Here is a 71,347-nt window from a genome sequence, read left to right as displayed (position 1 = left end):
TATCTTTCTAATTTTTCTTGGCATTTGATTCTTTGAAGTCAAAACCCTAGCATATACTATGGAATAAATATATAAAGAAGACGTGGTCATTTGAAGATTCCCACGCTAAACAAATTCTAGATCAGTTTGTGCACATAACAATACGCGTAACGTAATGGAAAAAAAAAAAAAAAAAAGTACAATTTCATGGGCTTTGACTTTTGAATATATATAATGTGGTGTTGTTATTTGTCAACACTTTCTAATTTTTATAGCAATCCACTTGCACTACATAAGTCTCTATGTTGAAGATGCAAAGAAATGCTAAAAATAAAAAATAACAGCTGGCACGTGATTGAAAATTTTAATAAGCTAATTTAGTGAATTTTTTTTTAAAAAAAGTTTTAATTTATTACGTCTATTCTTGATGATTTACTTTTATCATCAAATCTGAACATTAATTGATATTTTTGTATAAGCAGAAATTGAACTTCAAATCTCTTATTTGACAACAAAAAAATTTTACTAGTTAAACTAACTAAAACTCACCATTCATGGATTAAAAAGACACTTGTGGCTGAAAATCATGGACTAAAAGTGAATTACCAATATAAGCAATATGTGGCTGAAAATCATTGTTATTTTGTGGCACATATAATATAATATAATTTATTTATTTATAATCATATAATATTTCTTTATACTCATGTGGGGAGGCAAGTATGATTTATACTTTATACCACCATAAGATCGTAGTAGTTGGGTTGATGTCACACTCTTGATGTCATACTCTTGAGAATCTTGATTTTTTTTTTAAATAAAAATATATAAATTAGTATTTCAAGTAGTAATATATTACTAAATAGAAAAATTTGGAAATTGGAAGATAACTTTTGGGTGCATTTTATAATTGTTAACAATAACTTATTTTCAGTTATCTAGCTAACATATTGTGGGGCCAGAAAATCGGGTAGCCTTGGCCCACTCCAAGCCAGGCCCAAATGGCCCACGCCGAGGATGCACGATGGGTCCGAGGATGACCCTGTCCTCGAGCGTCAGAGACCTCAGAAAAACACGAGGACCACCCTACCAAAGGACTCCTGGAATATCCGAGGAGGAGAGGACTCAATGCCACGCGTTGGCAACAGAAGTACGGAGAAGGGGCAAGCCCTGGGCGAACTGTCACCTCGGCATTGAATACGCTCACCTAACCCTTCTGGCCACATTAATGGGGATGTAACCCCTTGACAGGGCAACATCGATCAGGGTAAGCCACCTGAGCACAGATATGACCTCTGATGGGACAGACGGTCAAAAGGGAAGCCAATAGATGATCAACAGGGGGAGGAAGAGAAGGATATATAAGAAAATGGAGCAAAGTGTAAAAAGGAGAGGAGAGGAGGAAAGGAAAAACCTCCTCGGCCATGGGCCGAGGAGCATCCTCCAATTGTAAATTGGTCTTAGTGTCTTCCAATAAAAGAAAAAGTAGTTTATGCTTCATGCACGCTGGCGAACGCCTAAACCTTCGATCCACTCTCTACAAATTCATTGTTCTGGATTCGTTGGGCCTGGGGAAACTCATATCTTTTGGGCTACAAAAACGGACCCTACAATTGGCGCCGTCTGTGGGAAGGATTAGTGCGCTGGTCGGTGCAACAGGCGATCGTTCTAAGTAATCATTCGACGGAAGATTGGTGGTGATGCAAAAAAAAAAAAAAAAAAAAAAAAGAGAAAAAGGAACTACCAAACAAACATTGCAAAAAGATAAAAGTTCAAAACAGAAGATCCAACCAAAAAAAAAAACTGCGCATTACTTTATTAAACAAACAGTTACAATGTACAATCAAAGGCTTAGGCAGGCGTGTTTTAAAACACTACTATTACAAGCTAATTCTACAATCAGAGGCCCAGGTGGACCTATTCTAGAACTAGCTAGGGGAAAGAGGGCTGAGGCTGGCTTGCTTCAAGGCCACCAACAACTCCTTTCTCGATGCGGCGGAGCTTAAACAAAGCGAGGAGCAGATGCAGGGGCACCGGGACGCCCTCCCCCGTGATGTTCCTTGATTCTCTCCAATCCTCACGAGCGTTGGCCGTTGGAGACGGCAACACTCGGGCACCGCCCATGACATGTGGTCGCACGTCTCCTCTGTCGGGGGTGCACTCCGAGGAGAGACATTAGGTACTTCAACGACATCCCTCCGGCCACCGTGCATGGCACCATCGGGTTACGCCTAAACTCTGCCGCGCCGGAAACATAGTGGGGGCTGCGGTCACAACTGCCCTTGGCCCAGATGTCCTCACACCCGCCCAAAGCCGTCCCATGTCCTCCAACTCCGGTCACAATCCTGGCGGGGTTATTAAAGGGGCTTGGAGAATCGTAGGTGCGTGTTTCTAACTGCGTTGGGAAGTTCATGGAGTGTGGAGAAACCTTCCCCCCGGAAAGCCTTATATAAAGGATGAAGACTGGTGGGAGTTAATCCACACAGAATTCGAAAAGAGAATGATCAGCAGTGCGAATCACGAACCTCCAAATTACAAGGGGGCCGTAGACCGCTGGATTTGTGTTGTTCACGAGGACATTAATGAAGGCGCGTCTCGCGCACCGAAACGTCAAGCGCGGAGCACGAACGGTCAAGGGACGCCTCGTAAATGAAAAAGATGGGAACTCGAGCTAGAGGCGAGGTCAGAGCCACGTGTAAGATCATAGTCCGACCCAAGGAGGAATCGTCTCCAATAAAGCGTTCCGAGGACAAACCCCTTCATACAGAGAAATGGAAGCGTTAAACAGAACCAAGGCATTGCATGGTCCTCGGACTCAAGCCTTTGGGGAAACTAACCACTCAGCTATACCTGGGTACTAGACAAAACCAGGGTATTGCATGGTCCTCGGACTCAAACCTATGGGGAAACTAGATACTTACAGAGAAATGGAAGCGTTAGACAGAACCAAGGCATTGCATGGTCCTCGGACTCAAGCCTATGGGAAAACTAACCGCTCAGTTATACCTGGGTACTAGACAGAACCAAGGTATTGCATGGTCCTCGGACTCAAACCTATGGGGAAACTAGATACTTACAGAGAAATGGAAGCGTTAGACAGAACCAAGGCATTGCATGGTCCTCGGACTCAAGCCTATGGGGAAACTAACCGCTCAGCTATACCTGGGTACTAGACAGAACCAGGATATTGCATGGTCCTCGGACTCAAACCCATGGGGAAACTAGATACTTACAGAAGAATGGAAATGTTATGCAGAACCAAGGCACTACATGGCCCTCGGACTCAGGCCTACAGGGAGACTAACTACAAAATATCCCAAGTTAGGAAAGAATCAAGCCCCACCTAGCCCTTGAGACGTAAAAGGGCTGCCTATGCATACATTCTCTCTCCTTATCATCGTTACGGGCGCAATTGGCCGACATACAATTCAAGCTAAAATTGTGCAGATCAAAGGAAAAGAGGAAAAGCAGGCAGCGTGTACACAAATAAGCAATTGAAATAAATAGAAAGGGAAATTAAATTCGCATTACAATAATGAGTCCGTAAAGGTTGCATGGCAAGAGCCACAGTACATAGAAGAGAAGCACAACAAAACAAAATAAAACGATGTGAAAGTAGGACGAGCCGAGACGCCGAGGAGTCTACTCCTTTTGCTCAGGCTGGACAGGGACAACCCCTGACCCCTCCGAACCCTGGCTTGAGGGGACGGCCTGTAAGAGTGCGGCGAGAGCAGCTGCTTCCTCGGTGGCGGGGGTTTGACCATCGGACGGGATCTCCACTATCTCTTGGGGCACCTCCTCGCTCGAATGCTCTTTTAGTTCAGCAGCCCCCACCTCTTCAACAATCTCCCCAACCTTAGGGTCCTCAGGGGCGACCTCGCAGATAGCAGAGGGGTAGTACACGTTCTTCGCCTTCCACAGGTCGGACGAAGCTTCCACCCCAGCCTGTTTGAGGGCCTCAACCCAGACCTGGGAGCAGTATCGCCTACATACCCCCAGAACTTGAGCTTTATAGAGGGCCTCCACCGCAGCCACCCCATTAGCATAGGTCGCGGTCTCAGCCTCCTCCTTGGCACTCAGGGCCATCTCCCTACCGTAGTCAGCCTCGTCCTTAGCCCGCCGAGCTTGGTCTCTGGCCTATTCTGCCTCCCTCTGGACCCCCTCGGCCTTTGTCACCTTAGCCCGCAGATCAGCGATCAGATCCCTCACGATCTGCAATTGCTCCTCCGCCTCGCCCAGGCGCCTCGTCTGCTCCTTGGCCTGGTTCTGGGCGCTTTCAAGACCAGACAGTGCACTATCCCTCTCCCTGGTCACCGCCTTCAAATCCTCTCAGACCTTGGCGAGGTCAACCTCGAAATTCTTCAGAGCCCCGGTGGCTCGAAAGCGCCAATCACCCTCCCGTTTGAGGGCCTCCCTCTGGTCGTTTGCTGCCCCTTCCAACATAAAGATAGCTTGGACAGCCTGCCAGAATAACCAATGTGCTATAAGCCCAATAAAAGAAAAAGAGTGGGAGAAGAGTCGAGGTTGTAGCCCTTACCATCCCCACATATCGCTTGAGGCTGAGGAAGACCTGCTCGCTCGTCAAAGAGTTAAGCTCAGCCATATCTGCTAGGAGCAGCAGGCTCCTCTCCAGCGCATCGGCCACACGCACACCTTCGCCCTCATTGAAGTCCTTGAGGAAAGCGTTATCCCTCAAGGGCTCCCTACGGAGCATCGGGGCTGGGAGCCAGGCCTGGGCCTCGGAAGAGGTGGTGTCGACGACCTGCCTCTCCTGGCTCTTGTCGCCTATTTTAAGCTGCTTGGACGGCCACAGAGTAGTGTCCTCCTCCTGCGAGGACACCGTCTTATCCTTTACAGGCCTTTTACCCTTATCCTTCTTCTTCTTGGAGCCGGCAGGCACGGACCCAGAGGGCGAGCGTGTCTGAGAAGGAGAAGGAGGGAGCTTCTGCCGAGCGGAAGTCGACCTAGTCTTCGGAGGTGGAGTGGGAAGTTTCTGTTGGGACTCCCCTGGCTGGCCCTCAATCAGGTCCAGCAAGTTGGTAGTGGGCTTCCTCTTGTAACCCATTGTCGGCCGATAAGGGGCTTTTGAAGTAAGGAAGTCTGTTTCGGTCAAATTAGGATCACCCAAGTCCCCGAGAGGGTCCTCGGACTGATCAAGCTGAGCGAAAACATCAAACGCGTCCCCTTCCCCCTCTAGAGCTTCCTCAGCGGCCTCGGCGAACGGTTGGGAAGAGGAGGGGATGGCTAGTGTGACAACTTCCTGGTCGGAGGGCTCCTCGGGGAATGAAAATCCGTCCCCGGTCACAGTAATCCTCTGAAGCCGAGAATCGTTGGCTCGGATGACGTACTTCGGAACCGGGAACGATTTCTGGGTAAGTTTATACCCTAAAATTATGTGGGCGGCCCTAACCTGATTGTCGTCCTCGTTTATATACACCGACGCCCTCAGCGCCTTCTGCAAATCTTCCCGATTGACCAGATGGAAGTGACGCTCAAAAGCGTGCGGGTCTGCAAACGGAAAGCACCATCGCGTTAGTAAAAAAAAAAGGAGGAAGAAAAAAGACGAGAACTTGAAACCCCTCATGTTTCCCACTGCCCCACCTGGTATTCCCTCTGTTGTTGGGCAGTGAAGGCCATCGTGCCACTCCTGACACGATGAGGAAATCCTCGTTGAACCCCTTACTGGACTCCGGGAGGCACTGAATGAGCCGCACCCTGTCGTCTCTCGTCTTCAGGTAATACGACTTGCCCTTTAAGAAGCTGAAAGGTTGTAACACCAGTTCACATCGTGGTTGGGTCAACCTCAGCCCCATCTTCTCGTTCAGGGTGTCCAACACAGCCCAGAACCCTAAAGACGTTATCCCACACTGGGTGGGGGCTAACCGGAAGTGCGTGAGGTAATCCCTCATCACCGGCCCCATAGGGATCGTCATCCCTCCTTCAAGGAGGCGACAATGGGAAATTACCACCTCGCCCTCCTCCGTCTGTGTTATGCGCCAATCCCCGTCCTCACACATATCTCAAACCTACATTGCCGAGAATTGGTAGTCGGTGATGAATTTCTCCATCGCCTTCTCAGTATCGACGTATCTCTTAAAACCTACCCATCCCGGTTGACACCTAAAGAACTAAAAAGAACAGGCAAAGTAGAAGAAAGAGTAGAGAGAGAGCTCAGAGAGGGATAGAGCGACTTACTGAAAAGAGGAGGAGCTCCTCGGACAGGCTTTTGTGCTGGAGGTGTTAGTGAAAGTGTGGCTGAACTTAGGAGGGGCGCACGAGAATTCTTGATTACAAATGGGAAAAGAGGAAGAAGCGGTTCGTACGGGTATTTATACCCCAAATCGAGGAACCATACGGGTTTTTCCGCCCATAAATGAGAGACGAACCTCCACCGTTGGATGGGTAACGCCTCATTAGACGTGGGGAGCACAGAGCCGCCTGGATTTAATGATGGGCACGTTACGTGCTCCGAAACGTCAACGACGTGCCTTGGGCAGATGGATAGACCCCAGTACTGACCGGGGGGGGGGGGGGAGGGTAAGGCCGAGGATGTCAAAATCCTTCTCCCCGCCCGAGGATACGTGCAGCAAGATTTTGAGGGGCTATTGTGGGGCCAGAAAATCGGGTAGACTTGACCCACTCCAAGCCAGGCCCAAATGGCCCACACCGAGGATGCACGATGGGTCCGAGGATGACCCTGTCCTCGGGCATCCGAGACCTCGAAAAAACACGAGGACCACCCTACCAAAGGACTCCTGGAATATCCGAGGAGGAGAGGACCCAGTGCCACGCGTTGGCAACAGAAGTACGGAGAAGGGGCAAGCCCTGGGCGAACTGTCACCTCGGCATTGAATACGCTCACCTAACCCTTCTGGCCGCATTAATGGGGATGTAATCCCTTGACAAGGCAACATCGATCAGGGTGAGCCACCTGACCACGGATATGACCTCTGATGGGACAGACGGTCAGAAGGGAGGTCAATAGATGATCAACAGGGGGAGGAAGAGAGGGATATATAAGAAAAGGGAGCAAAGTGTAAAAAAGAGAGGAGAGGAGGAAAGGAAAAACCTCCTCGGCCCATGGCCGATGAGCATCCCCCAGGTGTAAATTGGTCTTAGTGTCTTCCAATAAAAGAAAAAGTAGTTTATGCTTCATGCACGCCGGTGAGCGCCTAAACCTTCGATCCACTCTCTACAAATTCATTGTTCTGGGTTCGTTGGGCCTGGGGAAACCCATATCTTTTGGGCTACAAAAACGGACCCTACACATATAAAATAGATTCATAAGTGTCTATTAAATAGATTTTTGTCTTATACAAAAGTGTTCAGGATTTCAACTTGTTTTTTTTCCCTAGCTCATAATGTACAACTTATATTTTTGCATCTAAAACCTAGTGTTTGAAACCTTGAAAAGTAAAATTGTTCGTGCATTGTTGTCAAATTGAGCAAATAAATAAATACACCATCTAATTTGAAATTGTGAATTATTATTTAAAGAAACTGGTGATTCTTGTCAAATTTAGGATGAAATTATTTAATTTAGCTAGCTAGGTAAAAAGATTATGGGCAAGACTTAGGGGTTGTTCCTTAGATTCTCCCCTTAAAATTCTGTCATGTGAATTTTTTCTCATAGGATAAAAATGTATTTTTTAAGTTAAATAGTCATATAGTTAAATCTTAAAAGGAGAATTTAATAAACACATAAGGTACTGTACCTTAATTTTGTCCAAAAATTATTATCAACCTAAGCAATAATCCTTATCATTCACTCATTTAGTGAACTTGTCACACTCACACACACATGTATATTTAATTATAAAACTTTTTTTTTTCTAAATAGTAGGAGTACAATATTTTATTAAACTTGAAATATGTAAGGTTGCTCACTCACTTGCACGTAGAGTAACTATTTCTCCTCTCTTGTCAGTCTAGATGAAAAACGTACAATCAAACATAATTTTTGTATTACAGTACAGGCTAATTTGAATAACTCATCTTTTAATAATAAACAATAATGGCCTACTTCTCAAAAAAAAAAAAGTTACAAATCTCAATACTGGTTTAGCAAACCTAAAAATTCTATGCTTTAAGGTACCAGTTTCATTGATCAAAACCTCTGAACAAAGAACACATGTACCCTTATATTGTTTTGGGGATTGCACACTCTTCATTCTTCAATACCGTGAGGAAGTGGAGGCTTTTGAATTTCAATATTTATAGGTATCTTGGCAATTCCTTGTTTATCTTACATAATTTTATCTTATTTAAGCAACCTTGAAATTAGCATGATCAAAGGAAAGTTTAGACAATTGCTACACACTTCCTCATCAAATTTTTAGATACAATCGTTATTAAAAATAAAACACACAAAACCAGATGATTTTCAAATAATTAGGAAAACTTAATTAAATATGCATTCAAAAAAATTACCAATCTTGAAGAGGATCTACAACCTCCAGACGCCTTATGCCTCCTAGCTATAATGATAACATTGATATCAGCATGTTGGACTTCACCAACAGCAAATGCACATATACCAACCTAATGCATATTCACAATGCAATACATTTGTATTTTAATATAAGGTGGTAATATACTAATATTTTGGGGTGTTGTTGCCGGGGTGTAAGCTAATTATAAACAACTTTGTTAGTTGTTACAGTTGACTGTCAACAACTAGGCATTGTCGTCTTAACTTCGAATCTCATACACCAAATACTACTAGACTATCACTTTAATTTTTTTCTCTCACACACACACACGAGGTTCAAATTTCAAACACTAGGCACTAGAGAGAGTGTAGGTATCGCTGGTCATAATGCTTGAGACACACCCCTTCTCACGCCATATTTATGTGTCAACTCCTGATTAGATTTCAACACTTTCAGATGTCCAGTACATGTACTTGAAAAACTTAAAATCTAATAAAAAATTGAAACATAAGTAAGATGTGGATTTGAGTGTGGAAATTGATGTATGATATATATATTAAAAAATTACAATAATTAAACATTCAGCATCTTTAAAATTAACACATAGGTATTTTAACAATTCCTCAAAAATAAAAGGGAAAAAAAATTCTAATTTTCATCCCAACACATCTAGGGCTTGCTTGTACCACATCAATAGAAAAATTGAAAAGCCAGAAGTTTTGTTAATTTTCCGCACCCAAATCCCTCACACAATTGCAAACATTTTGCTCACAGTGGTCACATAGGTGACTCTCCCTCTCTCTCTCTCTCTCGCTCTCTCTGTCTCCGTTGGTGTTTGCCTTTTTTTTTTTTTTCAGTTCTTTCTTTTCCCACTGCTGCTGCAGTTTTGTATTTACAATATAAATGTAAAAGTTATGTATGACTAGACTAGACAAGAAAAAGTGAAAACAAGCTTGAAGATTCCATAGGCCCCTCACCCCTTTGCAATGCTCTTATGCCATATCTGACAGACTACACACCCCCCTCCCTTTTTTACCACTTTCCCAATTCTCAGGTACTTTACTTATTACTTTTTTTCTTTCCTTTTTTTTTCCTAATAATATATTACTTGTTATTATTATAATAATATATTATATACCGTATGGCATCATAATTTATAAACATACTTGATTAGTTGATTAAAATATACAGTATATAATATATTAACAGTGCACATTTAGAACATAGAAAACATTGCACATTTAGTTGTTGTTTTTTTTTTTTTTTTTATGCATTGATATTTTAATGATTGTTTGTCTTTTATTTAGCAATCTTTGAACTATTAGTATTTTTTTAGTATATTTTTTAAATCTCGGTCATTTTATTTAATGGGTGATAATTTAATTTGATAAAAGTTTAGGGGTATAGACTCATTCTTCAATAAATACACTTTTATTATAGCACATGTTGAATTATGATGTATTTTACGTTACTATTTTATATTTCAAAAAAAAAATTATATATGACCCCAAACATAAATTCATGAATATTAACTATGTATGCATAAACCCTTATATATGACTTTGGTGCATATGATTTACTAGGACTCTCTTTTTAATTTATTTTACTTAATTTTTCTACTTTTAATTTGATGGATTAGACATCTCTAATTCAATGTCAATCACCAAAACACATATTAGATTTTATTTCAAAACAAATATTATAGTTAGTTTATCAAAATATATATATATATATATACACACACTATAGTTTAGGGTCTACATATATTTTGGTGAACACACATGACATTCAGCGAGAGTATCCAATGTAATTTTGCCCCCGCCATCAATTTTTTTCCCCAAAAGATGAGACTATGATGATAATGAGAACCTAAACAAATTCTAGATCAGTTTGCGCACAAACAATACGCGTAACGTAATGGAAAAAATAAGCACAATTTCATGGGTTTTTGACTTTTGAATATATATAATGTGTGTTGTTATTTGTTAGCACTTTCTAATTTTTATAGCAATCCACTTGTATTACATAAGGCTCTATGTTGAAGATGCAAAGAAATGCAAAAGAAATAACAGCTGGCTGTGATTAAAAATATATTAATTTAAGGATTTTTTTAAGAGCTAGTTTTGACTTATGACATCTGCTTCTGATGATTCTTTTTAATCATCAAATTAGAACATCTAATTATTTTTCAGTGTAGGAGGATTGAATTCCAAATTTCTTATTTACGACAAAAAACATTATCATTAAGCTAATTAGAACCCTAAAACCCACAATTCATGGATTAAAATGTCACAATATTAGTTAATAGTGAATTACTAATATAAGCAATATGTGGCTGAAAATCACTGTTTTGTGGCATAGAGTATTTCTTTATACTCGTGTGGGTTGAGGCAAGTATCATTTATACTTTATGCCACCAGAAGATCGTATTAGTGGTTTGATGTCACACACTTGTTGACTTGTTGTCATGCATACTCCTAGAATCTTGAATTTTTAAATTAAAATAAATAAATTAATATATATATATATATATATAGTATTAATATATTAGTGATTAGAAAGAACTTAAATTGGAAGATAACTTTTGGGTGCATTTTATAGTTGTTAACAATAACTTATTTTCAGTCATCTAGCTAAAATATAAATTGGATTCACAAATGTCTATTAAACAAATTTTTGTCTTATTTCATCCAAAAAAAAATATTGTCTTATAGAAATGTGTTCAGAATTTCAACTTGTTTTTCCCCTAGGCCATAATGTGGAACTTATACTTTTGCATCTAAGACCCAGAGTTTGAAACCTTGAAAAGTAAAATTGTTCATGCATTGTTGTCAAATTTAGCAAATAAATAAATACACCATCTAATTTGAAATTGTGAATTATTATTTAAGGAAATAGGTGATTTTTGTCAAATTTAGGATGAAATAATTTATTTACTAAGTGAAAGAATATTATCAACTTAAGTAATAGTCCTTATCATTTACTCATTTCGTGAACTTCTCACACTCACACTCACACATGTATACTATATAAAACTTTTTTTGTTTTTCTAAATAGTACTATATTTTAACAAAATTGGAATATATAAGCTTGCATATTGAAGTTACAAATCTCAATCCTGGTTTAGCAAACATAAAAAAATTCTGTGCTTTAAGATACCAGTTTCATTGATCATTGTTTTGGGGATTGCGCACTCTCCAATACCGTACGAAGTGAAGGCTTTTGAATTTCAATATGCATTGATATCTTCACTATCTTGAAAATTCCTTGTTTATCTTGCATAATTTTATCTTATTTAAGCAACCTTGAAATTAACATGAACAAAGGAAAGTTTAGACAATTGTTGCACTCCTCCTCATCAAATTTTTAGATACAATGGTTATTAAAATAAGAGAAATGCTAACGGATATTTTTAGAGCATTGGTTAACAATCCATTTAAAGCAAATTTTTATGGAAAAAAAAACAATTAATGTTTTAACAGTTTTTCTAAAATGGATTGCTAACCAATACCTTAAGGGCATTCATTAGCATGACCTTTAAAATAAAACACACAAAAGCAGATGACTGTCACATAATTAGGAAAAGTTAATTCAATATGCATTCAAAAAAACTATCAATCTTGAAGAGGATCTACAAACCTACCAAGACGCCTTAGATAAGATTAATTTCAGCATGTTGGACTTCACCACCAACAATGCACATAAACCTAATGCATATTCACAATGCAATGCAATTTAATTTTTAATTGAAGATGTTAATATACTAATATTTTGAGGTGGTGTTGCCACAATGTAGCTAATTATAAACAACTTTGTTAGTTGTTACTGTCAAGAACTAGGCATTTTCGTCTTAACAATCAGCACTGTTTTAGCCTATAAAAAACTCATAATGTTAATGTTCATTTTTCCCCCCCAAATAATTAGTGGCCGTGCAGAAAGAGGTGGGGTTTGAATCTCAAACACCAAAGTAATATTGGGCTATCACTTGAACCACTTTCACACATACACACATAAATATATTTGAGCTAAATAAATAGTAGAAGCTGAAATGGGGTTCAAACTTCAAACCTCAAACCAGGCATTAGAGAAAATACTGGTATCATTGAAACTCCTCATATTCAAAATATAATCTCATACTCGATGATAAAAAATTTAAAAAAAAAAAAGAAAAAAAAAAAAAAAAAGAGGCTTTACTAATTTGCAATATAATCATTCATATCATGTCCTTGTGCCATAAAATGTTTGTTGACTGAACATTAACTATATATGCATATGCCCTCAAATATGACTTTGGTGCATATGATTAACTAGGACCCTTTTTTTTCTTTTTCTTTTTTAACTCAGTTTTGCTACTTTTTTTTTGAAAGAAGTAATTAAATTTTATTGAAATAAACCTAATTTACATCATCCAAATCACTAGATAGAGATTCTACATTTACATCCGTGTCTGCAAATAAAACTACTCTTCTAACTAATTCGTGAGTTAATCTATTTCCTTCCTTCATACATGCTTCTTTTAAATATGATGGATTAGACATCTCTAAATTCAATGTCAATCACCAAAACACATAGTAGATTTTATTGCAAAAAAATAAATAATTAGGGTCTATATATATATATTTTGTGAACCCACGACATTCGGGAAAGTATCCAATTTAATTTTACTCCCACCACCATTTTTTTTCCCAAAAGATGAGACTATGATAATGAAATTGCAGTTTCTTGATTTATGATGATACTATGTTCTTACTAATCACCAAATATTTTCTACTTAGATTCTTACAAATTTTTCTCTCTGATGATTTAAAAAAAAAAATTATGTGCTAATCAATTTCCTACAAATTGTGACATGAATAAAATGAAGGTGACAGAAATTTATATGTGCCAGAGAATTTGAAAAGGTTCAATTACCTTTCTCTTTCAAATTGGGTCAGCCCAAACTGAGGTCAGCTCAATCTCAGAGAAAATGACAATGGGAATGGGCCTAATAAAGCATTAACCAACCCAAGTACATTTTTAAATTTGCTTGAAGAATCTGATCGTCTTCAATCAGAGCCCCAAGCCTATGATCAATCAATAAGAGAGAATATTAGGAGGTGTTTGGTACACCCACTCAAACACATATTTTTAATTTTTAAATAATATTACACTTATTTTTATATATTTTTTCATCCACACATATTTCCACACATATTTTTAAACAACAAAATACATATTTTTAAGCACGTATACCAAACACTCCTTTAGATTTTAAACCATTTAGATATCAATTAAATAAATTTATATTTAAATATCAATTAGCTATTTTATATTTAAATATCAATTAAATAAATTTTTGATATTCTAATTAAATCAAGATACCTTAATTTGATAAGTTAAATATATAACTCAATGAAATAATACTCACCAAACTAAGGCTAGTTTTACATAACACATCAAATGTCATGGTTCAAACATAAAATTTACCCAAAAAAGATAAATAAAAAAAACTTTACTTTATTTTAGATATAAAGCGATGCATAGTTAAGTAAAATACTTACTACTTGTAATTTAATTTTCAATTTTGAGTTTGGTGTTAAAATTAAATCATTTAACAAGTCAAACGATAATAAAAATAGCATAATGATAACCACAAAATAAACGACAAGTACAAGTGGTTAAAACAAGATCGATCTTCTTAAATAAAACACACTTAAAGTTAACTTAACTTTTTTTTTTTTTTTTTTTTATAAAAGTTAACTTAACAATAAAGGAAACAAATTTATTTTGTTCTAAAGTTTGCATTCCTAAAGAAAAGCGTCGGGGCTGTGCTAAATGAACCTGGAGCCTATTCTTTACAGTTGAACTTGAATCAATCCATGACATTAATTTCCTCCAAGTGAGAAAAGTCTGGTCACTTCTATTCTTCCTAATAAAAAGTTGGCAAAACATAAGAGTAGGTCAAGGACCACAAAATTATTTTACAATTTTTTTTGTCACGGTGATTGATTAATCATCACTTTTACACAAACCCACCATTTTTTCTTTACCAATCACATTTTGAACTTGAATCAATCCATGACATTAATTTCCTCCTAAGTGAGAAAAGTTTGGTCACTTCTACTCTTTCTAAAAAAAGTTGGCCAAACATAAGAGTAGGTCAAGGACCACAAAATTATTTTACAATTTTTTTTGTCATAGTGATTGATTATTCACCGCTTTTACATGAACCCACTATTTTTTGTTCACCAATCACACTTTGACAGTTCACAATTGTGGCAAAAAATTATGAAAAAGTATGTGGTCCTAAACTTTTCAAAATTATAATAATAGTAAGGTGCCTGTTAACACCAAACTGTGTGTCAAATATTTTGTCTTTATATCAGTGTTTTGTCAATTTTATACACTTTTGGATTAGATTTATACAATTTCTCCTATTTATTCAATTTTTTATTAAATAAGACCCACATTATTTTAACCTTATTTCATTAACATTTGCCAATAATAATTGTGGGGACTGGATCTGAGTACTTCTTCTGCTGGACGAGTGGACTCAAACCCAACTAGCCCAATACAATGAATTTGTAAAGAGTGGGATGAAGAACTGGACTTTAGTGCATGGACAACGGTCAATATAATGTTCGTAACAATCAAATATAGATGAACTGAGATTATCTAAGAAAGTTCATCCTCGGCACAATCCGAGGAGCTTTGTAATAATAATTATCGAATGAGGATGGTTACATGAATTCCCCCCCCCCCCCTTTTAGGATCCGTTTTTCCTATTATATAGTCCTCTTTAAACGATCTTTTCCTTCTACTTGTTGATCATCCAAACCTATACCTGACTACCCATCCCATCAGCCACCTTACCAAACCTCCTGTGAGTTGCAGCAACCAAGGCAGTACTATTTAGAGGTCATTTCTATATTAATGCGACCAAAACGTTAGTCGTGTGCATTTAATGTGGAGGTGATAGTTTCTCCTTGAATTGCTCCTCCACCATACTTCCACGGCCTCGGTGTGGGCCTTGGGCTTAATATAAATTGGGCTGGAGTCGCCAGATTCTTAGACCCCACAATAATAATATGGGTTGTGTTAATGCCGATAACAACAGCTTTTTGCACATCTTTTTTAATTTTTATAATTTTTTATTCTTTTTGATAATTTTTTAGCAATTTTTTTATCCTTTTTACAATCCTTTATTAATTTTTTTGTCCTTTTTATTAACAAATCTTAATAAACACCAGTGCTTAGTCCTTGCACTATTTTTATTTTTAGATATATTCAAATTTCAAAGAAGGAAGTTTGAATGTGAACTCACCAATGGGCAATAGGTACAGAACAGAACCGTGCACCGTGCATGGATCTCTTTAGGGGTACTCGTACCAGTGTACTCTAGACAGTGCAGGACTCATACACTTCGCACCAATTTGTTTTTGTCTTTATTTTAACTTTTTTTTTTTTAATTCTTTCAATCATATAAGTCTAAAAATTGAACAAAACAAAAAGATATAAATGTTCACATAAGTTAATTTGGAACTTGAGAAGTGAGAACAGATTATTAACACTGTTAATTCAAAATGGTGCTAGATTCAAATATTAAATAAAAAAGTGATTTTCTTTTATTATCACTAAAAATTGATAAAATAGAGATGCATGATGAAAAAAACTCATATTTTAAAGATTTCAAATTTTAAAGTAATTAAACACAAAGATTAAACCATAAATGAAAACTATAATTTTCGGAAATAAATATTGCAATTTTGTCGATTAAATGATAGATTTTTTTACTTTCTTGAAATTGTTAATCTCTCATATATTATAAATAGTTTATATGAAATTAAGTTTTGACATTTTCTAACCAAATCATATGCTTACTATATAATAAAAGTTGGGTCTTAAACTTGTTGTTGTGCTGTCAAGTGGCTATTTTCACTTTGTCACAAGTAGTTACACTTATTATTAATTATTCCATTTGTTCCAAATTTTTTAGCTGGCTTAAAAAATCCAACTATTTAGGGGAATATCATTAAATGTTTTGATTTTTTTTTTCCAAAAAAGTTAGAAGTTTCCTAAATTGCCATTAAACAAATTTATAAAAAAATTAAACAACTATGCATATAAAAAAATAAACAAGTTTTACGTGTTCAATTTTCAAAGTTAATTACAAACTCTATTGGATGTAGATTACAAACTTATATTTAAATTAAAATTAAATAAATTATTTGATACTAATCAAATTAAGGTTTTTTTAGGGAATAATCAAATTATGGTTAATTTGATAAGTTAAGTATATAACTTGATGAAATAATACTAACCAAACTAAGGTTAATTTCATATAATAATAATAATAATAAATCAAATATTGTGGTCTATACATAAAATTTAAACCAATTTTTTTTTCATATTAAAAAAAAAACGAAATTAAGTACTTGTAATCTTGTTGAAACTAAAAAAATTACTTTATAAAAATTGTTGCATCTACACGGCAGCTAGGATTAAACAGTAGCATAGGTTCAAAAAAAACATGTGGTCATGTATGGTCCACATCTAGCCAATACTACAATATATATATATATATATATAATATGAGCCACGTTCATAACCTGCTGCCTAGTACCTGTGAAAAGCAAAAAGATAGAAACTAATCAAGTAAAACAAAAAAGAAAACTGAAGAGTAAATGGGAAAGTGGCAACACCAGAAAGTAAGGAGCAAGTTTTCATGAAAGTGGGGCAGAAAAGTGGAAAAGTGGGGATGTCACAAACCAAAAAGAGGCAGTTTTAAAAAGCAACGGAACAAATAAAAAGATCAAAAAGCTAACAGCCCGTTTGGTTCAACAGTTCAAACACATTGTTTAGTTTTCAAACCACAAAACTATATTGCCCAAAATCAGAAAATAACGTTTGGTGGCCCATCTGTGTTCACGTTCAGTTTGAAAAATGTTGTTCAAAATGATGGGCTTTTTAAAACATGGTCCGGGCTTATTTCAAATAATAAACACACATTTGAGTGGCAATTCAGTAATAAAATTGAAAAATATGGGGCCCACCTGATCAGCCTTTCTATCAATTCCTGTCTCCTGTCTTCGTCTCTCTCCTGATTAAAAAATATTATTTTGTACTTTTTGCCAGCTTTTTTCATAAAATTAAACACACATACCAAACACATTTTTATGTTTTTTTAAACACTAAAAACTATTGTTTAAACTATAATACCAAACACATTTTTTTTGTTTTTTAAACACTAAAAAATACGTTTTTCAACAACACTTTTTAAACAATACTTTTTACATCTTTTTAAACAACAATTTTTAAACTCTATAACCAAACGGGCCCTAAATAGCGAGTCACGGCTCAACATGAAATTAAGAGTTGTGGAGGAAAAACTGACGAAAACTACTCCATGATCTGATCAGTTCAGAGGAAAATAAGGGAACGGCTTCTTTGGAATCTCTCTATAAATAGAGGGAGGCATGCACAAGTAAAAAAAGGAGGAGAAAAAGAAAAGAAAAGAAAGAAGAGAAATCCGGGAAACACAAAAAGAGAGCAAATACACACACAGCAAAGACATAGAGAGAAGGAAAAAATAGAGGCACGGACAGAGTGAGTAATATCAAGCAGAGGAAGAACAAGCAGCATAGGTCTGTACATGGGGATTTCATTAGTCCTTTTCTTCTCAAAATCTCTCTTTCTCCCTCTTCCTTAATTCTGAATTTTTGTTTGGGAAAACAAATAGGGTTGGGTTTCATGAGGAGTTCCTAACTCCGTTACTCCGTACATGAAACTTTATACAAGAGTCCCAAACTCTTAAATCCTATTTGATAATTACTAAAAAAAATTCTCTCAAGTTGTGGTGTAACGTTTTTATAATTGGAGTCCTTGACTCTACCCAATTATTGGAGTCCTTGATTCTACCCTATCTATAGAGTCCTTAACTCTACCCCATTAATGGAGTCCTTGACTCTACCATTTTAGTGGAATCTTTGATTCCACCATTAAATTAATGAAGGCATCAACTCTACCAAATTAATTGTGACTAACTCTTTGGAATTATTAATTCTTTAAACAAGATTAGATTTAATAATTCTTAAAATAAAATGACCATAAAATTGGGTTGGAGAAATTTTCCAATTTCAAATATGTTCACAATGAATAAAAATTGCTTCAAAGGAGTTTTCTTTCCCTTAATCAAAATATCATTAAAAGTTCCTACAAAGAAGCAAATGAAAGAAAGGGAAAATTGCTTGGAATTTTAACTTCTCAAAAAGAGAATCCTTGATTCAATTTCCATAAATACATGGTCCTTGATTTGTCCTTGAGATTAAAACCAATTATCTCACCCAAATACAAAATTATGCCAATACTTAATTAAAAGCCAAGTATTGACTTAAAGATCCATCATTTAAAATGGGACAAAACCATATTTGAGACTTTAAATCTAAAACCTCAAATAAAGAACTACGAAGTGGCTTGATCCCCACCAAGGGTACATAGGCAACCTAAACAAATTATTAGGTGCAGCCAGCAATAAATAAAAACACATATTCCCTTAAAATAAATAAACCTATGTACAAAGACAACATGGTTGGAATCAAAAGGTCTTCCCTTGAAACAAGAGATTGTAATTAAGAGATATTTTATCTTGAATGGGCACTACTCACATCAATAAAACTCATACGCCAAAAGACCTGTGAGTGAAATTATGTTTGACGAGTATGACTAATTTGACAATGTTTGTTAAACATAATATAACAATATTTGTTAAACATAATTTGATGACGTTTATTAAACATAAGTTGACAACATTTGTTAAACATAATCTAACAATTATTGTTAAACATTGGTTAACAATTTTCATCAACAAATCTAATTTTCAATTTTGAGTTTGGTGTTAAAACTAAATCATATAGCAAGACAAACGATAATAAAAATAGCATAATTACCGCAAAATAAACTACAAGTACAAGTGATTAAAACAATGTCGATCTTCTTAAATGAATCATGCTTAAAGTTAACTTAGGAATTGGTAAAGGAAACAAATTTATTTTGTTCTAAAGTTTGTATTCCTAGAGAAAATTTGAGGATGGGCTAAATGAACGTGGAACCTATTGTCCTATTCTATTACAGTTGAATCAATCCATGACATTAACTTGCTTCAAGTGAGGAAAGGTTGGTCACTTCTATTCTTTCTAAAAAAAAAAAAAAGTTGCCTAAAAAAATATAGTGGGTCTGTCAGATCCACATTTTCACCAATCACAATTCAATAATATGGTGAATCTCTCTCTCTCTCTCTCTCTCTATATATATATATATATTCAAATTTCAAGACAACTTATTTGATTAACTAGTTCTAGATCACAAATTCAGGCTCGTAAGATGGTGTAACCATCAAGCATCGAAGAGAGATCAATTAGTAAAGAACGTGGTTTTAAATTTATTTCACATTTTTTTTGTCACAACTTTAACGTGGCAGATTATGAGTGGTTAACAATTACTTTTATATGAACTTACAATTTTTTATTCATCAATCATATTCTGACACATTACAATTATGACAAAAAATTGTGAAAACTTTTGTGGTCTTAGATATTCAATTTTGACTTTGAAAATGAACTCGCCAGAGGCATAGAAGATCTTTTTAATGATCCCCTCCCTCTTTTGGGGTACCACCGTACCACACTGTCTAGACAGAGTGCAGGACTCATGCACTTTGCATTTGTTTTTGTTAGAACTTTTTTATTTTCTTTTAGTCTAAAATTATATTGAACTAAAAAAAAGATAATAAATGTTCACATAAGTTAATTTGAACCTAAGTTGAGAAGTGAGAACAAATTATTAACACTGTTAATTCAAAATAGTGCGAGATTTTTAAACATTAAATGAAAATGTGATTTTAAAAAAAATAATTGTCTCTAAAAATTGATAAAATAGAGATGCATGAAGAAAACAACTCATAAATTAAAGATTGCAAATTTTAAAGTAATTAAAACAAAGATTAAACCATAAATGAAACTACAATTTTGGGAAATAAAGATTTCAATTTTGTCGATTAAATGACAGATTTTTTACTTTTTTGAAATTGTTAATCTCTCATATATTATGCATAGTTTATAAACAAATTTTGATGAAATTAAGTTTTGACATTTTCTAACCAAATCATATACTTATTATATAATAAAAGTTGGGTCCTAAATTTGTACTTGTGCTGTTAAGTGGCTACTTTCAGCTTATAGAAGTGGTTATTTTCACTTTATCAGAAGTAGCTACCCTTTCATTATTAATTACTTTCATTGTTCCAAATTGTTTGGCCAGCTTAAAAAATTCAACTATTTTGGAGAACATCATTAAATGTTATATATATTTTTTAAGTTAGAAGTTATATATATATATATATATTTTTTAAGTTAGAAATTTTCTAAATTACTCTTAAATAAATTTGTAAAAAAATTTAAACAATTGTGCATATAAAAAATAAAAAAGTTTCACCATTTTCAATTTTCAAAGTTATTATATATTACAAGCTTTATTGTTTAATTTCAGTTGTTCGTGTGAGTTTAAAAAGCCTTGCTTAAACCTTCAAGAGTTAGGCCATTTTGAAGGTTTAAGTATTGTAAGTCTTTATTATAATAATAATAATAATAATAAAATTTAAAAAAAAAAAAAAAAAAAAAAAAAGAGCTAGATTGATGATGTTTTTAGGTTTGGAGGCCTATATGCGAAGGATAAAGTTTAAACTCTACACGTTTTTAACTTTTAATAGTAAATGAAAACATCAAAAAACACCTTTCAAAAAAAGAAAAAAAAAAAAACATAAGAAAGCTTTTATTTTATATATTTCCACTTTTGGCGCCTCATTTGCAGAACTGAAAGCGACTCTCTCTCTCCCACATTTTTCTTCGCAATTACTCAGTTGATAACTACTTCAAGTTTGTGTTCAAACCCACTTCCCAAATTCCTTTACACTTTTTTAAGTCTCACTTTTTTCATTTCCACAAAGACTATCTTTTTTCATTCTCTCTCTGTCTTTTTTCAAACAAAACCATCAAGTTTCGAACTTTGCTTTGGTTTGGAACCGTTTCTCAGTTTTGTTCTACATAAACAACATAAAGTTCCAATCTTTGAGTCAGACCCAGAATTTTTTTTTTCACTTTCTTGTTGTAAATTTCATGGATTTCTACAGTTGCATTGCTAGAAGAACTCGTTCTGGGACAGACTTGTACTTTAGAACAATCTCTCAGGGTGGTTCCAGTGCCAGAAGAGCTTCATCAAGAGGGAGTGATTCTCGGACCAATGTGGAAGATAGAGCATCTGGGTGTGGATCAGTATCGAATTCAGAGGTAAGAAAGAGTGGAAGGAAGAGAAAAAAGTTACTTATGAACCCAATGATGAGGATGATTGTCAGTTTGTTGGTGAGGGAGAGAGTGGGGAGGAACAGGGGGACTCTGTTTTGTTTGGTTCTCAATTGAGGAGTGAGAAAGCCAAAAAAGGTAGATTTGGGTCTAGTGTAGATGGCCCTGGTAGTTTTTTTGAGAGAAAGATATGGAGGATGGGGATGATGATAAAGTAGAGGTTATTGTTATAGATGAAAGTGATGGTAGAAGCAGTGAGGATGACTTTTATGGTTATGAGAATTCAGGAGATGAGATAAGGTCTGAGCCTGATTCAGCAGCGGCGGCCTTTGGTGATGAAAACGTTATCAATGTTGATGGGGAGCCATTTGGGATGAAAAAAGCAGCATATGAGAATTCAGGAGTTGAGATAAGGTCTGAGCCTTGCTCGGCGGCAGCTTTTGGTGGTGAAAACTTTATCGATGTTGATAAGGAACCATTTGAGATGAGAGAAGGTGGTTATGAGAATTCAGGAGATGATATAAGTTCTGAGCCTTGTTCGGCGGAGGTTTTTGGTGGTGAAAACGTTATCAATGTTGATGGGGAACCATTTGAGATGAAAAAAAGTGCTTATGAGAGTACAGGAGGTGAGATAAGGTCTGAGCCTTATTTGGCAGCGGCTTCTGGTGGTCCAAACTTTATCATTGTTGATAAGGAACCATTTGAGATGAAAGAGAGTAAATATGAGAATTCAGGAGGTGAGATAAGGTCTGAGCCTGATTCAGCCGCAGCTGCTTTTGGTGGTGAAAACGTTATCGATGTTGATGTTGAACCATTTGAGATGAAAGAAGGTGCTTATGAGAATTCAGGAGATGAGATAAGGTCTGAGCCTGATTTGGCAGCGGCTTTTGGAGGTGAAAAGGTTATCAATGTTGATGGGGAACCATTTGAAATGAAAAACAGTGCTTATGAGAATGCTGGTGATGAGATAAGGTATGAGCCTTATTTGGCAGCGGGTTTTAGTGGTGAAAACTTTATCATTGTTGATAAGGAACCATTTGAGATGGAAGAAGGTCTTTTTGAGAATTCAGGAGTTGAGATAAGGTCTGAGCCTGACTCAGCGGAGGCGGCTTTTGGCAGTGAAAACGTTATCAATGTTGATGCTGTACCATTTGAGAAGAAAGAAGGTGCTTATGAGAATTCAGGAGATGATATAAGGTCTGAACCTGATTCGGCGGCAGCTTTTGGTGGTGAAAAGGTTATCAATGTTGATGAGGAACCATTTGATATGAAAGAAGGCGTTGAAAGTATTGATCTTACCAAAGATGATGAGAAAGCTGACTTTGAGTTAGTTGGAAGAGCTGGAATTGGTAGCAGGCTGTGGAAATCAGATCCTGCTGGATTGGGGAGCTTTGGTTTGGAGAGTCCGATAGTGTCCAAATGGATTTTTGGTGAAAGTAGTTGTGTAACTCCTGTTGAAAAGAAGTTTGAATCATTGAGTGATAAAGGGAAGAATGTGTTGGAAAAAGATGGTGGGTATGACCAAGATGTTTCAGGGGTGTCTCCAATGCCTTCAAAAGTTGGTGAGAGTGGTTTTGAAAGCTTTGATTTGAAGAGTCCAGTAGTGTCCAAATGTGAAGCTAATGGTAATAGTCGTGAAGAAAAGGAGTTTGAATCATTGGGGAATGATAGAGGGAAAAAGGTGATGGAGAGTGATGGTGGGAATAGCCAAGATGTTTCAGGAGTGTCTCCAATGCCTTCAAAAGTTGGGGAGAGTCCGTTGGAAGTCAGTGACAGTGAGAGTAGTTCTGAAAATGATTCTGATATTTTTTCGTCTTCGAGTAGTAGCGATGATGATGATAGTCAAGATGAGGATTATAAGGTGAATGGGGCGGATTACACAACTAGTGAGGATGGGGGTTTGTCCTTTGATGATGATGATGAATTATCTGATTTTGTTGAAGAAAATGTTGCTGACAGTAAGAATGAGAAGGAAGCAAGTGTTAGTAAAGAGGATGAGAAGAAAAGCAATCAGGTTGAGCCTCCTTTGAAGAAACGTAAGTTTTCTAGTAGGGAGAATGAGGCAAAGGTTGTGACTGATAACAAAGACATGGGTGCTCCCATTGTAGAGAAGGAGGAAAAAGATAAAGGTGCTGCAATGGACGAGTGCGTGGAGGAAAGGGAAAAGGAGGTCGAGGTAGAGAATCAAGCCAGCACATTGTATGAAAAGAATGAAGAAACTGGAGATGAAGGTGCTGCAATGGGCGAGTGCATGGAGGAAGTGGAAAAGGAGGTTGAGGCAGAGAATGAAGCCAGCCCATTTTGTGAAAAGAATGAAGAAATTGGTGATGATGGTGCCACAAAGGAAGAGTGCAGCGAGAAGAAGGTTGAGGCCGAGATTGATGCCAGCTCAATTTGTGAAAAGAATGTTGAAACTAGAGATGATGGCTTGACCGATGAAGTTTGTGGGAAGAAGGAAGAGGAGGAGGAGATTGAGGCAGATTATGAAGCCAGCTCAAGTGGTGAAAAGATTTCTGAAGCTAGAAATGATGGTGGCACAATCGAAGAGGGCGGAAAGAAGGATGAGGGTGCAAAGGAAAGGTGCAGGGAGAAGGAAGAGGAAAAGGAGGTTGAGACCAGCTCAGTTGGTGAAAATAATGGTGAAACTAGAGACGATGGTGCCACAAAGGAAATGTACTGGGAAAGGAAAGTTACTAAGAGGGTTGGTGTGCCTTTTTTTTCTGGTAGGGAAGGGAAAGCTACAAGGGTTGGTATGCCTGTTTTTTCTGGTAAGGAAAGTGAGAAGAAGCAGCGGTTAGTCCCTCGGTCTTCAGTGAAGAGGATTAAAATTCCTGGTGAGAAAAGTAATTTTTCTGGTACTGGCCGTCCCACTGCAGCATCTAGGGAGAACCTTAAGAAAGTATATGGTTCAACGGCCACTGCAGCATCTAGGGAGAGCCTTAAGAAAGTATATGGTTCAACTAAGACTGCTAAGGAGGTGGTGGAGGATGATAAAAGAAATGATGAATACATTGTTGGCAGGGAGGAGAAGGCACAAAAGACTGTGCATTCTTCAACTAAATTCTCTGAGGAGGAGAGCAAGAAACAGGAATGGCAAGATGAAGCTGAAGAGGAAGAGGAGGGGAAGGGGGATAAAATAGGTCCAGAAGGTAGGGACTTTAGTTGTAAGAGAAAGGGAGCTGGTGGGCCTAAAGATACGAATATTTTCAGACTTCTTCTTGATTCCATTACAGAAAAAGGAGAGGCTATTACAGATCAGTTAGTGTCTTCTGAGGAAGAGACTACTAATGAAGAAGATACTACTAATAGACCTAAAGCTGCAGATGCACAGCCACTTCCTCTGAAGTTTACTTTTGGTGTTGAAGAGCCTGAACCATTGGAGAAATCAGAATCTGAAAAAGAGTTGGATATGTTGTGGGCTGAGATGGACTTTGCTCTCAAGTCCCTTGAAATAGGTTCCTCTGTGGTAGGTTTCTCATACAAAACAAACGTATTATTGAGGATTATTTCTTTAAAAAAAATTGTGTGATTTCATTGATTCTGTGCCCCTTAATTGGATACTGATAGGTACACAGCTGGTACTTTAATTTTTAGTTTTAATACAAGTAGCTTCACTTAATAAAAATAAGGTGACTCATTACAAAGCAGTGATCAATTGTATGGGCTGAGATGGATTTCATTCTCAAGTCCCTTGAATTTGGTTCCTGCATGGTAAGTTTCTCATAGAAGCTGGCAGGACCAAAAACAAATTGTTGAGGTCCATTGTGTCCTAAGTGAAAAAAATACGTGAATTATTAGTTCTCTAGCTTATTAAGGTTGGAAATTCACATTTAATTTGTTCTCTCGGACTTCAAATCTCAAATTCAATGTTGTGTTTTACTCACTTCATTAAAGAGGATTCTGAGTTTTAGCTTGTCAGTCGCTACTCAGTTTGCATGGTATGCTTTCCAATTCATTCATATTGTGTTTACCTAGATGAATTTAAAGGCTCTCTTTAGAATTCAGCTGAGAGTTCTTGTTGTTTAACACCCTTCAACCATAACAATTGAAAAATGTTACCATATTTTAAACCACGAAAGTGTATTGACAGTATGGAAAGCTTAACTAAATGACTTACATACAATCTTGGAAAATATTTATTTCTCAAGATTATGCAACACAAGACACTACATGATCTGAATCATAAGTATCACCATCATCTCATCCAACATAGTTGTAAGAGTCCAATTTTATTTTCCATTTGTCTGACAAACGGTTGAACATGGAACAGGGTGAACCTATTCATATATCAAAACTTACTTTTGGTGATTTCCACTTAATTGTTCTTTTTTATTCCTTAAAATTTTCCTGAAGATAATCAAGGAAAATATATTAAACATAAATCATCATGATCTATACTCATAATTTCCTTTAACTTCCGGTGGGTTGCTTTCAAAAGAATCACTCCTCTCTGATGATCTGCAGGTTGAGGATGAGGAAATGAATGAAGTAGAAAATGGAGCAAATTTGGAAACCCTTTGTAAGCATGACTTAATCCTGGATGAGCAAATTGGAATAAAATGCAGATTTTGTTCCTTCGTAAAGCTTGAGATTAGATATGTGTTGCCACCTATGGTAAGTACTCCAAGTAAACAAAGACACAACTTTTTGTAGTCACTTTCAATCCAAAAAAAAACATATTTATCAAAGTAGAATTGTCTAAATTTATTCAGCTATTACAGTTTCCTGCCTATATATTCTATCTCTCTATCTCTAGCTATAATTATGAATTTGCACATTTAGAGAAAGTCAACTTCTAGTTTTCTTGTGCTTAACTACTTTGTTTTGTACTTAGGCAAAGTTTGCTTCAGAAGGATTGGGCAGGAAAAGTTCATATAGTGGGGAGAATGTCTCAATGTTTGATGGGGTTCAACTTCAAGATTTGAGTAGTAATCCTGGGGACTCATTCAACCAAACCAAAGGGACAATTTGGGGACATCATCCCCAATATTAAAAGTAGCATGTATCCACACCAACAGGAAGGTTTTGAGTTCATATGGAAGAACTTGGCAGGAACCACTGAACTTGATAAGTTGAAGAGTTCTGATCCTGATAATGTTGGTGGTTGCATTATTTCACATGCCCCTGGAACCGGTAAAACCCGGCTTACCATTGTTTTCCTCCAGACGTATTTGGAAATGTTCCCAAAATGCCGGCCAGTAATTATTGCTCCGGCCAGCCTACTTCTCACTTGGGAGGAAGAGTTTAAAAAATGGAACGTTAGAGTTCCATTTCACAACCTGAACAGCCTGGAGTACTCAGGAAAGGAGAGTGCGGTTATTGTCAAATTTCTGGACAGAAGTAGGCACCAAACCCAAAACAAGAATGACATTCGCGTGGTGAAATTGTTCTCCTGGTGTAAGGATAAGAGCATACTAGGGGTTAGCTACAGTTTGTATGAAAAGCTTGCTGGAGAAAATTCAGAAAGGATGAGGGAACCAAGAAGAGAAGTAAGGTTAAGAGGGAAACAGAAACTGAAGACTTGAGGAAATTCTGCTTGACTTGCCAGGCTTGTTAGTTCTTGATGAAGGTCACACACCTAGAAATCAAAGGAGTAGCATTTGGAAGGTTCTCTGTGAACTTCAAACCAAAAAGCGGATCATCCTCTCAGGGACTCCTTTCCAGAACAATTTCCTCGAGCTGTATAATACATTGTGCTTAGTAAGGCCAGGATTTGCAGACACAATCCCTTCAAACCTTAAAAAACTCTGCCAAAGGAGACTGATGAGAGAAAAAAGAGTCAAGGGGGAGGTACTGGATTCCACCGGCAATTCAACAGGCAGTCTTGCTGATGAGGAAATAAAGCAGTTCAAAGCACTTATGGCACCGTTTGTTCATGTACACAAAGGTAGCATTCTTCAAAAGAATCTTCCTGGACTGAGAGATTGTGTGGTGGTTTTAAATCCGCCGGATTTGCAGAAGCGGCTGCTAGAGGGCATTCGAGGTACCTCAAACACATTTGAATTTGAACACAAGTTAGCGTTGGCCTCTGTCCACCCTTCTCTGTTTCAGTGCATGTCTTTAACCAAGAAAGAAGAATCCATCCTTGACCAGGATTGGTTGGAAAGGCAAAGGCTAAATCCTAATGAAGGCATTAAAACCAGATTTTTAATGGAGTTTGTTCGACTGTGTGACACGGTTGATGAAAAAATTCTGGTTTTCAGCCAATTCATTGATCCATTATGTTTGATAATGGACCAATTTAGTTCACTTTTAAATTGGTGTGAAGGGAGGGAATTGCTGTATATGCATGGTAAACTAGATCAAAAGACTCGCCAATTCATGATAAATAAATTCAATGATCCAAACAGCGAAGCAAAAGTATTGCTAGCATCGACAAAGGCATGTTCTGAGGGCATCAATTTGGTAGGTGCTTCAAGGGTTGTTCTGCTTGATGTTGTTTGGAATCCGTCTGTGGAGAGGCAAGCAATAAGCCGGGCATATAGAATTGGCCAAAAGAAAGTGGTCTATACTTACCATCTCATCACACGGGGGACTACAGAATGTGACAAGTATTGCAAACAGGCTGAGAAAGATCGTCTATCTGAGTTGGTGTTTTCTTCTGAGATGGTGGTTTCTTCTACCAACAAGGAAAATGATAAGCAAAAGAGTCCGGCTGTAGTTTCAGATGATAAAGTACTGGATGAGATGATACGGCATGACAAGCTCAAAGATATGTTTGAGAAGATCATCTACCAGCCAAAGGAGTCAGATTTAGTTGAAAGTTTGGTTCTATGGTTCTTCCATGAAAATAGTTGAATCTTATGATGCCCTTCAATTAAGGTGTGTATGATGTTGCTAGTCGTCAAATTATTATTTCCCCTCTGATTTCTGAATTTTTGAGTTTCTAGGAGGGTTAGGGATGTAATCTGTCCTGTTATCTTTGTATGGTCTCTTCAAGTTCTGTGAATGGTAAATACGGTCAGTATATAGAACATCAATACTCATGGTTATTGTACAAGGTTCTTAAGGCTGAGCAGCAATTGAGTTACACTTAAAGAGTGTCTTAACAATTTAATTGTTTCAAAGATTATATTGGAGGTTTGGGCTTGTTAACTTTTGAAGGTACTTACAACCAGGGTTACTAACATGAAATGGTTTTTATATCTGTGCCTACTTGATCAGTTTGGAAGTGCCTAAGGATATTTAGAGTTGTTACTGCTAAATTGTTTCCTTAATTTGAAAAGCTAACTGATTGTAAAGCATAGGTCATTTGTAAGATGTGTCTGAAATTGTTATTGCTTTTTATGCAGATAGTTGGGGACCCAGCCTACTTGTCTTGGAACAGAAATCCAGCAGGAAATATGAATTATAATGTCTCATTTGCAAATATTTTACTTTTGAACTGTCATACTAGGCCGAGCCTTACTGATTTTTGAAACATTCTCATTTGAGTGTATATAACTCTCTGCTGTTATCTGTATTTATCATTTTTAAGTGCAATGGCATGTTCTAATTTGGTGCTAGGATCAGTTTTGTTAGTGTATTTTTCTTCTTTTTTGTACTTTGTTATAGCAAGAGAGTCAGTCGTGTGTGTTCTTGGTCAACCAGAAATCCATATGATAAGGACTTCTTTGTGTATATATATGTAATTTAGAGCATGGCTCTGAAACATGTTATCAACCTATTTGATTGCTTCAAATTTTTTTTCTTTCCCTTTTTTTTCACCTTTCATTTTCATCTTAAACCTGTTCAACTTCTTCTTTTTTTTCTTTTTTCTTTTTTTAATTTTATTACAAGATAGAATTTCTATTCTAACATAATTTAAGTGTATATGTGTGTGAAACTCTCTCCTAGAGACTTGAATCTTGGCCCTTCCCCTCCACACCCTACAAATATTTATACTTGTAGGGCGACCACCGCACAAAGAGTACGCGATGGTAAACCTATTCAACTTCCTCAAAATACTAGAAGATTTGACAAAACTTGCTAGTGATTAGAACACAATTAATTATAATTAATAAATGGGATTTTATTTTTGTACCTCTTGATGTCATGGGCAATAATGTGTCAATCCATGAAGCAATTATTTGCACACACACACACTTGGCACACAACAAGTTTTCCCCTTCCTTTATTTTTTTTATTTTTTTTAAATGGCTCTCGATTGGGCGAGTTTGGATTTTATCTTTACGTTAGGAGCAGAGAAGAGTCTAAGAGACCGTTTGGGCAGCCCGTTACGATTTGTGTTTGCGTTTTTTCCTTTTTTTTTATTTTATTTTTTTTTTGCTTTCAGCCGTATAAAAAGAGTTTTTCAACTGTGATGCACTGTTCATGGTTACTGTACGGATACTGTTCAATGAACAGTAGCCGCACTTGTTAATAAACAGTACATATGTGCACGGTTCACGGACCCACAATTTTCACTTTTTAGCAATTTTTTCATTAAAAATAGGTCCCACGATACTATTCACACATTTAAAAATTATTTTACTACAGTGTTTTTAATTTCCAGTTTTCAATTTTCAGCTGCATCCAAACGGCCCTAATCTTGATACAAAGCGTTGAAGTGGCAAAAGTAAGTAAGATTTTATTTGCGCAATTATTTACACACACTTGGCACACAACAAGTTTTCCCTTCTAATTCTTTATTTTAAAATGGCGGCGAGTTAGGATTTTAACTTTACTAACTCCAAAACTTTCTCCTCAGGTACTCTAAACTTTCTCTCTCGATTGTGTTTCTGTTTTTTGTTTACGCTCGTTACAGTTTGTTTTCGTTGTTGTTAATTGTTGTGGTTGGATCTTGTTTGGTTACAGAGAAAATTTTGTATACAGAAAAAAAAAAAAAAAAAAAAAGATCGGAGAGGGGAATCTTACGGATTGGGATATATGTCCTACAATCAATCAAACAGGTCGGAGAAGATTGAAACGACGCAGTATAGGAAAACCGATAGGCGATCCTCCAGCTCCAATCAGCAGCGGAGCTCCTCAGGCTCGTACGGTAAGGGCGGCGGCGGGCTCGCCCCTTCTCCGTCCTACAATTCCTCCAACTCTCGCAGGTCATCTCTCTCTCTCTCTAGGGTTTCCCTTTTTGTTTCCAAAGTTTTGGTTTTTATTTTTATTTTTATTTTTTGTTTTTGGTTTGGTTTGTAATTAGGGTTTGCAATTTGATTTTTTTTGTTTGTGTTAATGGTGGTGATTTGTGATTTGAGGTTTTGATTGTTGTTGGTTTTTTTTTTTTTTTTTTTTGTGTGTTTTTTAGTTATAAGAAGAATAGCAATGATGCTAAAGGAGGGCAATCTAGGGCACATGTGCCTACTGTTAGTGTGAATTCGTCGGCGAATTCGTCTACTACGTTGGACTCTAGTGCTACGACCAATGCTGCTGCCGCATCTACGCCACGGACTACTACAGCTGTTGTACAGAATGGTTCCCATGTACACCCCCAATTACATGGTATGGTTTAAAAATTGTGTCTTTGATTGGAGGATGTTGACGGGTTTTTGTTATAATTGAGAAAAAATGCAAATTTTGATTTGGGTGTTGATAGGAGCAGCTGATGCGCCGGTTACAAGCGCAGCTGCCAAGCCAGCTGAGCCGCCAGCACCAGCACCAGCAGCTGCTGTGCAGAGAAGCACCCGGCCTGTTCCGAAGGCTCCAACTTCTCAATCTTCCGCCATGAGCTCTGACCCGGCCGCAGCTCCCAAAACACCAGTAAAGGGTATGTGTTATTTAGATGCATCAGATATAGTTTTTGAATTTTGTTATAATGTGGGAGACTATCAGTGTTGGTTTCTCTTGATGGTGATTAGTAGTTCTAGCCCAATGTAACTAATGATATGCTATTTGTTTATTGATCAGCCCCAGGAGATGCTTCTAAGCCTTACCCCTTCCAGTTTGGGTCCATAAGTCCTGGTTTCATGAATGGGATGCAGGTATGGTTATGATCTCACATTTACTATATCAACATTGTTATTTTTTTTTCTTTCCCTAAAGTGCATGGTGCTCGGTAATTTTTTTTTTTTAATATTATTTTTGTAGATTTGAATGATTGTTTTTATCTTGTGGTTGTAGGTTCCTGCTCGGACAAGCTCAGCGCCCCCAAATTTGGATGAGCAGAAACGAGATCAGGTTTTTACTTACCCTTTTCCTATTTCATCTTTTGACCTGCTTGTCTATAGAAAATCTGATGCTTAATGGTAGCCCCCTAACCTCCCTTCCTGTTCTCTTTCAATTAGTTTGGAGCGATAGGGGATCCTTTTTTGAGTTTAAATTGTTGGGATCCTCCAGCTCCAATCAGCGGCGGAGCTCGTCAGGCGCTTACGGTAAGGGCGGCGGCGGGCTCGCCCCGTCTCCGTCCTACAATTCCTACAATTCCTCCAACCCTCGCAGGTCATCTCTCTCTAGGGTTTCCCTTTTTGTTTCCAAAGTTTTGGTTTTTACTTTTTTGTTTGTTGTTAATGGTGGTGATTTGTGACTTGAGGTTTTGATTGCTGTTTTTTTTTTTTTTTTTTTTTTGGTTTTGGGATTTTTTTTTTTAGAAATTGATGGGACAACTGATAATTTAGAGATATTGAACTCCACTGATTTGGGTTCTTCTGATGTTGGAAGCTCTCATGGTGAGAAGAGCTCTACTGTAGATGCCTCTTCAAGCAGAAGTGACAGCATAGGTAGTAATGAGATTGGTACAATGTCAGGTACATCAGATCAGCAGTCTGCTCCTATTCCAGCCCCTGATCTTAAGGAAGCAACTTCAAAACCTATCATTGATCAGAATAATGCAAAGGTTACTTCTAAAGCAACAAAGAAGAAGAAGAAAAAAATTCTTCTGAAAGCTGATGCTGCTGGGACAACCTCTGATCTTAAGGAAGCAGCTTCAAAACAAGAAGGGGAAGATGCAGAGATCATTATTGGTGGATTGGCCCCTTTGCCAGCATCAGGTGCTAAGGATAAACCTATCCTTGATCAGAATAAGACAAAGGTTACTTCTAAAGCAACAAAGAAGAAGAGAAAAGAAATTCTTCTTAAAGCTGATGCTGCTGGGACAACCTCTGATCTTTATAATGCTTATAAGGTTTTTACTTACCATATTCCTATTTCATCTTTTGACCTGCTTGTCTATTGAAAATCTGATGCTTAATGGTAGCCCCCTAACCTTCCTTCCTGTTCTCTTTCAATTAGTTTGGAGCTTTATACAATGTACTATTAAAACTTGGCATATTTTTTATTTGCCATTTCCTTTGTGCTTCAATTGTTGGTGTTGGGATAATTCAATTACTCAATTTTGAATGTTGGAAATTTATGGCATTGAGTGCTTGTAATTTGACAACAAACCTTTCTGTGTTTTTTTGATCCGCAGGCACATCATGATTCCTTTAGACCTCCCCATCCATTGCCAATTCCTACTGCACCCAAGCAGCAGTTCCTGAGGAAGGATGCAGTTGATGCTGAACAAACCAATACTGGGGAGGCTCATTCGGTGCCAAAGGTTAAAAAGGATGTGCAAGTCTCGCCTGCGCCACCTGCAAGCCAACCTCAGAAGCCTCCTGTACTTCCTCCTATGGGTGGGATGTGGCCAATGCAGTATCACCAGCCACAGGTTTCTGTGCAATTTGCTGGCCCCAACCAACAGCTTCAATCCCAGGGTATGACAGCCGCTCCACTTCAAATGCAGTTGCCCATGGGTTTATCAATGGCAAATGCGCCCCAAGTGCAACCGCCCATGTTTCTCCAACCCCATCCTATGCAGCAGGGAATCATTCATCAATTAGGCAACATGGGAATGGGTCCTCAGTTGCCCCCTCAATTAGGCAACATGGGAATGGGCATGTCCCCACCGTACCCCCAGCAGCAGGGAGGAAAATTTGGTGGCCCCCGTAAAACTACTGTTAAGATTACTCATCCAGATACACATGAAGAGTTGAGGGCCTTGAGGCTTGACAAATGGGCTGATTCTTATTCAGATGGTGGGTCATTGGCTCCTAGGTCTCTTCCTAATATACCACCTCAATCCCAGCCTATTCCATCATTTGCACCTTCTCATCCTCTTAACTTTTATATTCCCAATTCTTTCAATGCCGGTTCTATGTTCTATCCGCCTCAAAGTTCTGTTCCTTTAACAAGTAGCCAGTTAGCACCCAATTCTCAAGCACCGAGATTTAATTATCCAGTTGGCCAGAATCCCCAAAACATGGCGTACATGAATCCATCAGCTCTTAATTCCCTACCTGTAAATAAGACTGGGACCCCAATGCATGTCACTGTAGATCTACCAAAACACGGAGGGGAAGATGCAGAGATCATTGGTGGTGGATTGGCCCCTTTGCCAGCATCAGGTGCTAAGGATAAACCTATCCTTGATCAGAATAAGGCAAAGGTTACTTCTAAAGCAACAAAGAAGAAGAGAAAAGAAATTCTTCTTAAAGCTAATGCTGCTGGGACAACCTCTGATCTTTATAATGCTTATAAGGGCCCAGAGGAAAAGAAAGATACTATTTTGTCTACAGATTATACTGAGAGCATTTCTACTTGTGTGAATGAGAAGCAGGCACCTGCTGATGCGGTTAAAGTAGATGCTGTTGCTAGTGAAATGGGTGGACTGAACAAAGCTGAGCCCGATGATTGGGAAGATGCTGCTGACTTGTCTACTCCAAAATTAGAAGTTTCAGATGATGGACAGCTAATTCATGGAGGACTGGATCATTATGACCATGATGGAGATGGAAGTATGGCCAAGAAGTATTCCCGAGATTTCCTCCTGAAATTTTCTGAGCAATGCACTGATCTCCCTGAGGATTTTGAGATTAAATCTCATGTAGAGGCATTGCTGAGTGCTAATTTGAATCTCTTTCATCTTGTTGAACGTGATTCATACCCTAGTCCAGGTAGAATCGTAGACAGGCTGAGTGCAAAGAAGAAGGGAAAAGAAATACCAAGCAAAAAAGAAAAAGAAAAGAAGAAGAGAAAAGAAATTTGTCTGAAAGCCGATGCTGCTGGGACAACCTCTGATCTTTATAATGCTTATAAGGGCCCAAAGGAAAAGAAAGATACTATTTTGTCTACAGATTATACTGAGAGCATTTCTACTTGTGTGAATGAGAAGCAAGCACCTGTTGATGCGGTTCAAGTAGATGCTGTTGCTAGTGAAATGGGTGGACTGAACAAAGCTGAGCCCGATGATTGGGAAGATGCTGCTGACTTGTCTACTCGAAAATTAGAAGTTTCAGATGATGGACAGCTAATTCATGGAGGACTGGGTCATTATGACCATGATGGAGATGGAAGTATGGCCAAGAAGTATTCCTGAGATTTCCTCTTGAAATTTTCTGAGCAATGCACTGATCTCCCTGAGGATTTTGAGATTACATCTCATATAGAGGCATTGCTGAGTGCTAATTTGAATCTCTTTCATCTTGTTGAACGTGATTCATACCCTAGTCCAGGTAGAATCGTAGACAGGCCGAGTGGGTGATCTCGATTATTACTTCGTGGTAGTAGTAGTAGTAGTAGTATGGGTTCTCAGGGTGGAATGCCTAGAAACAGCCCTGATGCTGACAGGTGGCTGCGTAATGCCAATATTCAACAGAAGGGTTTACTTCCTTCTCCTCATACTCCATTACAGATGATGCACAAAGCTGAGAAGAAGTATGAAGTGGGTAAAGTGACGGATGAGGTACAGGCAAAGCAAAGGCAGTTGAAAGCTATTTTGAACAAGCTAACTCCTCAGAACTTTGATAAACTTTTCGAACAAGTGAAAGCAGTAAACATTTAGGCATTTGGCAATACCTTCCAAAAGACCAAATAATAAGGGAAGCTGAGCTCACGCTCCAAATGCTTCGAGCTGCACAGCACTTGCTCATTCTCTCATTGGCATTGTGGTTCTACTACATTTAGTTATTTGGTGCCGCTATATAACTCTCTGCTGTTATCTGTATTTATCATTTTTAAGTGGCAATGGCATGTTCTAATTTGGTGCTAGGATCAGTTTTGTTATGGTATTTTTCTTCTTTTTTGTACTTTGTTATAAGCAAGAGAGATGTACAGGTTCAATTCCCTTGGTCTTTTGCAATGTACATAGTTTGCGGATGATTGCATGCATGGTGATTAGACTCAATTCAAATGGAATATCGTCATGTAATTAAAAGAAAAGAAAGCACAGCTAGACTGAACCTTTTAAATGCATTACTTGCCTAAATGATTAACTCAACTTTAACATGGCATTACTGTTTATCTTTCTTGTTTTATGGAGATTTGTGCTTTTTGTTTACCAATTATGCATGGTTAGAGGATTAAAACTTTCCCTATTAGTTCCTTCAAGTTCTCTTAACTTTGGATTATGCGGACAACTCATTAGACAGTTGCTGGCTAAGATAAGTTTCTTCTGAAGATTTTAATGCCATTGTTTGATTTCAACTTATATTGTAGGCTGCTGTGCTAACTCAACTGTTAAAATATATAGGAAAGGAGATTCACCAAATTTATCTTCTTACACTACGAATACGTTTGGATAGAAATGATTTCTCCTTCGTTTGTGTTTTTTTTTTCTTTTTTCTTTTCAGCGCCTCTTGCAGTATTCACGGGACATTAACATTGCATTTAAGCTTATGAACAGTAACCCACATATGAACAGTAACTTTTTTATTGTTTTTAGTTTTCAGTCTTCAATTTTCAATTTTCAACAAAATATATAAGCGGTATCCAAATGGACCTTATATATTGTTTTTTTTAAAATGTTATTTTGCTAAATAATGGTGAACATTAGTCATTAGTCAGTTTTGCTCATTGAGGATAACTACTGGTTTTTTTAGTTGTTATTTTATTCATACATGGTGACTTTTTGATCTGCGTCCAGAAGCTCCAATGTAGCATTTTCTTCTTCTTCTTCTTCTTTTTTCTCTTTTGCTCATGAAGGTATCACTAGAACATCTTATTTACTGTCCTGCAATTTCAGTATTTAGAGTTTTTCTCCATAATCATTAGCCTTTAACTATTTCTATGCTCATGTTGCTTGCCTACTTAAGAAGGTATCAAGATGTTCATATTGGGTTCTTCTCAAAACCAAAAAAAGAAAAGATAAAAGAAAGAGATGTTCATGTTGTGCACTACCTTATATAGCTGCTAGTAGTATACTCACAAATTAACTAAAAATTTTATGTAAAAGGAAAAAAATATTATCAAAACTATCATATATATAAAATAAGTAAGCCACTTAAAACTCTAAATTAACTCTATAATGCATACATATATATCGAACCAGTCAATGACAGAATGTAGTGTGAACTGTGAAAGTTTTATTATATTAAAATATAAATATTAAATTTAATTTTAATTCCTTGACATTTTTGGCAATAGAATTTTAGTTGGAGTGTAATTTTAACTTTTTTGAAACTTAAATAAAATGGTTACTTAAATTAAAATATCCAAATAATTAATGAGATATATATTGAATTTTAGTTGGAGTAGAATTTTAAATTCCTTGAATCTTGGGTAATAGATTTTCAGTTAAATTAAACTATTTTAATAAATAATGTTAGATAAACCAGTTTAAAAGTTACGTAGAATACTTCTTAACATGTATGTACCTATTAACAATGTGATTGGTTGAAGTTGGAGTTGCTATAATTATATGAACACATTACTTTACCAGGTACTTGATTAAGCCATGCCGTTGAAACAGAGAGTCTGAGTCTCTGAGATAACCTTTGCACCTATCACTTTCATACAAGTCTGTGTGTGTTTTGGTCAACCAGAAATCCATATGATAAGGACTTCTTTGTTTATATATGTAATTAAGAGCATCGCTCTGAATCATGTTATCAACCTATTTAATTGCTTCAAATTGTTTTTTCTTTCCCTTTTTTTTCACCTTTCATTTTCATCTTAGACCTGTTCAACTTCCTCAAAATACTGGAAGATTTGACAAAACTTGCTAGTAGTTAGAACACAATTAATCATAATTAATAAATGAGATTTTATTTGCGTACCTCTTGATGTCATGGGCAATCATGTGTCAATTCATAGAAGCAATTATTCGCACACACACTTGGCACACAACAAATTTTCCTCTTCTAATTCTTTATTTTAAAATGGCTCTCGATGGGGTGAGTTAGGATTTTATCTTTATAGTAGGAGTAGAGAAGAGACTTAATCTTAATACAAAGTGTTGAGGTGGCAAAACCAACGACATAAGCCTTGAAATTCAAAACAAATACCTAAAACCATTACCATATTGAACTATTAACACCAAGTAGAACAATCCATGGGGGCAATGATCCTTTGGGCCCCTTATAAACTTGTAGAAATTCTTTTAATATTAATAATTTTTGTGCTCTTTTGTCTTTAAAACTTTAAACAGTGGATTCCTTTTAAAATCTGTAAATTATACCATTACTATACCACTTCCCCAAGACATCCTTTTTCAAATTGAAATCATTTTAGTTGTATATATGAAAATAATTTGAATATTTACTTTTAGTTGTTTAACATTATAAGTTTTGAAGTGATCCTTGAGAAAAAAAATAAGTGACAATCTTGTAAAAATGAAAAAGAAAAGAAAAGGAAAAAAAGTAAACAATTCATTATTATTTCATAAAAGACCAAAAGAAAAGAAGAATAAGAAAACTTAAGAAATTAATGGTAATTATTATACTTTTGGTTGGGCTATCCAACCATCAAATCCCATTTTTTTCTAGTTATTTTGATTGGGCCTTGAGAGATTTTCAAGTCCAAATGCATGGAGTCCATTTCTTTGGGCCTACTTTGTTGGGCTGTGAACAAATTAGCCCCAAACAATTGGTAAAAAGCCTGAATGCACCATTGAAGCCCAAAAAGAAAAATGCTCAGTCTCATGATCTATCACCTGACCTCACCTCTTCTCTTAAAATTGGCTGCCTAGTTGTAGTTGATGCATTGCCCATAAGTTGAATCCACAGTTTAAAACCCACCAAGAATCTTTGCTTCAACACCAATTATACCAAATTGCCAATAATGTTTCACCACATCTTCAAGCAACAACTTCTGTCCAGTAAGATGGACACCTCTTATAGAAGCATCAGTTTGCCAAAACATTCCAAATGTATAGAACATATACATAGTTGGATAAGTGTAGGTTACAAACCTTATACATAGTCTTGTTAAAATCACTTTGCAAAATGCTAACAACTTTGGAGCTCTAACTAGGTACATCCACATGTTTCTAACAAAAATGTCTAGGGCTCAAATACCTCTCTCTCTCCTAGTGTTACATGTTATAACTATAGAATTATCTTATGAATAAAATAAAAAATCAATATTTCAAAATCTCTAAAAATATCAATCATCAAATCCCTTCCATATCAGTAATCTATATATCTATTGTAGGGATATTAAGGCCAGTAGGATGTATTGGACCGAGGGCCCAGTCCGAGGACATCTCATAAATCCGAGGATGGATAAACGTATGATAGAGGTCAGCATTAATAAATAAAGGAAGGGATTTAGGCGTTATGTTTCAGGGAAGTGATCCGAGGATGAATGCTTCCTCGGCTAAGCAAAGCCCAAGTCAGAAGATGCAATTTGACATCAAGAGCAACATTCCAAACAATTCCACTGATGATAATAAGTATCAAGAAGGAATAGGATATAGGGAGGCTATGAAATATCTAAAGGGAAAGCTGCTACCACCGCATTAAATGCTCTACAGCTAATTCTCTGTCCGCATTAATGAGGAAGTTATATCTAAACAGTAGCTTTCAGCCTTACAACTACTACCTAAAGACTTCAAGAAGGTGCTAATATGATAAAGATCAACACCAACGATTTGATCTGCACGTGGATGGTGGAGATGGAAGGGGAAGATAGTATAAAATGAAAGAGATACCTTGAGAGAAAAAAGTGAAGAAATTAAGAGAAAAACACTGTAGTAATCAAGAACTAAATTTATAATCAAACTTGAGAGAAATATATAAGAACTGATCTCCTCGAATTGTGTCGATGACGATTTTCTTTAGATTAGACCAATCTATTTTCATTTTATTATGATCTGAATCTACTATACTTGTTATCCAACTCATTAAAGCCCAATTTTCTAATTCACTCTCTACAAATTCATTGTATTGGGCCTTTTGGGCCTAGGTTCACCCATCCTTTGGGATAGGGACCCAAATTGTAACCTTACATCTATAATAATAATAATAATAATAGGTAAAAATGAAAGAAACTCAAATTATAATTTAAAATTAGAGTTCTAATTTTGTGCCATGTGTCCCAAATTATTTATTCTTAAAGAGTTTTATTTTTTAATTTTAGAATCAAATGTGGGACTGCATCATAAATATTCATTCAAGTGAGTTATTAAGTACAAAAACCAAAGAGTCTATAATAAATGATCTGTAAAAAAAAAAAAAAAAAAGTGCTTCCCAATAATTAAAAAAAAATGGACAATTTACATTTTATACCTAATAATATTCTTACAATTTTTTTTAAAGAGTTAACAAAATATAAAAATGAGTATCAATAGTATTTAAATTATATATATATATATATATAAGAATTATATTATGCATCTTATTGTATATCTTTAAGTTTATTTATGTATATGCATAGGGTCACAAGCTAGTATTTATAACTTTAAGGTCTTATCAATATAATTGATTTCTTTTATAGTAAATCTCAATTGTCATTCACTCATTTGTGAGGACCAATTAAAGAGAGAAAAGAAAGTTTATAGTTCTTCTATTTTTAAACTTTTAGTGGACATGAAAAAGAAAAAAAAAATGTAGTTCTTCTATTTTTGTTTTTTGTTTTTCAAAAAAAAAAAAAAAAAGTTTATAGGTAGAGTGACTTTTTGCCTAAAATTTATTTTGGTCAATTGTTTAAATTATTTTATTTATACACGTTTATTATGTGATTTGAACTTAGGGTCCGTTTGGTTCCCGTAAAATATTTTCCGGAAAATACCTATTTTTCGGAAATGCTATTTTCCGAAAAAGGAAAATATTTTTAAGTGTTTGGTTGTATTATGAAAATTATTGTAGAAAATATTTTCATGTGTTTGGTTCTTTTAGGCAAATGCTATTTTCCGGCAACAACCACACAACAACGACAACAAAAAATTGATTCCGGCGACAACAACAACGCAACAACAACAACAACAAAAAATTGATTCCGGCGACAACAACAACAAATTGATTCCGGCAACAACAACAACACATCAACAACAACAACAAAAAATTTATTTCGGCAACAACAACAACACAACAACAAAAAATTTATTCCGGCGAGTTTAAAAAACAAACTGAGATGGGTCTGGGTCGTCGAAGGTGTGGGTCTCGGCGATGGGTCGACGACGACATCTGGGTCGAAGGTCTGGGTCGTTGAAGGTCTGGGTCGTCGGTCGAAGGTCGAAGGCGATGGATCGAACGTCTGGGTCGAACGCCTGGGTCTGGGTCGAACGATTTGGGCTTTGGGTTCGTGGGTCGCCGGCTCTGGTTCGAAGATCGGTGGGTCGTGGCGATCGTGAAGATGGGTTCGCCGGCGAGCTGGGCTCTCTCTCTTCGATCTGGGCTCTCCGTTTCTTCCTTCCTCTCTCTCTCTCTCTCTCTCTCTCTCTTCGTGCTCTGTTTCTCTTTTCCGGAAAATTAGATTTGAAGTGAAAATGGAAGGTGAATTCGTTTTCAGCCTTGACCACTGGTCAACGGAAATTAATTTCCGGAAAATGCGTTTTCCGTGCGCAACTAAACACCCGTAAATACTGAAAAGCATTTCCGGAAATGCTTTTCACCTGATTCAAACGCAGCCTTAGATTTACTCCTACCTACTAATGGAAAAAAACAACTAAATAAAACCATATAATTATTATTCCAACCATATCAACCTCTTTTGATAAATACAATAGCCCAAAGCCATGAAACCCAACCGAACTACATAATAATTGATATGAAACGATTGATTTTCCCATGTTATTAAGAAATCTGAAATACCACAAATTCCGAAATTTGCCATGCACATTGTCCAAACTATTCAATGAACCTACCTTTTTATGTCAAAAATACCCTTTCCACAAAATACTCTCCCATTATTTGAAATATTCCTTTCTCCAAAGGAAAACCTCTCGACTAAGTTTCATCCACATACCACTTTCTTAAACCCAATTTGCCACTCCTACCCCCATGGATCAACAACACGTGGCCCTACTACAACTCCAACTAAGAAAGGAACTCCAAACCGAAAGTAATAAGTAATGGTAGCCTTCAACCGACGAAAAGCCTCATAATCTCAAATATTGAAAAATAGGAAAAATTAATAAAAAAGCGTTTCATTCATTTTGGAGTGTTTTTAAGGACTCCGTAAATCATTCTACGTGTCCAGATCTTAACGGGTTTTAGTGCATAAAAAACTAAACCGAATCCTTTTTAAAGTAATAAATTGAAAAATAGGAAAAATAAATAACATGTGATTCATTCATTTTTTTAGTGTTTTTAAGGACTCAGTTAATCATTCTACGTGTCCAAATCTCAGTGAGTCTCAGTGCATAAAGAACTAAACCGAAGCCTTTTTAAATTAATAAATTGAAAAATAGGAAAAGTAAATAAAATGTGATTAATTCATTTTTGAGTGTTTTTAAGGACTCAGTAAATCATTCTATGTGTCTAGATCTCAACGGGTTTCAGTGCATAGAACTAAACCAAAGCCCTTTTTAAAGTAATAAATTGAAAAATAGGAAAAATTAATAAAAAGCGATTCATTCATTTTTGAGTTTTTTTAAGGAGTCAGTAAAACATTCTACGTGTCCAAATCTCAACGGATTTCAATTCATAGAAAACTAAACCAAAGTCTTTTTAAAGTAATAAATTGAAAAATAGGAAAAATTAATAAAAAATGATTTATTCATTTTTGAGTGTTTTTAAGGAGTCAGTAAAACATTCTTCGTGTCTGAATCTCAACAGGTTTCAATTCATAGAAAACTAAACTGAAGCCTTTTTAAAGTACTAAATTGAAAAATAGGAAAAATTAATAAAAAGTGATTCATTCATTTTTGAGTGTTTTTAAGTAGTCAGTAAAACATTCTATATGTCTGGATCTCAACGGGTTTCAATGTATATAAAACTAAACAGAAGCCTTTTTAAAGTAATAAATTGAAAAATGGGAAGAAAAATTTAATAAAAAGTAATTTGTTTCATCTTTTGAATTTTTTTAAGGAGTCAGTAAAATATTCTACATGTCTATATCTCAACGTGTTTTTGGTGCATAGGAAATTAAATCGAAGCTTTTTCAATGTAATAAATTGAAAAATAAGAAAAAATGATTCATTCATTTTTTTAGTGTTTTTAAAGAGTCAGTAAAACATTCTATGTGTTCTAATCTCAATCGGTTTCAATATATAGAAAGAACACTTCTAATTTATCCTCGACTAGTACAATGGAGCACCCATTAAAGAGTGAAAAAAAAGAAGAAAAGAAAAAAAAAAGAGTTGATGAGAGAAAGCTAGAGCGAGAAGATCTCTGATCTCCTAAAAAACCTACTCCCTCCCGCTTTTGAGTTTTGACCACCTCCCTTCGCTGCTCAGTTTGTTACCGCATATATACGCACCCTCACCTCTCTCTCTTTCTCTCTAAAAACTCAAAATTAAAATTTTTTTTTAAAATTAAAACAGGAAAAAAAAAACAATTTTTTTCTATTTTAATTAAAATCTCTTTACAAAAGTAACCCTTCTCTAATTTACATTCTTTTCTTTTTTTTTTTCATCTCTCCTCCTTTCTTTCTCTCTCTCTCTCAACATCTCTGATGAGCGCCCAATAAACCCTAATTTCGGTTTTTTTTTTTTCTCTGTCCCTCTCTCACTCCTCAGGTACTCTAAACTTTCTCTCTCTAACTCTCTCGATTGTGTTTCTGTTTTTTGTTTACAGTTTGTTTTCTTTGTTGTTAATTGTTGTGGTTGGATCTTGTTTGGTTACAGAGAAAATTTTGTATAGAGAAAAAAAAAATATATCGGAGAGGGGAATCTTACGGATTGGGATATATGTCCTACAATCAATCAAACAGGTCGGAGAAGATTGAAACGCAGTATAGGAAAACCGATAGGCGATCCTCCAGCTCCAATCAGCAGCGGAGCTCTTCAGGCGCTTACGGTAAGGGCGGCGGCGGGCCCGCCCCTTCTCCGTCCTACAATTCCTCCAACTCTCGCAGGTCATCTCTCTCTAGGGTTTCCCTTTTTGTTTCCAAAGTTTAGGTTTTTATTTTTATTTTTATTTTTTGTTTTTGGTTTTGGTTTGGTTTGTAATTAGGGTTTGCAATTTGATTTTTTTGTTTGTTGTTAATGGCGGTGATTTGTTATTTGAGGTTTTGATTGTTATTGTTTTTTTTTTTTTTTGTGTTTTTTTAGTTATAAGAAGAGTAGCAATGATGCTCAAGGAGGGCAATCTAGGGCACATGTGCCTATTGTTAGTGTGAATTCGTTGGCGAATTCGTCTACTACGTTGGACTCTAGTGCTACGACCAATGCTGCTGCTGCGTCTACGCCACGGACTACTACAGCTGTTGTACAGAATGGTTCCCATGTACACCCCCAATTACATGGTATGGTTTAAAAATTGTGTCTTTGATTGGAGGATGTTGACGGGTTTTTGTTATAATTGAGAAAAAATGCAAATTTTGATTTGGGTGTTGATAGGAGCAGCTGATGCGCCGGTTACAAGCGCAGCTGCCAAGCCAGCTGAGCCGCCAGCACCAGCACCAGCAGCTGCTGTGCAGAGAAGCACCCGGCCTGTTCCGAAGGCTCCAACTTCTCAATCTTCCGCCATGAGCTCTGACCCGGCCGCAGCTCCCAAAACACCAGTAAAGGGTATGTGTTATTTAGGTGCATCAGATATAGTTTTTGAATTTTGTTATAATGTGGGAGACTATCAGTGTTGGTTTCTCTTGATGGTGATTAGTAGTTCTAGCCCAATGTAACTAATGATATGCTATTTGTTTATTGATCAGCCCCAGGAGATGCTTCTAAGCCTTACCCCTTCCAGTTTGGGTCCATAAGTCCTGGTTTCATGAATGGGATGCAGGTATGGTTATGATCTCACATTTACTATATCAACATTGTTATTTTTTTTTTCTTTCCCTAAAGTGCATGGTGCTCGGTAATTTTTTTTTTTTTTTTTAATATTATTTTTGTAGATTTGAATGATTGTTTTTATCTTGTGGTTGTAGGTTCCTGCTCGGACAAGCTCAGCGCCCCCAAATTTGGATGAGCAGAAACGAGATCAGGTTTTTACTTACCCTTTTCCTATTTCATCTTTTGACCTGCTTGTCTATAGAAAATCTGATGCTTAATGGTAGCCCCCTAACCTCCCTTCCTGTTCTCTTTCAATTAGTTTGGAGCGATAGGGGATCCTTTTTTTGAGTTTAAATTGTTGGGATCCTCCAGCTCCAATCAGCGGCGGAGCTCGTCAGGCGCTTACGGTAAGGGCGGCGGCGGGCTCGCCCCGTCTCCGTCCTACAATTCCTACAATTCCTCCAACCCTCGCAGGTCATCTCTCTCTAGGGTTTCCCTTTTTGTTTCCAAAGTTTTGGTTTTTACTTTTTTGTTTGTTGTTAATGGTGGTGATTTGTGACTTGAGGTTTTGATTGCTGTTTTTTTTTTTTTTTTTTTTTTTTTTTTTGGTTGGATCTTGTTTGGTTACAGAGAAAATTTTGTATAGAGAAAAAAAAAATATATCGGAGAGGGGAATCTTACGGATTGGGATATATGTCCTACAATCAATCAAACAGGTCGGAGAAGATTGAAACGCAGTATAGGAAAACCGATAGGCGATCCTCCAGCTCCAATCAGCAGCGGAGCTCTTCAGGCGCTTACGGTAAGGGCGGCGGCGGGCCCGCCCCTTCTCCGTCCTACAATTCCTCCAACTCTCGCAGGTCATCTCTCTCTAGGGTTTCCCTTTTTGTTTCCAAAGTTTAGGTTTTTATTTTTATTTTTATTTTTTGTTTTTGGTTTTGGTTTGGTTTGTAATTAGGGTTTGCAATTTGATTTTTTTGTTTGTTGTTAATGGCGGTGATTTGTTATTTGAGGTTTTGATTGTTATTGTTTTTTTTTTTTTGTGTGTTTTTTTAGTTATAAGAAGAATAGCAATAATGCTAAAGGAGGGCAATCTAGGGCACATGTGCCTACTGTTAGTGTGAATTCGTCGGCGAATTCGTCTACTACGTTGGACTCTAGTGCTACGACCAATGCTGCTGCCGCATCTACGCCACGGACTACTACAGCTGTTGTACAGAATGGTTCCCATGTACACCCCCAATTACATGGTATGGTTTAAAAATTGTGTCTTTGATCGGAGGATGTTGACGGGTTTTTGTTATAATTGAGAAAAAATGCAAATTTTGATTTGGGTGTTGATAGGAGCAGCTGATGCGCCAGTTACAAGCGCAGCTGCCAAGCCAGCTGAGCCGCCAGCACCAGCACCAGCAGCTGCTGTGCAGAGAAGCACCCGGCCTGTTCCGAAGGCTCCAACTTCTCAATCTTCCGCCATGAGCTCTGACCCAGCCGCAGCTCCCAAAACACCAGTAAAGGGTATGTGTTATTTAGATGCATCAGATATAGTTCTTGAATTTTGTTATAATATGGGAGACTATCAGTGTTGGTTTCTCTTGATGGTGATTAGTAGTTCTAGCCAAATGTAACTAATGATATGCTATTTGTTTATTGATCAGCCCCAGGAGATGCTTCTAAGCCTTACCCCTTCCAGTTTGGGTCCATAAGTCCTGGTTTCATGAATGGGATGCAGGTATGTTTATGATCTCACATTTACTAAATCAACATTGTTATTTTTTTTTCTTTCCCTAAAGTGCATGGTGCTCGGTAATTTTTTTTTTTAATATTATTTTTGTAGATTTGAATGATTGTTTTTATCTTGTGGTTGTAGGTTCCTGCTCGGACAAGCTCAGCGCCCCCAAATTTGGACGAGCAGAAACGAGATCAGGTTTTTACTTACCCTTTTCCTATTTCATCTTTTGACCTGCTTGTCTATAGAAAATCTGATGCTTAATGGTAGCCCCCTAACCTCCCTTCCTGTTCTCTTTCAATTAGTTTGGAGCTTTATACAATGTACTATTGGCATATTTTTGATTTCCCATTTCCTTTGTGCTTCAATTGTTGGTGTTGGGATAATTCGATTACTCAATTTTGAATGTTGGAAATTTATGGCATTGAGTGCTTGTAATTAGACAACAAACCTTTCTGTGTTTTTTTGACCCGCAGTTACGTCATGATTCCTTTAGACCTCCCCCTCCATTGCCAATTCCTACTGCACCCAAGCAGCAGTTCCCGAGGAAGGATGCAGTTGCTGCTGAACAATCTAATACTGGGGAGGCTCATTCAGGGCCAAAGGTTAAAAAGGATGTGCAAATCTTGCCTGCACCACCTGCAAGCCAACCTCAGAAGCCTCCTGTACTTCCTCCTATGGGTGGGATGTCCATGCCAATGCAGTATCACCAGCCACAGGTTTCTGTGCAATTTGCTGGCCCCAACCAACAGCTTCAATCCCAGGGTATGACAGCTGCTCCACTTCAAATGCAGTTGCCCATGGGTTTATCAATGGCAAATGCGCCCCAAGTGCAACCGCCCGTGTTTCTCCAACCCCATCCTATGCAGCAGGGAATCATTCATCAAAGCCAGTACACTGCTCAAATGGGTCCTCAGTTGCCCCCTCAATTAGGCAACATGGGAATGGGCATGACCCCACCATACCCCCAGCAGCAGGGAGGAAAATTTGGTGGCCCCCGTAAAACTACTGTTAAGATTACTCATCCAGATACACATGAAGAGTTGAGGCTTGACAAACGGGCTGATTCTTATTCAGATGGTGGGGCATCGGCTCCTAGATCTCTTCCTAATATGCCTCCTCAATCCCAGCCTATTCCATCATTTGCATCTTCTCATCCTCTTAACTTTTATAATCCCAATTCTTTCAATCCCAGTCCTATGTACTATCCGCCTCAAAGTTCTGTTCCTTTAACAAGTAGCCAGATAGCACCCAATTCTCAAGCACCAAGATTTAATTATCCAGTTGGCCAGAATCCCCAAAACATGGCATACATGAATCCATCAGCTCTTAATTCCCTACCTGTAAATAAGACTGGGACCCCAATGCATGTCACTGCAGATCTACCAAACTTGGAACATTCTCGTGATGTACATAATATAATCTCCTCTGCTCCACCAACAGTGATACCAATTACAGTAAAGCCAACTCCTGGTTCTATCGGGGAAAAGGTTGCAGACTCATTGCTGCCAAAAAGCTCACATGGTGTTGAAAAGAGTGAACCTACTAGACATGTGAGGCCATCTGGGGAAGTCAGCTCATCTCATCCTCAAAGGGAAGTTACTGAATCATTGGCCTCCAAGTCGTTGCCAGTGGCTACTAAACATTCTGTGGTGGTATCTGCTGCAGTTTCTTCTGAGGGCCTTGTATCGAATTCATCTTCTTCTGCTTCAGTTTCTCCATCTGAGGAATCTGTACCAGTTGTGCCCACCAATGAAGGCAGACGAAGGGAAACTCTTAGTAGGTCAAACTCTATCAAAGATTATCCAAAGAAGATAAGCAAGAAGGGATTTATCCAATCACAGCATCAGGTACTTTTATGCTTTACTTGTCTACTACCTTTTCTATTAATATTCTTTCAATTTCAATTAGTATCTTTTTTTTTTTTTTTTAATTACTTCTTAATCTGTATTGCAAAAATTTAATTCCTTTTCACAGGTTGGCAGTCAATCTGCTTCAATCTCAAGTATGCCTTCTCGGGCCCTGGAGCAGGGTATATCTTCCAGCAGTGGAGTTTTTGGTACTGTAGAAGCTAAAACAACTGTTGCTACACCTACACCTGTAACTAGTGAAGGTGTTTCATCAACCCAACAATCACTGTCAAATGTTAGTGGTGGTACTCCTGATGCTTCTGAATTAAAGTCTGACACTGTTGTAGAAGCCTCCTATAGTGTTTCATCTGAAATTTCTGGTGCCAGGATCATTGATGATACGCTTGAAACTGTTCATCAAGCTAAGCTAGACAAATCCTCTTCACAAGATGAGGAATTAGTAAATGAAACTGTAGGAAAAGATGAACAAGGAGAAAACAGTTTACCTGCTGGGTCCACACAAGTTATCAACAGTAGTGAGATATCTTCAGAACCTATCTCTTTAAAATCCTTAGAATTTAATAAAGAGGTAAAAGAATCTGGACATGATTCTGGTTTGAAGGTAGTAAGTGACGAGGTCTTAACCATAGAGACTGCACAGAAGCGGCTGGATGAACCCGTGAGCCATCATGCAGAAATTGATGGGACAACTGATAATTTAGAGATATTGAACTCCACTGATTTGGGTTCTTCTGATGTTGGAAGCTCTCATGGTGAGAAGACCTCTACTGTAGATGCCTCTTCAAGCAGAAGTGACAGCATAGGTAGTAATGAGATTGGTACAATGTCTGGTACATCAGATCAGCAGTCTGCTCCTATTCCAGCCCCTGATCTTAAGGAAGCAACTTCAAAACACGAAGGGGAAGATGCAGAGATCATTGGTGGTGGATTGGCCCCTTTGCCAGCATCAGGTGCTAAGGATAAACCTATCCTTGATCAGAATAAGGCAAAGGTTACTTCTAAAGCAACAAAGAAGAAGAGAAAAGAAATTTGTCTGAAAGCTGATGCTGCTGGGACAACCTCTGATCTTTATAATGCTTATAAGGGCCCAGAGGAAAAGAAAGAAACTATTTTGTCTACAGATTATACTGAGAGCATTTCTACTTGTGTGAATGAGAAGCAGGCACCTGCTGATGTGGTTGAAGTAGAAGCTGTTTCTAGTGAAAAGGGTGGACTGAACAAAGCTGAGCCCGATGATTGGGAAGATGCTGCTGACTTGTCTACTCCAAAATTAGAAGTTTCAGATGATGGACAGCTAATTCATGGAGGACTGGATCATTATGACCATGATGGAGATGGAAGTATGGCCAAGAAGTATTCCCGAGATTTCCTCTTGAAATTTTCTGAGCAATGCTCTGATCTCCCTGAGGATTTTGAGATTACATCTGATATAGAGGCCTTGATGAGTGCTAATTTGAATCTCTCTCATCTTGTTGAACGTGATTCATACCCTAGTCCAGGTAGAATCGTAGACAGGCCAAGTGGGGGATCTCGATTAGACCGTCGTGGTAGTAGTAGTAGTATGGGTGAAGAGGACAGGTGGGGTAGACTATCTGGTCATTTTCCAATTCGTGATTTGCGTTTGGATCCTGTTCCTCTTTATGGAGGTAATACAGGTTTTCGACCTAGCCCAGGAGGCAATTATGGTGTTCTCAGGAACCCGCGTGGACAGGCACCTATGCAGTACCCCGGAGGAATCCTCTCTGGTCCCTCCATGGGTTCTCAGGGTGGAATGCCTAGAAACAGCCCTGATGCTGACAGGTGGCTGCGTAATGCCAATATTCAACAGAAGGGTTTATTTCCTTCTCCTCATACTCCATTACAGATGATGCACAAAGCTGAGAAGAAGTATGAAGTGGGTAAAGTGACAGATGAGGAACAGGCAAAGCAAAGGCAGTTGAAAGCTATTTTGAACAAGCTAACTCCTCAGAACTTTGATAAACTTTTCGAACAAGTGAAAGCAGTAAACATTGACAATCCTGACACTCTAACTGGTGTCATCTCACAGATCTTTGACAAAGCTTTAATGGAACCTACTTTCTGTGAAATGTATGCCAATTTCTGTAGATGTCTTTCCGAGGAACTGCCTGATTTCAGCAAAGACAATGAAAAGATAACTTTTAAGAGGGTGCTTTTGAACAAGTGCCAGGAGGAATTTGAGAGAGGGGAAAGAGAGCAAGAAGAAGCTAATAAAGCTGATGAAGAGGGTGAGATCAAACAGTCTGCAGAGGAAAGAGAAGAAAAGAGAATTAAGGCTCGAAGACGAATGTTGGGTAACATTAGATTAATTGGGGAGTTGTACAAGAAGAAAATGTTGACAGAGCGAATAATGCATGCATGCATCCAGAAGTTGCTGGGTCAGTATGATAATCCTGATGAAGAAGATATTGAAGCTTTGTGCAAATTGATGAGTACTATTGGAGAGATGATCGACCATTCCAAAGCCAAGGAGAATATGGATGCATATTTTGAGAGAATGAAGGTGTTCTCCAACAATATGAATTTATCTTCTAGGGTCAGGTTCATGTTGAAGGATTCAATTGATTTGAGAAAGAATAAATGGCAACAGCGGAGGAAAGTTGAAGGGCCGAAAAAGATTGAGGAAGTGCACCGAGATGCTGCTCAAGAACGACAGGCACAAACTAGCAGGTTGGGGGGTCGAGGAAGCATCAACACTTCAACAAGGAGGACACCTATGGATTTTAGTTCAAGAGGGTCAACTATGTTGTCTCCCTCAAGTGCGCAGATGGGTGGTTTCCGTGGCCTGCCTAGTCAGGTTCGTGGATTTGGTGGTCAAGATGTTCGGTTTGAGGACAGAGTGCCTTATGAGGCTAGGACCTTATCTGTTCCCTTGCCTCAAAGACCTATTGGTGATGATTCTATTACTCTTGGACCTCAAGGTGGTCTTGCAAGAGGAATGTCAATTAGAGGACCGCCAGCAATGTCAAGTGCTCCTGCAGCTGAAATATCTCCTAGTGCTGCAGACCCCCGAAGAATGGCAGTTGCCTTGAATGGTTACAGTATGGTGACGGAGCGGACAACTTATGGCCCAAGAGAGGAACTCCTTCCAAGATATATTCCGGATAGATTTGCTGCCCCAGCAGCTTATGACCAATCAAGCCCTCAAGAGCGTAATGTAAATTTTGGTAACAGAGACCTAAAGAATCCCGATCGGAGTTTTGATAGATCAGTTGTCACTTCACCAACTCCACGCATGGAGGGAGCAGCTGTTCCCCAAAATGTTCCTTCCGAAAAGTTGCCTGAAGAACGCCTTAAAGATATGTCCATTGCAGCAATTAAAGAATTTTACAGGTATCTTCATGTCCTATGCATGCATCTATCTTCCTGTTTAATCCAGTTCTTTTTCTCTAAGTTAACTTCAGAGAAACTAGCATCATATGTATGCTAGTGTAAAGTTTATGTGTTATGTTTCAATTTCCATCTTGTTTGATTACTTGATTCAAGTACTGAGTTGTTTGCTTATTATACTTTGCAACTGATGTCCATAACGTTAAGTGTTGTCAAATGAAGAATAATGGCTATCCTTTCCTTTGTGCCCTTTATTTATTTTATTTTTTGTATGGATTTATTATACTTTGCAACAGATGTCCATAATGTTGTGTTGTCAAATGAAGTAATATAGCTATCCTTCCCTTTCTGCCTATTTGTTTTGTATAGATAGGAGATAAGATTAGTATTTCAATTTATTCCCGTGGAACTTTAGAGAAGAGAAAAAAATTGAGCTAAAAGTTCAAATAAATTGAGATGTCCAGTTACTTATCCCCAAAAAAAAAAAAATTGAGATGTTCAGTTAATTTGTTTTGAGACTTCTTTTATGAATGTGGTGGCAAAAAGTGTTTTGATGGCTCCTTGGGTACTGCTTATCACATTTGGACCTGAGGAGGGTGGAATGATAAAATGGCAGCTTTGGAAATAAGCATGTTTCATTAGATTGTTTAGATGTGGAAGTAACTATTTGTGCCGACTTGTACAATTAGTATTTTTTAACGGGGATTTTCTTGGCTTCAATTGATGTGAACTTGAGCTTGTTTCTTCCTCTCTCTCTTCCCCCACCACCCCCCCCCCCCCTCCCCCTCCTCTTCTCTTCTTAAAACCAAATAGCTAGTCCAATTAACCCAATTTTTGGCTGACAACAAATTATGGGATTCTATCAAGTAGATCATGGTTCTAATTCCTCTACCATGGCAATATTGTAACTGTGATTTAATCTAACTTTGTTCTCTTAAGAATTGTCTTATGCAATTCATTTGTCACTTCCAAACTTGTTTCACCAGCATTTTCCCGCCAATTAGTTTGGGAAGAATCTTAGCCTGCTTTTATGGAAAGTACTTATAGTAAATATTTGGCTTGTTTGGAACTGTTGTCTGAGCTTTAAAACTGTTTTGAAAGCACCAAAATGGTGTTTTCTGAAATTGGTTTGTGTTTTCACAACCACCAACTTGTAGTCCCAAATATTTTTGGGTTGGCTATGAATCCTCAACAATCTAGATGGTGTTGGACATGTCTATTCAATTCTATCATGATTCACGTTTTCTATTACATCATTAATTGAAATGTCCAAATTGTTGTGTTTTAAGTTTAAGATAAATAAAACCATTGAAAACATCTTATTTTGTATGCCTTTTTCCTTTTTCTTTTTCTTTTTTGTGGGTGTGTGGGTTTCTATAGACAGTTTTTAGAAACCTTTTTTAAAGGGTAAAATTTAGATACAATACATTAAGTTCCCCAATTAAATTATAAACACTTGGGTGTATCAAATTTGATTATCCTTGGAAAAGATGACATTTTTTTTGTTTTACTGGTCAATGCAACTAGGTGTTTGAATTTAATTGGGGAACTTAAGGTACTGCTCCTAAGGTAGACATAAACTAACGACTAGGTTATGAGTAATATATCTTATAATTGTGTGGTAATGCTTTGTCATATGTTAAGTTTTTCTAAAATGATTGACCTATAATTAAAAAAAAAAAATTCTAAAATGATTTAGATGAGACTATGTGAACCTTATATTAGTTAATAAATTCCATGGCCGTGCCATTTTTATTTTATTTTTTTGCCTGGCTAGTTCTATTTTCTACGAGAGGTTCGTTGATTCATTTCTGAGGCATTTGAATATTCATTATATTTTTGGCTTTCAAAGTAAAGAGACGGAATAAATAATATGTAGTAGTTGTTTACCTGCTGTTTGAATTAGGTTTTTGGCAAAAGTGAAGGTCATTTTATTACTTTTTCTAGTTGTTTGGTTTAGGGTAATCTCTTAGGAAGGACTCCCAAGCATTCTCATGTTTGGTTGCAAATGGCTTAAGGGAATTCAGATGCCTGTAGTTTTAACTGTTGGCATGGTTGTGATATATAGCCTTCTTATTTATAATATAGATTCCATAGGTCAATCTGTTGTATTTATCGATATATTGAATGAAAGTCATTCTACTTTCAGTGCCAGAGACGAGAAGGAAGTCGAATTGTGCATAAGAGACATGAATGCCCCAAGCTTCCATCCATCAATGGTATCTCTATGGGTCACAGATTCATTTGAGAGGAAGGATGTGGAAAGGGATGTTTTGACTAAGCTTCTAGTCAATCTTACAAAGTCTCGTGATGGTGTTCTGAATCAAGCCCAGCTCATCAAAGGGTAAAAAATATCTAACAATTTGTCAATCATAGTTGTATTTGTCTGTCATTTATATTTGGTGTTTTATTTACTTGCTGCTGTTTTTCTCCCATCTGGCCAGGTTTGAATCTGTTATGACTAATCTGGAGGATGCCGTAAATGATGCCCCAAGAGCTCCAGAGTTTCTTGGTCGTCTCTTTGCGAAAGTCATTACAGAACATGTGGTCCCTTTGAGTGAGATTGGGCAGCTAATATACCAAGGAGGAGAGGAGCCAGGTTGTTTGCTAGAAGTCGGGCTTGCAGCAGATGTTCTTGGAAGCACCTTGGAGGTAATAAAATCAGAGAAAGGAGATTCTGTCTTAAATGAACTCCGCAAAAGCTCCAATTTGCGCATAGAGGATTTTCGACCTCCGAATCCTAACAAGTCAAGGAAATTAGATAAATTTATTTAGAGGATAGTGATGCTCGTTGTATCTTTTAAGGAAAGGAAAAAAAAATGAAAAGAGGAATTATTCTCTAGTGGTTTAGGGTACTTAGTAATATCCAAGAAATATTTTTCTGTGGGTGGGTGGGGATTATATATTCGGTTTCTTTGTCCATGTCTTAATATTATTCTTGAAATGTTAACTGCAATTATGAAAGGTTCAATTGAGCATCAGAATTTTAAGTTTCCCACTTTTATTTTACTTTTTGGTTTTGTTGTGTCATGAGATGGATCTCGTTACAGTTTATGCTTTAGCATCATATCAGTCATTATCGAATGAATGAGTAGATGTTTATTGCTTATAAAATGTCACACAATTTGACTAATTTATCTTAGGATCAAATATTTTATTAAACTCACTTTTAAGATCTTTACATTAAACTAGAAATCATCATTTCGGAGTTTTTAATAATAGATTTTCACAATGATTTTTTTTTTTTTTTTTGATGGGGATTTTCACAATGATTTTTGAGTATCAGTTTTTAAAACCTGAATGCAGAAGCCTCCTACCAATGTAGTATGTATGAGACAACATGCAATTAAATACTGGACTTGGTGAAATATACAAGGAATTGGGAGTTTAAAAGTTTATAATTTCACTTTAAATTAATATTTTATCTAGAATAAATTTCTTTTAGATATAAACGAAATACCTTAAATCAAATGAGTGATGTTAGTGTATGTCCTTTAAATGAGTGTTCTTCTTTCCCGTCTAACTCAATATATATATATATATATTAAAGAATTTTCCTTCAAATGTGAGTAAAATACATGCGAATGGTTTCTCTCTTCTACCAATTCTATGATTAAATTACATGTTTTTTACTGGTAATTAGCTGCAATACACTAATCAATTTTAGTAAAAAAAAGTGAAACAATTTAAGGAGAGATTATGGGTGAACATTGGTCATAAGCCAAGCGGGATTGGCTTCGACTTGAGTGTCAATCCCGAGTGATTCGTGTTCACTATTAGTATTATATTAACATTTGACAAGTGTAATGAGTTGGGAAAAAACATATCATTTAATATTATATTTGACAAAATACTTGTCAAATATCTTGTTGACATTATGTATTTATAACTTTTAATTGAATCAAGATTTTAAAATTTCTAATTATATCTTCTCTTTGAACTCAAGATGCACAAAATATTATCACAAAGATAAAATTTTAAAAAATACAATAGTAGAATTAATTTATCAAAGATACTATTGCAACTTTGCTTAACAATAAAATCACCCTATAGTTTCAATTTATTGAAGTAAAGACAGATTCAACACATAACTTGGTTAATTAATACTTGTCAAACCAAAATTAATTCCATATTAGAGAGTCAAATATTATAGTTTAGGTATAAATTTTAACAAAAAGATATGAAATTTTTATTTATTTATTTTCTAAAAATGATTTTTACTTTACTTTTGGTAAAGCGATCATGGCCTAAATCTAATTTTTCATGTTTGATTTTGGTGTTGTGAGAGAAAGAGGTTGTTTAGAGTGTGATCATTTGGAATATCGAGGGCTAATGCTGACAATCTACTATGTTATAGATTGATTTACAAAAATAAAAAAAGTCTAAATAGAAACTTAGACTTGACCGTGACTTAAAATGATCCATATGCATGACTTTTTTATAACGTAAAATAAAATGTTTTTTTGTCAAAACAAATAGATCTTTAACATTTCTAAACACATAATAGAGGGTTTGAAACTATTCACCTCACATAAATATTTTAATTAATTAATTAATTAAAAAACAACAACAACAACAACAACAACCCTTCACTTTCCAACGCCAGAATCCAAATAGATGGGAGCATAAAGTTTTTTGTTCTGGCTTCCTGAGGCTAACTTGGTGAGGTCCTTTATGGCTGATGCTGACTAAAGTTTCTGAAGATTCTATTTAGTAGGCCACTTTTGGTTGATTTGTTCCATCAACATTCACCATTAGGGACCAGAATTTCTTATCAACTAAGAAATTCCATTTGTTGTGAAGACAGTTCTTCACAGAAATTCATGTCTAAAAGTTTTCCATTACATAATTGCAATACACTAATCAATTTTAGTAAAAAAAAGTGAAACAATTTAAGGAGAGATTATGGGTGAACATTGGTCATAAGCCAAGCGGGATTGGCTTCGACTTGAGTGTCAATCCCGAGTGATTCGTGTTCACTATAAGTATTATATTAACATTTGACAAGTGTAATGAGTTGGGAAAAAACATATCATTTAATATTATATTTGACAAAATACTTGTCAAATATCTTGTTGACATTATGTATTTATAACTTTTAATTGAATCAAGATTTTAAAATTTCTAATTATATCTTCTCTTTGAACTCAAGATGCACAAAATATTATCACAAAGATAAAATTTTAAAAAATACAATAGTAGAATTAATTTATCAAAGATACTATTGCCACTTTGCTTAACAATAAAATCACCCTATAGTTTCAATTTATTGAAGTAAAGACAGATTCAACACATAACTTGGTTAATTAATACTTGTCAAACCAAAATTAATTTCATATTAGAGAGTCAAATATTATAGTTTAGGTATAAATTTTAACAAAAAGATATGAAATTTTTATTTATTTATTTTCTAAAAAAATGATTTTTACTTTACTTTTGGTAAAGCGATCATGGCCTAAATCTAATTTTTCATGTTTGATTTTGGTGTTGAGAGAGAAAGAGGTTGTTTAGAGTGTGATCATTTGGAATATCGAGGGCTAATGCTGACAATCTACTATGTTATAGATTGATTTACAAAAATAAAAAAAATCTAAATAGAAACTTAGACTTGACCGTGACTTAAAATGATCCATATGCATGACTTTTTTATAACGTAAAATAAAATGTTTTTTTTGTCAAAACAAATAGATCTTTAACATTTCTAAACACATAATAGAGGGTTTGAAACTATTCACCTCACATAAATATTTTAATTAATTAATTAATTAAAAAACATCAGCAACAACAACAACCCTTCACTTTCCAACGCCAGAATCCAAATAGATGGGAGCATAAAGTTTTTTGTTCTGGCTTCCTGAGGCTAACTTGGTGAGGTCCTTTATGGCTGATGCTGACTAAAGTTTCTGAAGATTCTATTTAGTAGGCCACTTTTGGTTGATTTGTTCCATCAACATTCACCATTAGGGACCAGAATTTCTTATCAACTAAGAAATTCCATTTGGTGTGAAGACAGTTCTTCACAGAAATTCATGTCTAAAAGTTTTCCATTACATAGCCCCTTTGGAATTCCATATTGCATTAATATGTTGGAAGGGTCCTATTCTGCTGTAGCTGCTTGTTTAAGAAGATGATGGCCAGAGTCATGATGACTGAGGACAGGGAGGTAGGGCTAAGTGTGTTTTATTATATGATTGTTTTATAGCCATGAATGAGAATCTTCAACTCCTTTTCAATGATTAAGTCTCAAATTTAGTCTTCCTGGATTTTCAGGTCATTGATTTCATAGCCTACCTAAGGAGATGGGAGCAGAGGCCAGAGGGTTAAAGCACTGATATTTTATTCGATTCTCGCCTTAAATGTACAAACGTAAGTACATTCTTCGAAGAGGATGAAGTCATTAAACCAATGATATTATACAAAGCTGTAACCTTTGCTTCTTTCATATGCTTCTTTCTGTAACTAATATTATGTCTAACGTCTCCAGGAAATGGCAGTCGCTTTTGTACATGATATGAGGTATTGTTCAGTTCCCTGAGGTAGTTTCTCTGGTTATAACTCATAAGAACATAATTTCCAAAAAATGAAAATGAAAATGAAAATGAAATTTCAGGTCAAAGTTGCTGCATGAATGTCATGTATAAAATATGGGGCTTGGACTTTGGAGACACAAAGCTTGTTCCATCAATAAAATACATCATAAGCAATGTGTTTTCAACAATAAAGAAAAACCCTTTCCTCAATATAATATTTAATTTCTAACTAATAAATCTGTAGATAGAATATAAAAAATCACAAGGAGAAAGGTTTTGTATACACATCAAATGTCTGGCAGGCAGTCAACTGTGGCTCCTGTAAACAAATAAAAACACAATGGAAAATGAGTTTAAAGTACTGAAAAATCATTGCTTGCATAAAATCAGGAAGACTTCATACATCATAGAATTGCTTATAGTAATTACACACATCTGATGAGCTTTGATTTAAGAGTAAATGGTGCATACTCATGCTTGGAAATTACTTGCAACTGACAAATAGGGTCACTTAAAAAAAAAAAAAAAAACCCCAAGGCAACAGGCACAGAATTTGAGAGTAAATATCACACAAAGAAGGACTTTCACTGTATGACATCATATATTAACTAAACAATATAGCAAGCAAATACCTGTCTTAGCCCACCACCAACACTGCCTCCTGTCACAAGCATGGTGAGGAGAGATGTCACAGCACCACCACCAAGGTCATTGCTTCCAGTACTCCGAATGGCAGTACGCATCGAACTGAGTACACTCCCATATGTAGTCGCATGCCCACGCTCAATTGCTTGGATGAAGCAGAAAGTCATGGCACCTGTTGATGTGATCCTTGATAGAGCCTGTCTCCATAAAAACATCGTATAACATGTTATTGCTGGTGTTGGTGTTATCACTGTTATCATCATCATCATGCCTTTTGATGTATAAAAACTTGTAGTTCCATAAAACATTTCCAAAGCGTCTGCTTAGATTTTCAAAAACTTACAGATGTATCAGCAGAGGTCTGATCATCATCGCACCCACTAAAGGAAATAACTTCTCCACCACTTGTTCCTTTCCATATACCTGATCGAGGGCGATGATCCTCCCATATATATTGTCCAGACCTATTACCAAGAAGGAAATTATAAGAACAGTAAAAGATTTGGTCCCAAAGATATATTAAAATGGTATAACTACAGATAAAAGAGAAGGAAATAAATTCAGATAACTTGAACTTAGTGAATGAACTGAATAGAAATAGAAGTGTCATTTCATTTCTTTTCTTTTCTTTTCTTTCTTCTTTAAGAGTGTAATTTCAATTTTTCAAAAACCATATAGAACAAAAGCAAGGTTCTAAGAAATTGTTCAGACATTATTAAAATGAAAACAGGATGTCCATCTCTCTGGAAATTCAAATTTTCTGAAAGACTTTGGTCTTCCACTACACCACTCCCAACTGCTATGTGCTAATAATATAATTATAACAAAGAAAAACTTAATATGTATATCTTTTTTTGCTGAAACTTAATGTATATTTATAAACCTACAAATGTATTTAATATAAACTAACCTGTTCATCCGGCAAAGGAATGGCAAATCTAGTACAGTGCCACTATGACAAGCATCTATTATTGCATGAAGCTTAACGCCAATAGGAAGAGGTCTGACAATTGTTGCATTGATCTCATCATCAACTATCATACCCTGAGTTTCGAAGTCCAAAGGACATAGAGTTTCATCGTATCCATCCACTTCATCACCATTATAGTTCCTCTGCCGTGAACCATGACCAGAATAGTGAAACACTAGGGAATCTCCTGGTTGGCAACCTTGAACAAGCCAATATAATGCCATCCTCATATTGTATTTAGTTGGAATTCTGTATGGATCAGTTTCTTCTTCTGCATTTCATATTTCAGGTAAGAATTACAACTATCATGTTCTAAAATGAGAGACATCAAAAATTTAGGTTGCTGGAACAGGCAACACCCATATGTCCTTCAATGATACAAATTAATGATGAATGACATTTAAAAAATTGCAATAAACTCAGTAATTAAAAATTGGTTTCTTAATACAGAGTCTGCTTCTGCCTCATTTGATTGCCTAGAAATACTGAAATAAAACTGTTTACAAATTAAGACTTTATTTATATAAATGAAGACGTTTGCAAATTGTATAACACTGGCAACTCTCTTTTTCTTTCATTTGGTTATAGGCAGCACCAAAAAAGTTTTTTATTTTTATTTTTTTATAAGTGAAACTTGTGTGGAAATTTATTTTTTAATACATACATAATGGGGGAGGGAAGGAGGGGGGCTTGAACCAATAGGCAGCACAAAAACACGAGGAAAATGTGGTGATTCCAGATTTTGAACTAATAAGTGCTAATCCTTGGGGGTGAGAGGAAGGAAAGAGGGGGAGGAGGGAGTCCTGATTATGCTCAACCCAAACACCAATCTAAGGTTGCAGTTCATGACTAGTTGAAAAGCATATTGCAAATCAAATCATGATAGGACACCTATGCTTTACCATGATTGGTTTGCAAAGTCCTGGCCCAAGCGTACCAAGCTTTGCTTTCTACCAGGTTACTTGTTTATACAGTCATGTTCTAGATAGGGAGAGCAAAAACCAAGTATTTAGTCTTTAAATAAATTTAAACCCCGCCATGCAACAGATTCTCAATGGTTCTTCAGAAAGGATAAAAGCAGTCAAGCAACCATGTTCCATTCAGAGGCTACTTTTGTCAGTCAAAACTAGACACCACATTGGTAATTGGTTTTAACCATATCGTACTGTCATGCATAACTAACACTGCAGAAGATCAACCTGGAAATCAACACCTTGACATGGAAAATTAGATGCCTTCCATCCTCCATAAATCACAGATATGAACCCTTGGCAATAACTTTCACACTCAAACAATACATACATGGTTTATTCAATAGATTAATGCCAAGTGCGACCAAAATATAGTGATGCTTTGGATCTAACAACAGAGCTGGCTTTATTGCCTTGCACAGAATTAATCAATTATTTGTAGCACTATGCATTGAGTTATCCCAAGGATCTTCTCTCCTAAGGCCTAAAGTTTTCATGCAAACCCTCAGCCACTTGTGGCACTTTGTGGATCTTGTAACACTGATGAATTGATTTCCTGTCATGCTTCTTGTTGCAGATTTGTGAAGAAATTTCATGAACAGAAGGCTTCTTCCTTCCTATCATGCTTCTTCTGGTAACTTCATTTTTTGCTAACTTCCTCTGGTAACTTTCCTGATGCTGACTGGTCAAAATCCTCTCATCTAGTATCATTGGTTTTTTTTTTTTTTCATGGGTAGCTCATCTAGTATCATTGGTTGCAGCAATGTTTTCTTTTTCTATTTTAAAGAAATTATTCGGTTACTCTTTAAGTGTGGTTAAACTGCACGGAAAAGACAACCACTACTTTAACTACCACTAAACCAAGTACACACACAAAAATTATCATCTGGCAAACAGCATTCACCAATAGACCTCATTCTGAATATGTTATGCTCACTTATCCATAAATAGAGTAAATGACTCAAAGCCGAATGATGCACCACTAACCTATGACTCATTTACTAACACAGCTTGAATTAATGCCTAGTTTTCTTGAAGTCCATGTCTCAAAGAAGTCTAGTAGCGAATATACTTCTTTAGCCAAAAAGGGGTGCAACTGGATAGCCATAAAACCAAAGAGTACAGGTTCTCTTGAAAATACATACTTTGGGTTCAATGCACATATATAATCACAATTTACTGAGTGGTAGGATCTACATAAAAAATATTGAACAGTAATGATACAGGCCGAAATTAATGATTGCATATGCACACTAACATCATAATTGACTTGATTTGAAATCCGTGCTTTCTTTACAGTTAATAAAGACATGTAAATACTTCCAGAAGTTAATAAGAGATTTTATCTTTCTTGACTTTCAATGTCAAATGATTTGGTGTGCTTAATGCAGCTCAATTTAATAAAACTGAATTCTGGATTGCAGGAAGCTAATGAAAATGCAATTGCTTTGGGTATGGAAAAGGCATTACTATGTCATTTCGTTGTGACTTCATTCTTGTGCTTTGAAATCTATAAACCTTTATTCCCAAAAAAAAAAAAAAAAAAAAAGGGTAGAGCTTATTTAAGCCACTAATTTGATAGAAAATTTATTTTTATGAAGAATTTTCTATCAAATGTGATTTAAAAAAAAAACTGTATGCTACTGATATAATATCTTGATCATGATGGGTGGAAGAATTAAAACATGGCATTTACTTACAATCTGATAATATGCATATATAATATCTTGATCATGATGGGCAAGGCTTACGTTTTGATCACCAATTATGAACACAATCCCTCGAAAATCTCAAATATTTGTTACTTTTATATTTCCTTTTATGTATGTTACAGTCCAGTTGTAGTTTCTTTCTTTGTATGGGTTTGGATGGTTTCGAGTTTATTATAATGTTGATTCCCTTTTACATGTGCTGGAAAAGCTAAATTTTTCTGTTTAAGATGGTTAAAAAATTCCCATTCAAGATTCAGCTTTATATGTGAGTTTGATGGGAGCTTCATCTACAACTACAACCAAAAAGAACCAAATTTACATACAAAGAGATTCTGAAATCAAACCTAAAACATACGTTATGCACATACACACAAAAATCTAAAGGAACCAAATTTATGAACTCGCATACAACCATAAATATACATAGTACACATACATGCATGACACACACATTACAGTTAAACTACCACTTGTCCCAAAATCCTAAGCTATTACAAAATGACGTATTTAATCATTTATGATTTAACCATTATCCTAACACATGAAATTTTTAACATTTTAAATAGAAAGGTAGCATAAATACAGAATTTAAACTCGAGACTAGCTATTATTATTTTATAATTCAATATTTTGGGGATGTGGGATTCTAGTTGAGCTACGAGTCTCTTGGACACGACTATCTATTATGATACCATGATAAGCTACCACTATTAAAAGTCACGAATTTAATCACTCAACCATTATTCTAATAGAAACTCTACTCTTAAGAGTGCATGATCATAATGACATTACAATAAGAGAGAGAGAGAGAGATCATACAAACATTCAAATGAATCCTAACCTTAAAAAGCAAAAAAAAGCAATGACATTTATTTACACAACATGGGGTGTACCTACCTGTGAGCATGAGAATGGACTCTTGAGGAAACTGGAACTTGTTGATCAACAGGTACTTCATGCACTTCGCATCGTTGATGCAACCTTTAAGCTCGTGCCTCGAGTACCTGTACGATATCCCAACTATCACCGCCTTCTTCCTCCCGTGCGCGTTCGGCGGGGGGCCCGGAGGCGCGTGGCTGTACGGCGAAGGAGCAGGCGGCGGCGGCGGCGCGTAGGATTGAGAAACAGCCGAAGAAGGAGGAGGCGGAGCATTGCGATGGTCGGCGATGTGGGTGACAGCCTGGCAGAGAGCGCAGCGAATCGCCGTGGCTCCAGCTGGGAGCTGCAGAGGGGTTTGGCAATTGGAGCAATTCACTAGCAATGGCGGAGGCCTCATCATCATGGTGATGAATGAAAAAAACTCGAAAGGGTATTATTGGGATTTTGAATTTAAAGTTTTGATCTTTGAGAGAGAGAGAGAGATACAGAGCTTGTTTTTGTTGAAGAAGAAAGAGAGAGCGTTGAGGTTTTTTTTTTTTTGTGTTTTTTAATAAATGGATATTATTATTTTAAGAATTTTGTTTGTTTGTTTGTTTAATCTTAATCCAACGCGGTTATTATGTCTGCGGAGGAATTATTATTAATTATTAATTAATATTAATTAAAAAATTAAAAAGATATACTTTATGAAGTTTTTTGTTTGGAGGAAGATCTGGCTGTGAGTTGTAACTTTGTAACTTCTGGTTGGTTGGTTGGACTTTTGTTGTTGAAAATCCGACGTAAGAACTAATAAAAAATAACCCCACTACTTTCTACTACTTTCTAGTTCTTTGATTTTATTTTTTTTAATCATTCGATCCAAGGAAAATTCGTAAGAACTACCAAAACATTGAGAATTTTTTTTTTTTTTGCAGTCAAAACATCTATAAATTATATTCCCCATTAAAAATATATTAAAAATATTAGTCTAATATAATAAGTTTAAACTCATTTTTTACTTATAGTAGTAGTCTAGAGTTTAGTCACTTATATATATTCATGTTAAGGTTTATTGTAATACAGATTATTGTAATATACTCTTACATAATAAAGATATAAAACCTGTTTAGTACATGTATTTAAAAATTAAAAATTATTATTTGAAAATATTTGTGAAAATATGTGTAGATAAAAAAAATTAAAATATATAAAATATTATTTAAAAATTAAAAATAATTGTTTAAAAACACAGACCAAACACCCCGATAGTATTTAAAAAATTCATTCGTTAACGTAAGCTGACAAGACTCACTATAAAAAATGAGGGGATAAAACATCATTTTTCGTGCTTAAGAATTATCCTCGATACAAAAATACTTTTTCGTTTATGGAAGTCGACGTAAGAATAGAAGAACTGCAATAACGAGTGAGTTGGGATATAAATCGGACTCTCATTTTGTAACGCGGCGAAAAGAGATGATGAGAGAGTTGTTGTAGGCCCGACATGGACAGACTGGCCAACACACCACCACCATACCTCTTCCAAAAAAAAAAAAAAAAAAAAAAAAAAAAAAGTCTTGTTAAAAAAACAAAACTTTGATTATTAATTGTAAAATATATTTTTATAGTAAAATAAAGTAATTTAAAAAATTTACTAATTTGTATGCTATTTTTAGTACTCATTTTATAATAAATGAACCTTGCACTCCTTTAAAAAAAAATTGTAATATACTTTTTTAATTTTAAAAATAAGTAAGGGAGTGCATGATCAAGAAATTTATGATTGGTTGTGAGGAAATGTTTTTTCCTCACCTTTTTACGCCACTAAATGGAACTATGGAAGCAGTGCCGCACTTACAATAAAAAATAATAATAAAATCACCTTTTTACACCACTTTGATTTGACTGTAGTTTTAAAATACCTTTTTATTTTTTAAAATTTGAAATACTTGTTTTTCATTCAATTGAGCCGATAAAGTAGTTAGTTTCCATTTGTATTCCATTTATTAACGGCAGGCAAGCTGTTCATGGGTCCGTTCCGGTCAAGTTTGTGCCCAACTTGAACTCAACTTGATGACTTTGGGTCCCTAATAATTGGACTTGTCGAAATTGGTTTCTTGAGAGCAAAGACCTGCCACCAACCGCCACAGGCATCAAGTTGGCTGATTTTTGGGTCTATAGTTTTTTAGTGGAATGCTAGTGTCACATTCTCTATTGGCTTCAAGTGGTTATTTTTCAATCATAGTTCGAGCACTCTAAGGCATGACTCATGAATGTCACCATGTTTATTATTGAATAACTCTCCTATATATTGTTTGCTGTGGGCCCAACCAAAATAAAAACTAAATTGGATTTTATTTGGATTCTAATTATGCTTTGACTTTAATATAATATATGATTCATCTTAAAAATTTACATTTCCTAAATCATTTTCAATACTCATTGTAGGGACCAGGTTCGGGGCTCCTGATGGGTTAAGGGAGTGGACCCAAGCCCAGCTAGCCCTGCAATTAATTTGTAGAGAGCGGGGTTAAGAACTAGGCCCTAGTAAGGGATGCAACGACCATGCGTGATAGCTCTCAGATGAAAGTGAACAATGATGCTCCTCGGCCTTTCTCTTAGGAGCTTGCAATTCTTATTACTTCCTTGGTGATTGGTTACAATTGCTCCCAGGAGAATGCAGATTGCTACCCTCCTTTTTCTTCTTTTTTCTCCCCCCTCCTTCCAAGAGGGGTCCCTTACATTATATACTCCTTTCCCCATTGATCATAACCTTACATTTGTTGAGCAACCAGGCCACTACTTGAGTACCTGTCCCATCAGCCACCTTCCCATTCTTCCTGTGGGTTGCGGCAACTAAGGCAACATTGTTCTGTAATCCCCTCCTCATTAGTGCGGCCAGGACGTTAGTTGTGGACATTTAATGTGGAGGTGACAGCTCGTCTTAGACTTGCTCCTCTGCCATGCTCCCATTGTTGACGCGTGGCACTTGCTCTTTCCTCCTCAGATATTCAAGAAGACCCCCCATTATGGTGTGGTGCTTGCGTACTTCTATGGTCTCGGATGTCTAAGGACGGAGTCATCCTGAGACCAGTTCCTTGGAGACTGAACTTCTTAGTTTTATCTTCGAACCCTACATACATCCTCGGCATGGGCTTTTGGGCCTGGTTTAAAGTGGGCCGAGGCTGCCTGACTTTCTGGCCCCACACTCATTATTCTAAATTCGTGCTATGTAATTAAATTGAGTATTAATAAAATAAATGCATTTGTTTTCATGGATTAATTATTTGTAGTGGTACAATAATTATTTATGTAAAATAAAATTTTATGATTACTTTTTGTAAGATTTATTTAAGAAACAACTTATTTGAAATATGATATTTTTGTTCAGATTGAGTTATTTTGGTAAACAAAGTATAATAATAAAAAACAACCCAAAATTAAATACACGCAATCAAGAAAATTAGTGGAAATAATTAAGTATTTTTCAATTCAATCAAGTAAAATGCTCAATATTCTTGATTATCATGTCTTTTTAATTAGATATAATCTAATTGAAGTTTATTTCGCAAATATTGTATCACATAATAAGTATTATACATGAGGCATAGTATAATTCCTTACAAAATATTTCGAAATAGCACGAGTCATCAACTAGTCAGTACCATTATATAATATTTCAACCTATAAATAAACTATTAAAAAAAAATCATAGGGAAAAAGGTTTTGTATACACATCAAATGGCTGGCAGGCAGTCAACTGTGGCCCCTGTAAACAAATAAAACACAATGGAAAATGAGTCAAAAGTACTAACAACTTATTGCTCGCATAAATTCAGGAAGACATCAAACATCACAGAAATTAATAAATAGTTATACACATCTGATGAGCTTTGACTTAAAGAGTAAATGGTCATTTAATTTTTTATTTTTATTTTTTAAATCTAATGCCATACATGCACATCAATTTGTAGTAGATATCCCATGAATAGAATTCTCTTGTCCGTGGTACTTTTTGTGTTATACTTCATAATCTATCAATTGCAATAGCTAATATATAATATTTTTTATTTTCGTTTTAAGATGAGATTATTTTCTATATAAAAATATATAATAAATTATGATTAATCGACGTTCTGTTTGTTTTAGAAATAATGTTTTTTAAAAAATGAGTCATTTTCCAAAAAGTATTTTCTATAAAACTGTCTCATTTTCCTATGTTTGGTAGAAACCTTAAATAAGTTAAAAACAATCTTCTAACACTTCTCTTATTTAACTTGCTGAGAGATGAAGCCGTTTTCCAAAATAATTTAATGGAAAACAATATCTAAGAATAATAAGGTATTTGACAAATCTAAAATAAAATGAATATTTATTTGTTATACGAGTTAAACGGATTGTGTTAAATGAGTCATTTCGGGTTAACACAAATAAATTGGTGTGTCAAACGTGTCTATTGCGAGTCACGCGGGTTAACCCGCTTATGACCTATTTCTTATCATGTCGCTTTCGGGTTGATCTATTTATGACCCAAACCTACTAAGGCCCGATCCTAACCCACAAAAACCCGTGTTGAATTCGGGTCATGTTCACGAGTTGGGTCGAATATTGACCACCCTAAGATTAAGTAACAATATAAGAAGCAAATACCTGTCTTAGCCCACCACCAACACTTCCTCCTATCAAAAGCATATTAAGGAGAGATGTCACAGCACCACCACCAACACCAAGGTCATTTCTGCCCGTACATCGAATGGCAGTACGCATGGAATTGAGTACACTCCCATATGTAGTTGCATGCCCACTCTCAATTGCTTGGATGAAGCAGTAAGTCATGGCTCCTGTCGATGTTGTCTTTGATAGAGCCTGCAATCTCCATAAAAACATCATATAACATCTTGTTGCCGGTGTCGTCATTATTGTTATGGAAAAATCTTGTTTCATACTCGTTATTGCATACTCAGTACATATTCTCTTTAAAATTGTGTTTTCAAAACGCGATTTCAGATAAAATTGTAAAATTACGTTTTTTTATCATTAATATCGTATGTTATCATCATCTTCATGTCTTTCGTGCTATATGATAACTAGTATAGTTCTATAAAACATTTCCAAAGTGCATGTTGGCTTGCATTTACAAATACATACAGATGATTCAGCAGAGGTCTGATCATCCTCGCAACTACTAAAGGAAATAAGTTCTCCACCACTTGTTCCTTTCCATACACCTGATCGAGGGCGATGATCCTCCCATATATATTGTCCAGCCCTATTATTACCAAGAAGAAAGTGTAAGTTGTGGATAAGAAAAACTTTATAAAATACATAGTAATTTGGGGAAATGTTTTACAATAAATTATGTTGAAAAAAGAAAAACTGAAACTCGATGAAAATATGAGTGTTAAGTATCATTTATATTTAGATCATCCATGATTAAAAAAAAAAATCAGATAGTATAATTAGATAACAAAGAAAAACTTTATATGTACATGTTATGTGTAAAGTGCCCATGTATGTGGATAGCTTTGCTTCAAAGTTGATGTTATCTTTTAGCAATTGTAATCGTAGTCATCTACATATGTTGGATAAGTACTCATTCTTATTGTTAATAAGAATGCATATCAGAATTTATAAAAATTAAAGTCTATTGTTGGTTTGATTTTTCCTCGAATTAAAACAAATTATTTTCTCTTTCCCATTGTACAAATCACTCTGAAAAAAAGTGTGTCACATGCTTAATTCACCAAAGCCCCACCAGTGCTCACTGCTCAATTTGTGTTGCTTGCGAAGAATGAGGTGGCCATAATAGTACATTTATAAACTAAAAACATGTTTAATGTTAGGGAAAATTTTCTCTTACATTGTTGATATACATTTTGCACACACAATATTCATAATTTCACGAGCAATGTCCATATTCTTTTTATTATTGATACTCATATTTAAAATATGAAATAAGTGATGTATGTGTGCAACGAAAAATAAAGAGCGTGCGATAATCAAAGCTTTTAGTATCACTAACCTATTCATCCGACAAAGAAATGGCAAATCTAGTACCGTGCCACTATGACCAGCATCTATTATTGCATGAAGCTTAACACCAAGAGGAAGAGGTCTGACAATTGTTGCATTGATATCATCATCAACAATCATACCCTGAGTTTCGAAGTCCAAAGGACATAGAGTTTCATCGTATCCATCGACTTCATTTCCTCTAGAGTTCCTCTGTCGTGAGCCATGACCAGAATAGTGAAACAATAGAGAATCTCCTGGTTGGCAACCTTGTACAAGCCAATTTAATGCCATCCTAATGTTGTACTTAGTTGGAATTCTGTATGGATCAATTTCTTCTTCTGCGTTTCATATTTCAGGTAAGAATTATCACTATCATGTTTTAAGAATTACCACAGCCATAACTAGTGAAGTTCTATAAAACCTTTGTTTCTTAAGGCAGGGTTTGCTTAGAAAAGCTGAAATAAAACTGTTTTCTAAATTAAGTATTTGCTTTTATTGTTTCTAAAAAAAAGAGTATTTGCTTTTACTGGTAGGCCTCTCAGTCAAGCAAAAACAAACATTGCACAAATCAACCTGAAAAGTAACACCTTGACATGGGAATCCTCCAAAAATCGCAGATATGTAACCTTGGTAATAATGACTAGTGAGACCAACATATGGTGATGATTTGGATGTATCAACAGATCTAGCTTTATTGCCTTGCACAGATCTATTCAATTATTTGTAGGCCAATTGATGGAAGGAGCATATTTAAAATTATTTCAACATTTATTATTTCAATTTTTTTTTCTCATTTGAAATTTCATATTTTCTAAATTTCACTTTTGAATTTTGAATTTAATTTTGGCATGATAAACAAAAGTTTACCATATTGGCAAATCCAATTTTAAAAGCCACCCAATTATCATATTTATAAGCAAGCACTAGTTCCCCTAGAAGACCTAGGAAAGTCTCGTTTTTTCTTAAAAAATATGATGCCTCTAAAAGGATGTCTTCCATTTAATTAGCAGCCAAGGCCAAGACTAGAAGACAGAGTCCTACCATCACTAGCGATTCAAGATAGAGAGATAGCAAGCCAAAACGACGACGGGAGATGATCGTTTGGACATGAGACGTGGACAAGTTTTAGCCTAGCTCTTAGAAGAAGGTACTCTCAAATCCTATTTAAAAAAGGCTCCAAGAAAGTTTGAGCATTACAATTTGAATTCAAAATTTCTAATTAGAAAATAATTTTTTTAGCTTAGTGGTGACTCCAAACACCGTTAGGGGATGAAGTCTAGGGTTTCCTACATATTCTGGGTAGTAAAACCAAGAATTTGTCTTTGTCTTTTTTTTTTTCTTTTTCTTTTCCTTATTTCTATTTTCCGCACTTGTCATCCTAGATCAACTAAGCGGTAGGCTCAAGCAAGATACAAGAGGCAAGCTCAATCGAGAATATACTAGCACATATAATGCTTTACATAGTACAATCCAAATCAACCTAATATATGCTTAGACATATATATCCACACTCTCACACATGAAATTTTGGTTGCAAAAGCAAGCTAAAGGATGAGGCCTTACTAACATACATACATACATACATAATGATCATACTCATGTTGCAAATTACTACAATAAGAAAGAGATGAAACAAACCATTATGATAAGAGTCACAGATATCTTGGGGGAAGTGAAACTTATAGATCAAAGATACAAAGATACACACATACCGGTGAGCATGAGAATGGACTCTTGGGGGAAGTGAAACTTATTGATCAAGAGGTATCGCATGCATTTAGCGTCATTGATGCAACCTTTGAGCTCGTACCATGAGTACCTATATAATATCCCCACGATCACCGCCTTCTTTCTCCCGTGCGCATTGATGGGAGGCCCTGGAGGCATGTGGTTGTACAGCAATGGAGAAGGAGGCACGTTGTATAAGGGCAAAGTTGAAAAAGGAGGAGCAGGAGCA

At 36.3% G+C, this 71,347-nt stretch overlaps 5 protein-coding genes and 1 long non-coding RNA gene across 9 annotated transcripts in view; 4 read left to right on the top strand and 2 right to left on the bottom strand.

The window, feature by feature from the left end:
- Positions 1–23,008: 23,008 nt before the first annotated feature.
- LOC112002935 (SNF2 domain-containing protein CLASSY 4) lies at positions 23,009–29,247 on the top strand. Its single transcript, XM_024035097.2, is given in 7 exon segments — positions 23,009–25,208; positions 26,207–26,356; positions 26,577–26,714; positions 26,716–27,207; positions 27,210–27,264; positions 27,267–28,564; positions 29,035–29,247. Coding segments are annotated over 6 exon segments (4,308 nt in total). The 5' UTR covers position 23,009; the 3' UTR covers positions 28,541–28,564; positions 29,035–29,247.
- Positions 29,248–30,321: 1,074 nt separating this feature from the next.
- Positions 30,322–35,806, top strand: LOC112002926 (eukaryotic translation initiation factor 4G). The gene is made up of 9 exons (XM_065781354.1): positions 30,322–30,431; positions 30,539–30,780; positions 30,984–31,177; positions 31,272–31,442; positions 31,583–31,656; positions 31,796–31,852; positions 31,960–32,113; positions 32,263–32,795; positions 33,081–35,806. Exons 2-9 carry the CDS (start codon positions 30,611–30,613, stop codon positions 35,025–35,027), a joined length of 3,300 nt encoding a protein of 1,099 aa, XP_065637426.1. The 5' UTR covers positions 30,322–30,431; positions 30,539–30,610; the 3' UTR covers positions 35,028–35,806.
- A 7,609-nt stretch (positions 35,807–43,415) lies between these two features.
- On the top strand, positions 43,416–54,693 carry LOC112002925 (eukaryotic translation initiation factor 4G). Of its 4 annotated transcripts, none has more exons than XM_024035087.2 (10): positions 43,416–43,547; positions 43,656–43,885; positions 44,082–44,275; positions 44,376–44,540; positions 44,681–44,754; positions 44,900–44,956; positions 46,947–48,320; positions 48,448–51,692; positions 53,839–54,033; positions 54,134–54,693. In XM_024035087.2, exons 2-10 carry the CDS (start codon positions 43,719–43,721, stop codon positions 54,462–54,464), a joined length of 5,802 nt encoding a protein of 1,933 aa, XP_023890855.2. In that variant the 5' UTR covers positions 43,416–43,547; positions 43,656–43,718; the 3' UTR covers positions 54,465–54,693. The 4 variants fall into 4 exon arrangements, with proteins under 4 accessions (XP_023890855.2, XP_023890854.2, XP_065637425.1 ...); XM_024035086.2 differs by having other exon boundaries at positions 44,370–44,540; XM_065781353.1 differs by lacking the exons at positions 43,416–43,547; positions 43,656–43,885; positions 44,082–44,275; ... (1 more) ...; positions 44,681–44,754; positions 44,900–44,956 and adding exons at positions 45,361–45,604; positions 45,801–45,994; positions 46,095–46,259; positions 46,400–46,473; positions 46,612–46,668.
- Positions 54,694–57,628: 2,935 nt separating this feature from the next.
- Positions 57,629–58,205, top strand: LOC136070847 (uncharacterized). Its single transcript, XR_010632084.1, has 3 exons — positions 57,629–57,852; positions 57,960–58,055; positions 58,174–58,205. It is a non-coding gene; the product is annotated as an uncharacterized LOC136070847 (long non-coding RNA).
- Positions 58,206–58,270: 65 nt separating this feature from the next.
- Positions 58,271–63,933, bottom strand: LOC112002929 (metacaspase-1). Its single transcript, XM_024035091.2, has 5 exons — positions 63,415–63,933; positions 59,775–60,105; positions 59,208–59,328; positions 58,852–59,061; positions 58,271–58,538 (listed from the first exon to the last, which is right to left on the bottom strand). Exons 1-5 carry the CDS (start codon positions 63,797–63,799, stop codon positions 58,479–58,481), a joined length of 1,107 nt encoding a protein of 368 aa, XP_023890859.1. The 5' UTR covers positions 63,800–63,933; the 3' UTR covers positions 58,271–58,478.
- Positions 63,934–66,988: 3,055 nt separating this feature from the next.
- LOC112002928 (metacaspase-1) overlaps positions 66,989–71,347 on the bottom strand; it is a 4,879-nt gene continuing 520 nt past the window's right edge. Inside the window, exons 2-6 of the mRNA XM_024035090.2 lie at positions 71,103–71,347; positions 69,398–69,728; positions 68,524–68,644; positions 68,026–68,241; positions 66,989–67,144 (exon numbers count right to left, since the gene is read on the bottom strand). The exon at positions 71,103–71,347 is cut by the window's right edge and continues 216 nt beyond it. Coding sequence (XP_023890858.2) covers positions 67,085–67,144; positions 68,026–68,241; positions 68,524–68,644; positions 69,398–69,728; positions 71,103–71,347 — 973 coding nt within the window. The 3' untranslated portion in view covers positions 66,989–67,084. The remainder of the gene's footprint in view (positions 67,145–68,025; positions 68,242–68,523; positions 68,645–69,397; positions 69,729–71,102) is intronic.

The sequence above is a fragment of the Quercus suber genome, unplaced genomic scaffold (assembly GCF_002906115.3).
Source record: "Quercus suber isolate HL8 unplaced genomic scaffold, Cork oak 2.0 scaffold_264, whole genome shotgun sequence".
NCBI lineage: Eukaryota > Viridiplantae > Streptophyta > Magnoliopsida > Fagales > Fagaceae > Quercus > Quercus suber.
This window is presented reverse-complemented; position numbering and strand designations above follow the sequence as displayed.

What these genes read in the sequence shown, in the direction of transcription:
- LOC112002926 (XM_065781354.1), top strand. Translation starts at nt 30,611, where the DNA reads ATGTCCTACAATCAATCAAACAGGTCGGAGAAGATTGAAACGACGCAG. An exon ending in AATTCCTCCAACTCTCGCAG is followed by an intron (nt 30,781 to 30,983) that starts GTCATCTCTCTC and finishes TGTGTTTTTTAG; the next exon opens with TTATAAGAAGAATAGCAATG. An exon ending in GTTTCATGAATGGGATGCAG is followed by an intron (nt 31,657 to 31,795) that starts GTATGGTTATGA and finishes TTGTGGTTGTAG; the next exon opens with GTTCCTGCTCGGACAAGCTC.
- LOC112002925 (XM_024035086.2), top strand. Translation starts at nt 43,719, where the DNA reads ATGTCCTACAATCAATCAAACAGGTCGGAGAAGATTGAAACGCAGTAT. An exon ending in ATGAGCAGAAACGAGATCAG is followed by an intron (nt 44,957 to 46,946) that starts GTTTTTACTTAC and finishes TTTGACCCGCAG; the next exon opens with TTACGTCATGATTCCTTTAG. An exon ending in TTATCCAATCACAGCATCAG is followed by an intron (nt 48,321 to 48,447) that starts GTACTTTTATGC and finishes TCCTTTTCACAG; the next exon opens with GTTGGCAGTCAATCTGCTTC.
- LOC112002929 (XM_024035091.2), bottom strand. Translation starts at nt 63,799, where the DNA reads ATGATGATGAGGCCTCCGCCATTGCTAGTGAATTGCTCCAATTGCCAA. An exon ending in TTCCTTTGCCGGATGAACAG is followed by an intron (nt 59,329 to 59,774) that starts GTTAGTTTATAT and finishes TCTTGGTAATAG; the next exon opens with GTCTGGACAATATATATGGG. An exon ending in TTGGTGGTGGGCTAAGACAG is followed by an intron (nt 58,539 to 58,851) that starts GTATTTGCTTGC and finishes ATTTGTTTACAG; the next exon opens with GAGCCACAGTTGACTGCCTG.